Genomic DNA, 72,089 nt, shown 5'->3' on the forward strand with positions numbered 1-72,089 from the left:
GACTCATAGTCCTTGGGGTGGGAGTTCTCTCGGTCTGACGCAAAGACTTGCGGGTTTGGACCGTCCGTAGTCAGCTACCAGCTCAAAAGATGAAAGAAGTACGACCACACGCGAGTCACCACAACAAGAAATCAAATGCAGTTTGAGCCGGACGAAACTTACCGATGACACGTGGTTGCTGCGACATAACGGTCCATGCCAGACCACCATCCCTCCACATCCAATCTGAATCGGGTGATGGTATTCACCCTAGCGGAAATCTTGCCCGGTGCCAGCTCGAGGGCCGACAACCGACATGGGTCCTTCCGGAGACCCATATCGCAGATCTGGTGCGGCCACTCCTGCAGTGATAGCACCCGAAAAGATATGAAGGCGGCCACCAGGTCTACACGCATCAACCCAGGCTGGACTTGAGCTGCTTCCCGGGGCCCACAACCACAGTAACCTCGTCATTACAAACCTCAGGTCACAGTTTGCTCTAGTCGGTGTCTCCTCGATGAACGACACATTCTCGCCCTTCCTTGATGTTGTGGGCATAGTAGAAGGACTGCTGCCATTTCTTCAAGGATTCGATCAACCTCATCTTCGGGAAGAGTGTGTTCCTCCCGGCGTACACCACCGCTCCGCTGCAGGAGTATGGCACCTCCTCGTTCTTCTGCGTGCGGAAGTTGAAGAATAGGAGGAAGAGGGAAGAGAAGGGCCAGATGCCCAATTATCCCTCGCACAGCATGGTGAAGCACGCGAGGTAGAACACCGAGTTGGGCCCGAAATGATGCATTTGTAGCACGTCGAATTCTAGAAATTGCCGCATGAAGCGCCTCACCGGCAGCCTAAAGCCGATAGTGAAGCGCATCCCAAAGACCACGCGCTCGCCAACGCGTGGTTCCGACACGCGCTCATCCCCCGGCAAGCACACCTCCACCCGCTCCGCCGACGGGATCCTGCGCGTCCGCTGGAGGTACTTGATGTGGGATTCCATGATCACGGAGCCCTCCCACAAGAGGGCGGGCAGCACAGTCATCTTGACATTCATCGACGATGGGGCGAAGAAGAAGTTGGAGATTAGCCCCTAACGGATTGATATGTCTCCATCGTATCTACTTTTCCTAGCGCTTTTGCTCTTGTTTTGGACTCTAACCTAGGCTGACACTGTTTTTACCACAAGTACCATGGTGTTGTTTTTGTGCAGAAATAAAAGTTCTCACAATGGAACAAAATAATTTGGAGATTTTTTCTGGAATATATAAAAAATATTGGAACCAAGATCCACCAAAGGGGATGCCACAACAATCCACTAGACATCAGGGAGCACTAGGCCCCCCTCGTGCGGTCTGGTGTCTAGTGGGGCCCACGTGGTTCCGCTGACCCTAATTCCAGCGCTATAAATTCCTATTTTTGGAAAAAATCAGAGAGGAAGTTTCCTCGCGTTTCACGATACGGAGCCGCCGCTACCTCCTGTTCTTCATCGGGAGGCCTAATCTCGAGTCTGTTTGGGTCTCCAGAGAGGGGAATCTTCGGTCACTACTGGAATTTATAATTTTGCCGTCTGCCATGGCTGAGGGCAAATGGGGGAACCACGGACGGCAAAGGCTTTGCCATCGGTCAGTAGACGGAAAAAAAATCCGGTGAAGAGGTTCTTTGCCGTCTGCTTTTGTAAAGCGGACGACAAAGAATCTTTGCCATGAGGGAGTAGACGGCAAATTAAATGGGACGGGAGATCCACCAACGGTCCCGTTAAGTGTTAACGGCAGGCCTCCTCTCTTTGCCGTCTGCCCTCCCCCTCTTTGCCGTCTGCCCTCCCCCCTTTGCCATGAGGGGGCTGACGGCAAAGGCGGGAACCAAGCCCCTCTCTCTCCCCTCTTTGTCGTATGCCCTGCCCCCTTTGCCATGTGGGGGTAGACGACAAAGGGGGGAACCAATCCCCTCTCTCTCCCCTCATTGCCGTCTGCCCTGCCCCCTTTGCCATGTGGGGGCAGATGGCAATGGGGGGAACCAGCCCCTCTCTCCCCTCTTTGCCGTCTGCCCTCCCCCTTTGCCATGTGGGGGCAGACGACAAAGGGGGGAACCAGCCCCTTTTTATTTTATTTCTTATTATATCTAGCAATTTTCACAATAATCAGGATATATATATATATATATATATATTTATATTTGACAAAAATAAATCTTTTTCCATACTCATAAGCATATTAAATAACTTTCATCCATAGTACATACATATTATGCAAGTTACATCCGTACCAAACCATATATTACACCAGTTTCATCCACAGGCATACAAAGTTTCATATATATCCATATACTACAATAGTTTCAATACAAGCTTCCGTGAAGCGATGGTACAATAAATCATCTTCAAGCATTCCATCAATATAATCCAAGCTTCCCGTGAAGTGAATGTAATATGCAAAATGACAAATAAGAAAGTTAGAAGAATAATACTAGATGAAGAAGTATATATATAGGTTATTTCGGAGAGAACTTGGCTAAGTATAGGCCATTTAATAGCAAAGTTAGGTGGAATAGGTCATCTTGGAGCTACATAGCCTTATTATGTCATTTAGGAGAGAACTTAGCTAAGTATAGGTCATTCTAGAGCTAACTTGGATAAAATATGTCATTTTGTAGCCAACTATGATTATTAATCCATTTTGACCTTATCATGTCATTTTGGAGCTAAATTAGTCATTTTAATGAGCTAACCAAGGTTCTTATGATGTTTTTACCTAACTATGCTAATTATGTCATTTGGGAGGATAATTAGCTAAGTATGTCTTTGTTGGGGAAAATAACCTACGTAGAAGAAGAAAGAGAAGAAGCAAGAAGAGAAGAAGAAGGAGAAGAAAAAGAAGAAGAAGAAGGAGGAGGAGAAGGAGAAGGAAGAGGAGGAGAAGAAGAAAAGACGAAGGACAACAAGAAGGAGAAGAAGGAGAAGGAGCTTCTCTCCTCCTTCTCCTTCTTCTTCCTCCTTCTCCTTCTTCCTCTCTTCTTCTTCTCTTATTCTTCATCTTCCTTCGTTTCATTTTTCCTCTTTCTTCTCCTCTTGTCCCCTTCTTCAGGCTAAATTAGCTAATTATGCCTTTTTAGAGCTAATTATGTCATTTTGAGGATAATTAGGTAAGTATAGCTCATCTTTTATTAAATAGACCATTTTGGAGCTAAGTAAGCTAATTATGTCATTTAGGTGGAAGCCTAGCTAACTATAGGTCATTTCGGAGCTACTTGGGTAAAATATGTCATTCCTGAGCAAACTATGCTTATTAAGCCATTTTGGATCTAGCTAAGCTAATTACAGGCCATTTAATACCTAAGTTAGGGGGACTAGGTCATCTTGGAGCTACATAAGCCTTATTATGTCATTTAGGAGAGAACTTAGCTAACTATAGGTCATTTTTTATTAAATAGGTCATTTTGGAGCTAACTAAGCTAATTATGTCATTTAGGTGGAAGCCTAGCTAATATAGGCCGTTTCGGAGCTCACTTGTGTTAAATATGTCATTTTGGAGCTAACTATGCTTATTAAGCCATATTGTAGCTAAATTGGCTAATTATATCATTTAGGTGGAAGCCAAGCTAAGTATATAATATTCATGAGCTAACCAAGGTTCTTATGCCATTTTGAGCTTATTATTTCATTTTTTAGCTAAATTGGTCATTTTAATGAGCTAACCAAGGTTCTTATGATGTTTTCACCTAACTAAGCTAATTATGTCATTTTGTAGGATAATTATCCAATTTAGTCTTTGTTGGATGAGTCTAAGCTACGTAGAAGAAGAGAAAGAGAAGAAGCAAGAAGATAAGAATAAGTAAAAGAAGAAGGAGGAGGAGGAGGATGAGGAGGAGAAGGAGAAGGAAGAGGAGAAGAAGAAGAAAAGAATAAGGAGAAGGAGGAGGAAAAAGAAGGAGAAGAAGGAGAAGGAGCAGCTCCTTCTCCTTCTTCTCCTCCTTCTTCTCCTTCTTATTGACCTTCTTCTTCTCTTCTTCTTCTTCTCTTCTTCTTCTTCTTCTTCTTCTTCTTCTTCTTCTTCCTTCGTTTCATTTTCTCTCTTTCTTCTCCTCTTGTCCCCTTCTTCGGGGCAAATTAGCTAAGAATGCCTTTTTGGAGCTAATTATGTCATTTCGAGGATAATTAGCTAAGTATAGGTCATGTTTTATTAAATAGACCATTTTGGAGCTAAATAAGTTAATTATGTCGTTTAGGTGGAAGCCTAGCCAACTATAGGTCATTTCGGAGCTAACTTGGGTAAAATAGGTCATTCCGGAGCAAACTATACTTATTAAGCCATTTTGGATCTAGCTAAGCTAATTATAGGCCATTATTACCTAAGTTAGGGGGAATAGGTCATCTTGGAGGTACGTAAGCCTTATTATGTCATTTAGGAGAGAACTTAGCTAACTATAGGTCATTTTTTATTAAATAGGTCATTTTGGAGCTAAGTAAGCTAATTATGTCATTTAGGTGGAAGCCTAGATAACTCTAGGTCGTTTCGAAGCTCACTTAGGTTAAATATGTCATTTTGGAGCATACTATGCTTATTAAGCCATATTGGAGCTAAATCAGCTAATTATATCATTTAGGTGGAAGCCAAGCTAAGTATATAATATTCATGAGCTAACCAAGGTTCTTATGCCATTTTGAGCTTATTATTTCATTTTTAGCTAAATTGGTCATTTTAATGAGCTAACCAAGGTTCTTATGATGTTTTCACCTAACTAAGCTAATTATGTCATTTTGTAGGATAATTAGCCAATTTAGTCTTTGTTGGATGAGTCTAAGCTACGTTGAAGAAGAGAAAGAGAAGAAGCAAGAAGAGAAGAAGAAGTAAAAGAAGAAGCAGGAGGGGGAGGAGGAGGAGGAGGAGAAGGAGAAGGAAGAGGAGAAGAAGAAGAAAATAAGAAGGAGAAGGAGAAGGAGGAAGAAGAAGGAGAAGGAGGAGCTCCTTCTCCTTCTCCTCGTTCTTCTCCTTCTTGTCCTTCTTCTTCTCTTCTTCTTCTTCTTCCTTCTTTTCATTTTTCCTCTTTCTTCACCTCTTGTCCCCTTGTTCGGGCTAAATTAGCTAAGAATGCCTTTTTGGAGCTAATTATGTCATTTCGAGGATAATTAGCTAAGTATAGGTCATGTTTTATAAAATAGACCATTTTGGAGCTAACTAAGCTAATTATGTCATTTAGGTGGAAGCCTAGCTAACTATAGGCCATTTCGGAGCTAACTTGGGTAAAATGTGTCATTCCGGAGCAAACTATGATTATTAAGCCATTTTGGATCTAGCTAAGCTAATTATAGGCCATTTAATACCTACGTTAAGGGGAATAGGTCATCTTGGAGCTAAGTTAGCCTTATTATGTCATTTAGGAGACAACATAGCTAACTATAGGTCATTTTTTATTAAATAGGTCATTTTGGAGCTAACTAAGGTAATTATGTCATTTAGGTGGAAGTCTAGCTAACTATATGTCGTTTCGGAGCTAACTTGGGTTAAATATGTCATTTTGGAGGATAATTAGCTAAGAATGCCTTTTTGGAGCTAATTATGTCATTTCGAGGATAATTAGCTAAGTATAGGTCATGTTTTATGAAATAGACCATTTTGGAGCTAACTAAGCTAATTATGTCATTTAGGTGGAAGCCTAGCTAACTATCGGTCATTTCGGAGCAAACTTAGGTAAAATAGGTCATTCCGGAGCAAACTATTTTTATTAAGCCATTTTGGATCTAGCTAAGCTAATTATAGGCCATTTAATACCTAAGTTAGGGGGAACAGGTCATCTCGGAGCTAAGTTAGCCTTATTATGTCATTTAGGAGAGAACTTAGCTAACTATATGTCATTTTTTATTAAATAGGGCATTTTGGAGCTAACTAACCTAATTATGTCATTTAGGTGGAAGCCTAGCTAACTATATATCGTTTCGGAGCTAACTTGGGTTAAATATGTCATTTTGGAGGATAATTTGCTAAGAATGCCTTTTCGGAGCTAATTATGTCATTTCAAGGATAATTAGCTAAGTCTAGGTCATGGTTTATTAAATAGACCATTTTGGAGCTGACTAAGCTAATTATGTCATTTAGGTGGAAGCCTAGCTAACTATAGGTCATTTCGGAGCTAACTTGGGTAAAATGTGTCATTCCGGAGTAAACTATGCTTATTAAACCATTTTTGGATCTAGCTAAGCTAATTATAGGCCATTTAATACCTACGTTAGGGGGAATAGGTCATCTTGGAGCTAAGTTAGCCTTATTATGTCATTTAGGAGAGAACTTAGCTAACTATAGGTCATTTTTTATTAAATAGGTCATTTTGGAGCTAACTAAGCTAATTATGTCATTTAGGTGGAAGCCTAGCTAACTATATATCGTTTCAGAGCTAACTTGGGTTAAATATGTCATTTTGGAGGATAATTAGCTAAGTATATGTCATTTTGGAGCTAATTATGTCATTTCGAGGATAATTAGCTAAGTATATGTCATTTTTATTAAATAGAGCATTTTGGAGCTAACTAAGCTAATTATGTCATTTAGGTGGAAGCCTAGCTAACTATAGGTCATTTCGGAGCTAACTTGGGTAAAATAGGTCATTCCGGAGCAAACTATGCTTATTAAGCCATTTTGGATCTAGCTAAGCTAATTATAGGCCATTTAATACCTAAGTTAGGGGGAATCGGAAATTTGGAGCTACCTAAGCCTTATTATGTCACTTAGGAGAGTACTTAGCTAAGTATATGTAATTTTTATTAAAACACTAGAAATAACATACCATTATCGTCATCACGGCGGTGAAGCACGGTGGCTTTGGCTTGTTTCACCCTTAGAAGGCTGCCCTGGAGAAGGCTCCACTGCAGAAGGGTCGTGCGATGCGTTTCGGGAGACATTCTGCACCAGACATCGTTTGCAATGTGTCGTTAGCATGAGGACACTCTTAATATCAATGCACTGAAATGAAACTCACCGTCCCCGCCATGTTAATGACTGGCATCGCTGGAGGGACTTGGCCGGTCTTCTCGCACATAGACTGTACATTTGGTTTCGACAAGTCAAACTTTTTAGTTATTAATGAATCAGACATTAAAATGCAAGATTTGAAATAATATTAAGAAGAAACTTACCACGAAGAGCTCGTATATGGCCCTGTTAGACGCATCATTCCGTGCCCTCTCCGCCTCCACCAATGCAGTCGTTCTCTCCTCCAGCTCCCTCATCTCCTTATCCTTCTCCGCCATAACCACCTGCATTGCCTCTCTCTCTTTCAGAATAGCAGCCTGCAACACAACTCATTGTTAGCATTGTAATCATACTGGTTCCAACGCACAACATAATGCGGAAAGATAGTTGAGTCCATTAAACTAACCTCGATGGCGAGCTCGACTGGCCGTGGACGAGGTGTTATCTCCGGACAGGAGCTCGTTTGGCGTGCCTTTATGTGCCGGAGAGTGCTAGGACAACTTATAAGGCCATCTCCAATGGCGACCGAGCCATGGGGCCTCCCGTTGCCAGCTATCATCACCAGCTCTGGATCAATAGGCCCCTCGCTCGGGTTAAAGTCCTCCCCTTTCCTTGCCTTCCTGTGATCTCTGTACTTCACGAGCTTGTGGTCGGAGGAGATGTTGGTGAAGTTTTCTGGATGCTCGAGGTCAGACTCAGAGAATGCCTTGACCTTCTTGTACGAGGCAGTACGGGCCATCGCATACAGGTCGTACATCTGTGGCACCTCTGTCTTATTGTGACGCGCCTAAAAGAGAGAGAGAGGAAAATTGTATTAGTAAAGGGCTCAAGATAGCATTAAGAATGAATTGCATGAGGCATGAAGCAAACCACATACCCAATTCTCGCCAAATTGGATTAAGTACACGCTCCCTTGATGGTGTGGCACACCAACCATTTTGCCACGCCTCTGCTTGGCGTTGTTGTGGCTGGCCTCCCACGTTTCGGAGCACCACTAATCCACCAAGGCCTCCCAACAATCCATCTTATCCACACACCATCTCGGGGGCATCTAAGTTAATAAAGTGAAATTTGAGCGCGTAAGAACCATATCAAGGAAACTAACTACAAAGCCTTAATAATGTGTAATTACCTTTATGTAATGCTCCTTCTCCATCTTAGAATCACGACACTTCGCCTTGTCCTTCCTAATACGCCGCGTGGCATAGTAGTCTCGAACAGCCAGCACCCGAGCCTCATGCCGATAGTTTTGAAGTAGGCGGCGACATTCGGTTTCGATAACCTTTGACGCGTCCTCCTCGTATCCCTCCTCACATCTGTAGTAGGTCTGCAAACGAGACAACACCGATTAGTACAATAACTAGCTATGGTTGATTTATAATTGTGTGAAGGAGAAATTACCCAGAACTGTCGGATCACCATGTCGGCCCTCGTGTGGCACAAAACACCGTCGATCACACCAAGGACGCTGTTGGGCTTGTGGACACCCTTGGCAACAATCCAACCCCTACGGTATGACAAATTACGGCCAAAACATTAGATATTTGAGAAAACGTGAAGGCAAAAGGTTAAATAAGAGTAAATTAACTTACTTGTCCCCATTTGGCCTAATCGACCACCTCTGCTTGGGGGTCGCCGGCACGAGCGGGAGCCTCGAACTACCACGCTGGTAGATGGTAGCCCCCTCACCCAGCTCCTCGTCGCTACCAGCATGGCCACTTGGCTCAGCCCAGGTATCCCACTGGGTCTCTGGGGACGTACCCTCATCCCTGCTTTGCTCCGGAGTCGCCTGGAACGAAGCCTCTGGGACACGAGTCTCGTGCGTCGAAGGCTCGTCGACGTGAGGCTCTTCGACCCGAGGCTCGTGAACTGGAGACCGTGTAGCCTCCACCTCAGACGAATCCACCCTAGAAGTCCTGTGCTCAGGTGAATCAGCTTGGGGTGGTGGCGGAGACCGTGTAGCCTCCACCACAGAAGGCGTGGCAGCCACCGCCCTACCTCTCCCGCGGCCACGTGTAGCTTTAGTACAACATAAATACCAACATGAGTAATAAAATGTATATAAATACCAATATGCATACAACATGAGTACAACATAAATACCAAAATGAATACAACGTGTACCTTTAGTACCTCTCGGCTTCACGGGGGGTCGACCTCCTCTCATGGGGGGCGCTCCTTGCAGAGTAGAGAGCAACGGTCTCCGAAGAGGCGAGGCAGGAATGGAAGTACCCATCCCACCACCCGTCGACGAAGGAGCCGCGGAGTGCTTTCGACCCTTCCCCACCATCTTTCAACACCTGTCATGACAAAGAGTAAATGAAATTAGTACAACATAAATACCAACATGAGTAATAAAATGTATATAATTTAAGTGTATCATCATCATAAATACCAACATGACTAATAAAAATTGAATACCTAACATGAACTCAAAATTTATATATAGTAATAGTTGAATGCCTGACATGAACTAATAACAATCGTGTTCATCTATATATGCTTCGGGGTCAATAAATGCATCATGATCATCACTATCATCAATAAATGCATCATCATCATCACTATCAGGAAGAACATGTGGAAGGCCACCATTATGTAATTGTTCAAGAAGTGACAGGTCATCCGCAGCAGTAACCTCTTCTTCTTCCAGCTCTTCCTGTTCCGGCTCAGGGGTTAAGACGGATTCACTGTCGCTGTCTACTTCAATGTTCTGGGGTGAAGTAGAGTGGTTCTTGAAACGTTTCTTGGACATACGTGTTTCTTGGAAGAATTCTCCTTCATATGTGTCTGGGTTAATGTGAGGTTCGTAATCCTCTTCATTGAGGGTAGGTGGACTAAAATGTGGTGGCACTTCATAAGCGACATCCCAACCTTTGTGATTTGGATCAGTTTGGTAGGCCCAGGTAGATAGAAAACTTGTGTCACCTGTTGAGCCGTAATATAGACATCGGGAACATCTAAGTGGGTGTTTTGGTTGATTTCGACTAGTCCTATATGTTCATGAGTCCTTCTAGTCTCCCTCGGCTCAAACCAATAACATTTGAATACTACGACGGTCGGTGGGTTTTCACCATAGAATAGAAGTTCATAAATTGCTTCAACTCTTCCATGATACTCGGTGCCTCCTTCGCCTATAGCAGAGACAGAACAATTTGTAGTCTTTAGGTCGGGCATAGATAGCTCTTTGCCAAAGGTACGAAAGTGATACCCGTTGATGTTGTATTTGTCAAATGAGCGGACCTTATAGTCAAAACCATTAGCGACTTGTCTCAACTCGGCGTCCATAGACTCTGCATCAGCCTACAAGTTTAATACGAAAGAATGGATGCATTAGCCGCAAATTAGACCAAGAAATCAAATGGGCCCTTAATGGTAATTAATTACCCTTTGTTTGAACTAAGAGATGGAACCGGGATAGTCGCCTCCATGCTTTGAGAGAAGCTCATACTCTTCGACGGAATCCTTTTCGATGACCGCTCCATCCGAGAGTTCGGCGACGTATCGACTATATCAAATATCCGGGAATAAGAGTAGTTCAAAGCAATTACAAGTTGCGGAACAATAATTTACCGAGAACTTACTCGATGTACGGCCGCACTTCTGTTAGGTTGGTGAAGATATACAATGAAATGGTCTTCCATTCTTCGACATCCAACGATTTCCCTTTCGAAGCACTGGATGGTGCGTGCTTACCTTTGAATAGGCTGAGGTTGGATCGAACTTTTTTTGGATCGCCATCATTGTACCGAGGCTTCGGGTTATGCAAATGATGATTTTCGGCTTCGTAGTGTGCTGCCACAAAGTTTGCCGCCTCCTCAGTAATGAATGCCTCGGCCATCGATGCTTCAATTCTACGTTTATTTTTACACTTAGCTCGAAGCGTCTTCTGCATCCTCTGAGTTGAGTAGCACCATCGATTTTGAATGGCCCCCCATTCTTGCCTCGGTCGGGAGATGCAAAATCCAATGTTGCATTGGATTAAAGAAGCCCGGTGGAAAGATCTTTTCTAATTTGCAGATCAACTCCGCCGCCAACTCTTCCATTTCATCTAGCACGACAGGCGATAGTTCTTTCGCACAAAGAGAACGGAATAAATAGCTCAGCTCTGCCAGTATTAGCCATTCATCCCCAGGGATAAAGCCACGCAACATCACCGGCATTACCCGCTCAATCATGACTCTTGAGACCAAATATTTTCAATTTCTCAAGACTCGCTCCCCTCTTTAGATTCGCACCATACCCATCGGGGAACATCAACCGCATTTTCACCCACAATAGCATTTCCCTCATAGCTGGCCTTTCAAGATTGAACAATGCCTTTGGCTTCGCTATGCTTTGCTTTCCTTTCTGTTGTCGCAAGTTTTGCAACGGTCTATCACATAGAGCCTCCAGGTCGATTCTAGCCTTAGGATTATTTTTTGACTTCCCCTCTATGCCGAACAATGTACCAAAAATGGCCTCCGCAATATTCTTTTCAGTATGCATCACGTCGATGTTGTGTGGGCAAAGGAGGTCTTTGAAGTAAGGCAGATCCCATAAGCATGACTTGTGAGTCTAGGCATGTTCCGTATTATACCCTTTGAAGTATCCTGGATGCAAAGGATCAGGCTCGAGAGCGTTTAACTGATCAAGGGTTTGTTGGCTTGTCAACACAGCGGGTGCAGTGTTTTTGACAACTCTACCTTTGATGAAATTCTTCTTGTCTTTTCTGAACTTATGGTCAGGATCAAGGAATTGTCTATGCATGTCGAAGCAAGAATACTTGCGACCAGCCTACAGCCAACGAAACTGAAGAGCTGCCTTGCATGTGGTGCACGGGAACCTTCCATGCACACACCAGCCAGCGAATAGCGCAAACGCCGGATAATCATGCGTCGAGTACATGTACCACACATGCATTTTGAAATTTGTTTTGGTAGCCGCGTCGTAGGTCTTGATCCCATTATCCCAGGCTTCTTGCAACTCATCCTTAAGCGTCTGCATATACACATTCATATTCTTCCCCGGATAGTTGGGCCCTGGAATTATCAACGTTAGGAAAATGTTCTTTCTTTTCATAATCTCTCCGGGTGGCAAATTTAGTGGAATAACAAATACAGGCCAACAACTGTATTGTGCTGCCGTCATACCATACACATTGAACCCATCCATGCCGATGGCAACTCTAGGTTGCCTTGGATCTTCCGATTTATCCTTATGTAATGCATCGAAGTGCCTCCACGCAAAACCATCCAAAGTGTATACCAGCATCTTGTTCTCATCCGCATCTAGTTCGGTTCTTTTGCCCAATTTGTGCCATGTCATCTGTCTGGCCGTCTCTTCAACCATGAAAAGACGCTGAAGTCTTGGTACGATTGGCAGATACCGAAGAACACTAATGGGAATTTTGGTCTCATTATTCTCACCCATACCGTTGTCTACCACAATATACTTGGAAGAATTGCAAATGGGGCAATAGTTCAAGGCCGCATACTCAAGCCTAAATAAGGCACATCCATTCTCACAGGCATGTATCTTCTCATAGGACATCTTAAGTACACGGAGGATTTTCTCTGACTGGTACAGGTTTGCAGGCAGTACATGGCCTTTGGGTAGAAAGCGTCCAAATATCGTCATCATCACCTCGTAGCATTCTCTGCCAAGGTTGAATTGAGCCTTCAGAGCCATTACTTGTGCAATGGCATCCAGCTGACAAAGCTCAGTCTGCTCGTGGAGAGGACGTTTTGAAGACTCCAACATTTCATAGAAGGCCTTTGCAGATTCCTCCATCTCATCATCCAAATCCTGAGCATCAGCAAAGTCTTGCACCATGTCTTCAATCCCGGTACCATGCTCGTCGGTGCAACGACGAATCACCTCAGCTCTGGCACGTTAGTGAGACTCACCATGAAAAGTCCACACCGTATAATTAGGTGTAAAACCCCACTTCTACAGGTGTTTACCCATTTCAGACTCTTTCTGCTTTTTCCAGTTGTCGCAGTTGGGACAGGGGCACCATGTTTTTGCTGGCCATTTGAAAATGCGGCTCTCACAAACCCCCTGGTTTTTGTTAACCATTCATGGGTTATGTCTTTCTGACTAGGGTGACCAGTGTACATCCAAGCACGATAACTCATGTTGCCTAGCTACCTATGGGAGCACAAGAAATAAATATATAATTCATCATCTATATTCATACGCTAATCAAGTTTGTCAGTTTTATTACGTCCATGCAACCTACACGCTAATAGGTAAAGATAGGTCCTAATCCCAGCCGAGTATGTGTAGATTGGGTTCGTTTTTCCATGCTCTGCCCCAGATGTGATGCAGAATTTCGGCAGCACCTTGATGTTTGTTGTGTATCCCTTGCAACAGCGCCAGAAATAGTTCTGTCGACGGCACCAGGAATCCTTCAGCTGCGGCTACGCCTTAAGGAACTTCCTAGGCAAGTATGCAAAGGATTTCCCCCGTGGCCTTGGAGCCTTGCGTTGGTATTCCCTCGAAGCGGAAAGGGTGATGTAGCACAGCGACAGTAAGTATTTCCCTCAGTTTGAGAACCAAGGTATCAATTCGGCGGAGGAGTATCTCAAGATCCTGCACAAACACAAAAGATTGGACCCAACGCTATGAAGGGGTTGTCAATCCCTTATAGATTGTTTGCCAAGGTAGAACTGAAAGCAACAAAGTAACAAAGCAAAGTAAAAGCGGAGGTGTAAACGATGGATGTGAATAGACCCGGGGGCCGTAGTGTTTACTAGTGGCTTCTCTCATGAAAGCAAGTAGACGGTGGGTGAACAAATTACTGTCGAGAAATTGATAGAACCGCCCAAAGTCGTGACGATATCTATGCAATGATTATATCTATAGGCATCACGTTCGAAACAAGTAGACCGATACTTTCTGCATCTACTACTATTACTCCACACATCGACCGCTATCCAGCATGCATCTAGTGTATTAAGTCCAGAAGAACAAAGTAACGCCTTAAGCAAGATGACATGATGTAGAGGGATAATCTCAAACCAATGATAAAAACCCCATCTTTTTACCCTTGATGGCAACTACTTGATGTGTGCCTTGCTGCCCCTACTGTCACTGGGAAAGGTCACCACATGGTAGAACCCAAAACCAAGCACTTCTCCCATTGCAAGAATCATAGATCTAGTTGGCCAAACAAAACTCAAGACTCGGAGAGACTTACAAGGATATCAAATCATGCATATAAGCAATCAGCAAAGACTCAAATATATATCATACATAATCTGATCACAAATCCACAATTCATCGGATGTCGATAAACACATCGCCAAAGAAGATTACATCGGACAGATCTCCATGAAGATCATGGAGAACTTTGTATTGAAGATCCAAGAGAGAGAAGAAGCCATCTAGCTACTAACAACGGACCCATAGGTCTGAAGTGAACTACTCACGAGTCATTAGAGGGGCGATGATGATGATGAAGAAGCCCTCCAACTCCAAAGTCCCCTCCGGCAGGGCGTCGGGAAGGGTCTCCAGATGTGATCTCACGGAAACGGAAGCTTGCGGCGGCGGAAAAGTATTATCGAAGCTCCCCGGATTTTTTGCGGAATATTTGGGAATTTATAGGCCAAATACCTAGGTCAGGGGGCGGCCAGGGAGGCCACAAGCCTGCCCACCGCCGCCTCCCCCTGGTGGCGGATTGGGGGCTTGTGGGCTCCCTGGAGCCCACCTCGATTGGCCCAAAAGCCCCCTGGTCTTCTTCAGTTCGGGAAAAATTATTTCGGGTTTTTTCTTCCGTTTGGACTTCGTTCCAAAATCAGATCTGAAAAGAGTCAAAAACATGGAAAAAACAGGAACTGGCACTTGGCACTGAATTAATAAGTTAGTCCCAAAAAAATATAAAAGGTAGATAAAACAACCTAAGAAGACAAGATAACAACGTGAAACCATCAAAAATTATAGATACGTTTGAGACGTATCAAGCATCCCCAAGCTTAACTCCTGCTCGTCCTCCAGTAGGGAAGTGATAAGAATGAATTTTTGATGCTTTCATGCTACCTAGCATAGGTGTCCTTTGTAATTCCTCTTATGTGACGTGACTGTTCAGATCCATTAGATTCAAAACAATAGTTTTCTATTGATGTGGAAACAATAATAATTCAAGCAAACTAGCAAAGTAATCATGAACTTTCAAAATAACAAGGCCAAAAGAAAGTTATCCCTACAAAAGCATATAGTGTGGCTATGCTCTATCATCATTGCACAACGAATTTAAATCATGCACAACCCTGGTATTGGCCAAGTAATTGTTTCACACCTTTACTTTCTCAAACCTTTTCAACTCTCACGCAATACATGAGTGTGAGCCATGGTTATAGCACTATAGATGGTGTGGAATGTAGTGGAGGTTGCAACACAAAAAAGGACAAGATAGTCACATTAACTAGGCATACAAATGATTGGAATATACAAACAACTTGCTTGCTCACGAAGACCTAAGGCAATTTTGAGGAAGCCTATCATTGGAATATACAAGGCAAGTTATATAATGAAAATTTCCCACTAGCTATATGCTGGTGACAAAACGAGAGACTTTCATCATGAAGATCATGGTGCTTAATATGCACAAGTGTGGAAAAAGTGGTAGCATTGTCCCTTCTCTCTTTTTCTCTCATTTTTTTGTGGGCTCTTTGGCCTCTCTTTTTTTGGTGGGCTTCTTTGGCCTCTTTTTATTTCCTCACATGGGTCAATGCTCCATTAATGATGATCATCACACTTTCAACTCAAAACTTAGAGTAACGATGACTCTATATGGAATGCCTTCGGTAGTGTACCGTGGCAATGATCTAGCATGTCATAGACATCAATGGAAACATCATGCTAGCTATCTTACGATCGTGCAAAGGAAAAGTAGACATGGTGGCACATGTCATGGTGGTAGTTGCATGGCAATATATCTCGGAATGACTTTGAAAAAGCCATAGTAGGTAGGTATGGTGGCTGTTTTGAGGGAGGCTAATGGTGGGTTTTGTGCACCGGCGAAAGTTGCACGGCACTAAGAAGATAGTGATGGTGGAAGGTGAAAGTGCATCTAAACTATGGACTCAACATTAGTCATGAAGAACTCCTATACTTGTTGCAAAAGTTTTATTAGTAATCGAAACAAAGCATTCAACCCATACTCCTAGGGGAAGGGTTGGTAGGTATAAACCATCGCACGATCCCGACCGCCACGCAAAGGATGACAATCAATATACTAATCATGCTCAGATTTCATCACATAGCGGTTCACCATACGTGCATGCTACGGGAATCACTAACTTCAACACAAGTATTTCTAGATCCACAACACCTTACTAGCATGACTTCAATATTACCATAACCACAACTCAAAACTAATTGAGATGAATCAAACTTCTCTAACTATTCAATGCACATGAAGGTGGAAGTTTTCGTATCCCTATGGATAACTACCCCTTTTGAGACTACTTTCAAAGCATACATCAACTACCAAGCATCGCACCGCTGTGCTCTAAAAGATAAAGTGAAGCACATAGAGCAAAAGTATCTAGCTCAAAAGATATAAGAGAAGCACATGTGAGCTGAATTGTCTACCAAAGGATATAAGTGAAGCTCGACAAAATCACGGTGTGTGCATGTCTCTCTCTAGGAGTGAAGCAAGGATGATTGTGACACAACAAAATAAAAGAGTCCTACGATACAAGGAACTTCCTAGGAAAGTATGCAAAGGATTTCCCCCGTGGCCTTGGAGCCTTGTGTTGGTGTTCCCTCGAAGCAGAAATGGTGATGTAGCACAACGACGGTAAGTATTTCCCTCAGTTTGAGAACCAAGGTATCAATCCGACGGAGGAGTATCTCAAGATCTTGCACAAACACAAAAGCTTGCACCCAACGCTATGAAGGGCTTGTCAATCCCTTATAGATTGTTTGCCAGGTGAGAACTGAAAGCAACAAAGTAACAAAGCAAAGTAAAAGTGGAGGTGTAAACGATGGATGTGAATAGACCCGAGGGCCGTAGTGTTTACTAGTGGCTTCTCTCATGAAAGCAAGTAGACGGTGGGTGAAAAAATTACTATCGAGCAATTGATAGAACCGCCCAAAGTTGTGACGATATCTATGCAATGATTATATCTATAGGCATCACGTTCGAAACAAGTAGACCGATACTTTCTGCATCTACTACTATTACTCCACACATCGACCGCTATCCAGCATGCATCTAGTGTATTAAGTCCAGAAGAACAAAGTAACGCCTTAAGCAAGATGACATGATGTAGAGGGATAATCTCAAACCAATGATAAAAACCCCATCTTTTTACCCTTGATGGCAACTACTTGATGTGTGCCTTGCTGCCCCTACTGTCACTGGGAAAGGTCACCACATGGTAGAACCCAAAACCAAGCACTTCTCCCATTGCAAGAATCATAGATCTAGTTGGCCAAACAAAACCCAAGACTCAGAGAGACTTACAAGGATATCAAATCGTGCATATAAGAAATCAGCAAAGACTCAAATATATATCATAGATAATCTGATCACAAATCCACAATTCATCGGATCTCGACAAACACACCGCCAAAGAAGATTACATCGGATAGATCTCCATGAAGATCATGGAGAACTTTGTATTGAAGATCCAAGAGAGAGAATAAGCCATCTAGCTACTAACTACGGACCCGTAGGTCTGAAGTGAACTACTCACGAGTCATTGGAGGGGCGATGATGATGATGAAGAAGCCCTCCAACTACAAAGTCCCCTCCGGCAGGGCACCGAGAAGGGTCTCTAGATGAGATCTCGCGTAAACGGAAGCTTGCGGCGGCGGAAAAGTATTTTCGAGGCTCCCCTGATTTTTTGCGGAATATTTGGGAATTTATAGGCCAAAGACCTAGGTCAGGGGGTGACCAGGGAGGCCACAAGCCTGCCCGCCGCCGCCTCCCCCTAGTGGCGGAGTGGGGGCTTGTGGGCTCCCTGGAGCCCACCTGGCTTTGCCAAAAAGCCCCCTGGTCTTCTTCCGTTTGGGAAAAAATCATTTCGGGGTTTTTCTTCCGTTTGGACTCTGTTCCAAAATTAGATCTAAAAAGAGTCAAAAACACTGAAAAAACAGGAACTGTCACTTGGCACTGAATTAATAAGTTACTCTCAAAAAAAGATATAAAAGGTACATAAAACAACCAAAGAAGACAAGATAACAGCGTGAAGCAATCAAAAATTATAGATACGTTTGAGACGTATCACACCTCCCCGCTGTTCTCCTGATACACGTCTCGGCAATAAGCAGAGAGGATGTGTACCTGGAGAACAACAGGGAGGCACTGACAAAATTGTGCATCGGATCCAGAGCACAGCATACGGGAAAGCGAACCCAATCTACACATACTCGGGCTGTCCATGGATAATGTTGGACAATTCGAAAGGATGGCGGTTATAAATATGCAAAGAAATGCATATTTATAGATGTCGCCCTTTCGATCGGGAGACGCATACTGGTCACACATACTCATGATTGAAGAAACCTATAGCTAGCATGTTTCATTGGCACGAAGAGTGGGACAGAGCAAATTAAGGGGGTAGGAGGAGAAGTCATTTGTGCTCACCAACAAACGCAGGGGCGGAGCTCGTCCAACGCACGTGGAGGTCGTCGAACAACTGCACATTGAAATTCACACGATCAACACAAATATGATGTTTTTATAGTTAATATAATCGGAAAATATGTGACCTAACTCATAATTTACAAAACTATGACCCAGTGGGCCTCTAGAAGGCCGAAAAGCACCTTCTCATTCAACAGTAAGTAGAAGATGTGTCGAGGGTCTAGGCTTAGTGGCGTCGAGGGTTGGTGGTGTCTGGTGTCGGTGGTCGGGAGTCGGGTTAAATGCGTTGATGGTCGGGGGTCAGTGTCGTTGGGGGTCGAGGGTCACTAGCGTCGGGGGTTGGGGTCTTTTCGATCAACAAGAGGCCAAAGAGGTCTCGAGGGCCTAGGTTGGGGGTTTGTGGCGTCGGGGGTCGGGGGTAGGGGGTAGGGGGTCGGGGGTCGAGGGTCAGTGGCGTTGGGGGTCGGGGGTCAGTGGTGTCGGGCGTCAGGGGCCGGAAGTCGGGGGTCGGGGTTCGGGGGTCAGTGGTGTGGGGCATCGGGAGTCGAGGGTCGGGGGTCAGTGGTGTCGGGCGTCATGGGTCGGGTGTCGAGTGTCAGTGGCGTCGGGGGTCGGGGGTCGAGGGTCGGGGGTTGGTGGCGTCGGGCGTCGTGGGTTGGTGGCAACGGGCGTCGGGGGTCGGGAGTCGGGTGTCGGGGGTCGGGGGTCAGTGGTGTCGTGCGTCGGGGGTCGGGAGTCGGGTGTCAGTGGCATCGGGGGTCGGGGGTCGAGGGTCGGGGGTTGGTAGCGTCGGTCGTCGGGGGTTGGTGGCGTCGGGCGCCGGGGGTCGTGGGCGGGGGGTCGGGGTCCTCTTCTTTCTTCTTCTCCTCTCTCCTCTTTTTCTACTTCTTCTTCTTCCTCTTCTTCTTCTTTATCATCTTATTAGTATTGTTATTATTCTTTTTTCTCCTCCTCCTCCTCCTCCTCTTCTAACAGTAACCTAATTAACACTAAACTAATAGTAACCTAATTAACCTAAACCAACAATAACCTAAGTAACACTAAACTAATAGTAACCTAATTAACCTAAACTAACATTAATCTAATTAACACTGACAGTAACCTAAACTAACAGATGCAATGAAATGAAAAAATGAAAGAAAATGAACTCAACAAAAGAATGAACTCACCAATGACAGAGGGAGGAGGTGTGGTGGGGGGAGGAAGGCCGCGGGGAGGGGGTGGCCGCGAGGAGGGGGTGGCCGCGGGAAGGGGCCAGGGTGGCCGCGGGGAGGGGGTGGCCGCGGGGCGGGGTTCGCCGGTGGGAGCGAGGCGGGGCAGCGGCGGGGGCGAGTGAGGTGAGGGGGAGAGAGAGACAGTGTGGGGGGAGAGAGAGATAGTGAGCGCGGGGGAGGAGACGGCCATTACAGGGTCGGCCCCTTTGCCGTCCGCCCCCCGACGGCAAAGGGCCCCATGGCGGACGGCAAAGGCCCCCTGATGGCAAAGTTAGCCTTCCGTCGGACACAGCAAGCATGGGACCCACCCATCCTCTTTGCCGTCAGCCCTTGGTCTCTTTGCCGTCCGCAGGTAGACGGCAAAGGGCCGACACATGGCAAATAGTATGTTTTCCATAAGTCACCCCTTTGTCGTCTGCCTTGTGTCAACTGACGGCAAAGAGGTTCTTAGCCATCAGCCAGCATACGACAAAGACCTGGCTGACGGCAAAGAACTGGATTCTAGTAGTGGGTCTTCGTCATCACGAACCCCCCTCCATCGCCAATTCCATGATGCTCTCCACCGGGAGTGAGTAATTCCTTCATAGGCTTGCTGGTCGGTGAAGAGGTGGATGGGATTCATCATGTAATCGAGTTAGTTTTGTTAGGCTTGATCCCTAGTATCCACCATGTTCGGAGATAGATGTTGCTATAACTTTGCTATGCTTAATGCTTGTCACTAGGGACCGAGTGCCATGCTTTCAGATCTGAACCATTTATGTTTTCTCCATTATATATATGTTCACGATCTGATATTGCAAGTTATAGGCACCTACTTCGTGTTAGGATCCGTATACCCCAAAGTGACAATAATTGGGATACTTTCCGGTGATTACTGTAGTTTGAGGAGTTCATGTATTCACTATGTATTAATGCTTTGTTCTGTTTCTCTATTAAAAGGAGGCCTTAATATCCCTTAGTTTCCTTATGGACCCGCTTCCAAGGGAGGGTAGGAAAAAAGATGTCATGCAAGTTCTTTTCCATAAGCACGTATGACTATTTACGGAATACATCCCTACATTATATCGATGAACGACAGCTAGTTCTGTGTCGCCCTATGTTGTGACTCTTATATGATGAATACTACCCAGCAATACCACCAATCCAGTGCCTACGAGTTTTCCACATATTGTGCTTGCTAAGTTACTACCGCCGCTACTGCTGTTACAACTGCTACAAAACTACTATCACTCTTACCGTTATTTCTGTTACTGTTACTGTTACAGCTACTACTGTTACCACTGCTATCAAAACTATCATATTATTGTGCTACTGATGAGTGTGCTGCAGATAGTAAATCTCCAAGTGTGGCTGAATTGACAACTCAACTGCTAATGCCTGCAAATATTCTTTGGCTCCCCTAGTGTCGAATCTATAAATTTGGGTTGAATACTCTACCCTCGAAAACTATCGCGACCCCATATACTTGTGGGTTAGAAAGAACGTTTTCTGGCTCCGTTGCCATGGAGCATAGCTATATTTGCTAAGTCCCTTGGGATATTTATTTATTGATCAGTATGAAGAATCTGAAAGATACACGAACCAATATTGTTCCCTCTAAGACGAGGGGAGGTAAGGAACTGCCATCGAGCTCTGCACTTGATTCACCCTCTATTCTGAATAAACTTGCAACACCACCACCACATGCTATTAATCCTGATATGTCGCAAGTAATGGATGATGCTACCTCTGTTATAAATTATGCTTATGATGATGCTAGTACCTTGCTTGATGATACTTTTCCACTAGGTGAATTTCAGTATGAACAACTTGCTAGAGCTAAAGAAATTGAGCATGGTGAAATTGATGACACTATTGAAACTGATGAATTCCTTGCTACAGAAAATATTGAAACACCTTCCAGCCACGACTATCCTAGAACTGAATGCATGAAATACCTGAAGGTTATGTTATGGATGAAGAAATTGATGCAGACTTTCTTTCTTGTAAGGATAGAGAAGACCTTAAGAAACTACTATGGAAGTTGAAAGAAGAATCCCTGAAGGTAGAATGAAATATGATCATAAGTTTGGTACTTCACGTATCTTTGTTAGCGATAAGGATTATGAATTCTCTGTCGACTCAGAGATAATCACTCTGGTTAAATATGTTCCTTTTCATGGCTATGAAAATGAAACTATTGTGGCACATCTCATTAAGCTAAATGATATAGCCACCCAATATACTAATGATGAGATAATCCGCTACTACTATATCCTCAAATTATTTCCGTTCTCATTAAAGGGTGATGCTAAGATTTGGTATAATACTCTTTCTCCTGGTTGTGTGCGTAGTCCCCATGTTATGGTCTACTACTTCTTTGAAAAATATTTTCCTGCTCATAAGAAACAAGCTGCCTTACAAAAAATATTTAACTTTGTGCAAATTGAAGAAGAGAGTCTCCCACAAGCTTGGGGGAGGCTTCTCCAATTACTTAATGCTTTGTCTGATCATCCTCTAAAGAAATATGAAATACTTTATATATTTTTATAGTGGATTGACCGATGCTTCTAGGCACCACCTTGATAGTTGTGCTAGTTATGTTTTCAAGGAACAAACTGTCGAACAAGATGACAAATTATTGACTAATATATTGAAGAATTATGATGAATGGACACTTCCTGAACCACCACCTAAGCCTACTCCAAAGAAGAGAGGTATCTTATTTCTTGGTCCTAAAACTATGCAAGAGGCAAAAAAAACGTATGAAGGAAAAGGGCATTAAAGCTAAAGATGTCAATAGTTTATCCTAGTCAATGCTTATATGAGTTTGATAATTATATTATGAAGCAAGATCATTTCAATTCATATGTGATGAAACAATTGAAACAAAACTCTGATATGATTGCTCGCTTAAGTTACTTGTTATTTAGAATCACCAATGATGTAAGAGGTGTAGGTAAACATGATTCTATGGTTCAAACTGTCACATCCCTGACACCTTAAGCAAGTTATCTTTGTGCTCATGTTTTCTTTGCATTGCATCTAGGAAATTTTCAACAAGAATAAAGTAAGTGGTGAAGGAAAACTCAAAACCCTAGCCACTTCTTAAAATAAAGGAAATTTCAAACTAGTCAAAATCAATGAACCCAAAATGGCCTCAAGAAAAGTTCAACTTTTCTGATAATTCTTGGAAACAAATAAGAAATAAAGGAAACCATTTATTTTATACCCTTGGCATTTTAAATAAATGCAAAAGCTACTGGTTTCAAGTTTTAAATTTGAAATCAGAAACTTTAAGCTTTCAAAAATGTTGAGAACTTTAGGAATGGTTGGAAATATTCCAACCAATATTCTCGGGTGTTCAACATAGTTTTTACAAACTATTTGGGAGCTGAAATAAATAGTAAATCAATGAAATAGCAAAACAGAAAAAAAAATAGAAAAAAAGAGAAAAGAACAACCTGTCGCTCACCTCAGCCCGGCCTAGTAGCACTGTCGTCTTCCTCCTCGCCAGTAGGAGCAGGAGGTGGCCGCCGCGCGCCTCCACGCAGCTCCCTGCCTGCCTGGCCGCTGCTTCGCGCTAGCAAGCACGGGGATAACCTCCCCGAGCTCGTAGCTATCCATTCCCGTGCTCGTTCTTCCCCCTCTCCTCTTGGTTCTCCCGATCCCCTCTGCCGCCATTGACAGGAGCTCGAGCTCGAGCTGCCCGTGCCCCTAGCCATAGGATCTTCCTTTTGAGTGTGCCGTTAGCTCCGCCTCGACGAACTGGTCCTCCCTGCAGAAGCCGAAGCCTCCCCGAGCCCTGCAACGCCCATGGCACCGTCGTCTTCAACCTTCGGCCGCCGGCGAGCTCTCTTCGATTCATCGCCCTTAGTGCTTCCCCGAGCCGTCTAAGCCCTCCTCTGCACTCCTCGTGAGCTTGCACAACTTTCCCCTAAGATCTCCCCCAAGATCCCCTCCTCTAGGCCTAGTTCCACCGGAGCCCGACAAGGACCGCCGCTGCAGCTCCTCGCCGGTAGCCCTCCGGTGAAGGGTTGGTCCGTCTGAGGCCACCAGCAGCCTCAGGACATCACGTAGATGCTTTAGGAGCCCAGCCCCGCGCGATTTGACCCTGTGATCGATGGCTTCGACGATGGCCGAACTTGGCCGCCGCCAAGCTCGTCGCCGGGGTCGATTCCGGCCACCCCAGCCTCTAGGGTTTGCCCCATCGTGTGCGCCGTCGAGTGGCCGTTCTCCCCGTGGTCTCTGCCGTGAGTTTGGTCGACGGAGGCGAGTTTCCGATGCCCTCCACCGTACTTGTGGTCGCCGGAGGCTCCCCGCCGGCGAGGACGACCTCGCCGCCGGTGGATCTCAGCTGGCCTGAGCCACTGACGTGTGGGGCCAGCCTCTGGATAATCTGGAATAGTACAAATAAAACCAAAGAAGTTAATAAGTCACTGACATGTGGGTCCAGTGAGATTAATTAGCTAGTTAAGATTAATTCTAATCTAAACTGACCAAAGTCACTGACCAGTGGGTCCCACTGGTCAGGTTTGACTTTCAACGGCCAATTGGACCTGCTGATGTCATGCTGATGCAATAAAGAGTTTTGTGATTTAAAAGAATTCCAGAAAAAAGTTAAAACTTCTAAAAATCATAGAAATTAATCTGTAACTCCAATGAAAATAATTTATATATGAAAAAGTATCAGAAAAATCCAAGGAATCTGAATATGTCATTTTCAAACATGTTTGAAAATGTTACAGAACCCAAACATGTAGATTAATGAATAAGTTAATTCTTATAAATACTTTGTAGATGGAATTTGGAAAATATTTTAAATTTCACTATAAATGACATGATCAAACACTATCCTAATTACAAACCAGCAACCTAACATGTCATCTCATGCATGTTAAAAGCAAGTTGATCTGAGCATCAGGTCGAATCAATTAAAATGGTATCCAAGAATACCTCGTTTGAAGTGATATTTGAATTTGATTCAAATCAACTTCAAACCTAATACATGTTAGCTATAATAGTATATCACCTTGCAACCTCATGCCATGCTCATGCATCATCTTGATTGCATATGTTTGATATTGATTGTTGTCATTCCTTTCGGTAGGCTCCGCTCCCCCGGATTCCACCGAATATCCGTCTGACGGATATTGTCACTCCTCTGAGCAATAAGGCAAGCAAACATTTTGATCATCCCGATAAATCCCATGCTCTTGCTCCTGCACTTACTTATTGCATTAGGATCAAATGCTTCAAATGCTTTTCCCACGTTAGTTGAACCCACTTCCTTTGCATGACCTATCCTTGTCACAGTAAATAGCTGAACCTTGCAACCTAGCATACCTGGTAGTTGCTTGAGCCATGATGTGCCTTATCCTGCTACGCATGCTATGCTTAGAGTTGTGCATGGTCTGTCATCTGGGAGATGAACAGATTTGTGAGAATGTGTTCGGTAAGCAAAGGTTGTGTGTTGAACCTGATTTGGTAAAGGTACCGGTGAAAGGCTATGTAGGAGTACATGGCGGGTTGTTTCATTGGAATCGTCCTTAGGAACTGAGTTCCGTGTATGTAATCCAAGACTAGATACTACCACACGTTGGGATACTTAATTGACCCTCTCGACTTATTAATAGCTTAGTACTCGGTCCAGGAGTTGCAAGTATTTTCTGGTGTTTATAGTCATGCTGGAGGCCGTGCATAGCGCTGACCTGAGAGGTGGGCCGTGATGCGGTAGGCAGTGGCACGGTGTACCAAGTGGCACCCGGATGGTGGGCTTGGGAACCCTAGCACATCGTTTGGGGCCGTGGCGGAAACCTCGGCCGGACTTCCGTGCGGGTTACCCTCAGATAGGCGATAGACCTGGACTAGGTACTAATGTGGTTAACGGTCGTGGCCCAATCCCTCGCCGGGCTTCCGCTTGAAGGTTGCCGAGGTGCATGACGTGCACATGGCGATAAGTGGCGAGAGCGTGTGTGACGAAGTACACCCCTGCAGGGTTATGATCTATTCGAATAGCCGCGTCCGCGGATATGGACTACTTGGAGACATATGTTGTTCATAGATAACTTAAATGGCTACTCATAAAATTGTCAAGATAAGCGTGAGTGTCGTGGATGGCATTTCCGTATGGAGACGGAATGATTCCACGATGGTGTATTGTTGTGGTGTTAGTGGACTCGTGTGCGAGAAATCAAGTTGTGTAGCCACGAGTCAAATGCTGGCTTTCCGCATGAAACCCCACCATACCTTCTTGATACATTGCATGAGTAGTTAGTTATCCTAAAGTCTTGCTGAGTACCTCCGTACTCATGTTTGCTTAATAAATGTTGCAGAGGTTGCTAATGACCCTAATGGTGGGTTCTTCATAGACATCGACGACGACGAGTAGCTGGTGTCCCAGCTACAATCTGGCCCTAGGTTGGGTCTGTAGTATAGTCAGGCTATGTGCCTTCTAGTTTCACCTGTCTATACTCAGACAGTTTTAAACACTTATGCTGGCTTGTAACTGAATGACTGCTATTATGGGTCGTGAGACCCTTACTGTGTAATATTATGTGTGTGTGGCTCTTCCGAGCCACTTAAATAAAGCTTGTATGTTTATGGTTATGTTGTGATGCCATCGATGTATCTATACATATCGGTATGCCATGCGTACGTGTGTCGTACTTGATATGTATGGGGTTCGATTACCTAGCCGTAAACTTTAGTAGCACTCCTTACAGGGAAATGCCCCTTTGTGATCCAACGAGCCATGGTAGCTCGCTATTGCTCCGGACACATTGGTTGACCTGCATGTGTCCTTCATAGCTGCTGTGTCTGTCCCCTTTGGGGAAATGTCACGCGATGTAATGGAGTCCTTGTAGCTGGCTACGAGTCGTCTACATTCGCCGGTGACCGGCACCTGGCTTGCTGGGTCATGTATGCCTGTCCCTGTGCGGAATTGCCACTTTGGTTTATGACTAGACATGTCGATCCGGGTTCTTTGTCATTGGACTGCTAGCGACACAATTGCATACGTGAGTCAAAAGGCGCAAACGGTCCCGGCTAAGGTAAGGCTACAGCCGTGGGGTTAACCGTGCGTGAGACCGCAAAGGGATGCGATGTGTTACAGGATGGATTCCTATGGCTTAGGATCGGGGTCCCGACACAAACCTAGCTAGAACAAGTTACTTCATGGAATGACTAATAATATCAATGATCATGGTGTTAGATCATGGAATTGCTCAAGATCCACTATCTAGAAGGTCACCCTAAGAGAATTAAACAAGATTCACAAAGAATTAATGTTGATGCACCTAGTCCTTATAGGAAGAAATATAAAAAGAAAAATGATACGACCTTGCATACTTCTAGTGAACCTGAAGTAGAAAAACCTTCTGCTAATGCTAATGATATTTCTATCTTTGAAGCTAAAACTCAGTCTGATAGTGAGCATTCACCTAGTGATACTGAAAATGATAATGATGATGCTCATGTAGATACTCAACCTGACAATGATAAAGAACCAAATAATGATGTTGAGTTAGAAACTCCTATTGATCATGATAACACACAACCAAAGAATAATACTTATGATAAAAGAGTTTTTTTGCTAGAAAACATGGTAAAGAAAGATATCCATGGGTTCAAAAACCCATGCCTTATCCACCTAAACCAACTAACAAAAAAGATGATGAAGAATTTGAACACTTTGATGAAATGCTTAGGCTAGTCTTTTTTGCTTACTCGTTTAACCGATTTTTTTAATATGGCCCCTTATGCTAAGTACATGAAAGACATCATCACTAACAGAATAAAAAATACCTGAAGCTAAAATATCTACCATGCTTGCTAATTATACGTTTAAGGATGTAGTGATGGTATAATATCTACCATGCTAAAATATCTACCATGCTTGCTAAAAAATACCTGAAGCTAAAATTTCATGTACTTTGCATGGTATAATTATATCTACCATGGAATAAAAAATAGTTACTATCTTGACAGCCTTTGTTATACTTGATATGCCCGAGGATGACAACATGTCAATTATCCTGGGTAGCCCTTTCTTCAATACTGCATGAGCTATTATTGATTGCAAAAAAAGCAAGGTAACTTTTCATGTCAATGGTAAAGAACATATTGTGCATTTTTTGACGAAACAATTTCAAGTGAATGGTGTTACTGTTACCGGAAATTCTCCGACTACCGTCAATGAAAGTTTTCAACTACCTCTACCTACAGCCAAAAATAAATATGAGATACTTATTGTTGGGGATATGCACATCCCCATGGAGGTAACTTAGTGTTTCACGAAAATTCTTCGAGGTCATGCTAATTGTAAGTGGTTGTTAATAAGACTTGATCAACCTTATTAATGAATCATTTTCAAGAAGCATGATGTCGATGAATTTAGTAGGCACAACAGTTTGTACCCATTTTATTTTCCCTGTTATTTTTAGTTAGTTATAATAAAGTCATGATTATCCTATTTCATGATTTTTTGCGATAAAAGAGTGCCCAAAAATAAAAGTTCTCCAAATGATCTGAAATTTTTACACAATTTGTTTTGAATATTTGTGAATTTCTGGCACTAAAATCACTGCAAGAGGGTGTCCCAGTTGTTCACTACACACAAGGCACACCACCCCCCTAGCGCGGCGAGGTGTCTAGTGGGCCCCTTGGGGGTCCCATCACTTATTTCTTCTTCCCACTTCATCACTCACGTCCAGAAAAAATCCCTGCATCTCTCTTTCTCGTGTTCTTGCTATCAAACCCGTGTATTTTGATCTCTTTAATAAAAACTCCATTTTCGAAACCGTTTTGGGGGATTGCTCCTTGGTAAGTAACTCCCCCACTCCTCTAATTAATTTTTTCTCTAGTGGTTTATCTTAGGAGTAACTAGATACTGTAGGTGCTGCTGCAGATGAGCTTGCATGTTGAATTCTTGAATTTCCAAGTAGTTTGAATGCTTGTTTTATGCTCTAGGCATCCCTATGAGTAGTTGCTATCATTCTTGTGGAGTTTCGTCAACTTTAGTTTGTGACCCAAAAATATTCAGAAATTATATGTTGGAATAATGAGTTGGTTCAAAAGTAGTTCTTCAAGGAGGAAGTCGTCGGAGGCATCATCTAGTATGACTCTAATACAACAGTCTTATGCTGAGCCAAGTGAAAGTTCGATGCAAGATGCCCATGCCAAATCATGCCTTTGGCCAAATGATGAGTTCATGTTGGGTGCATGCATTAAGGAAGAATTTGAGAGATACATTCATAATACTGAGCTCATACCCTTCATTGCAGATAAGTGCATGCAAAATTATCATCTTACTGAAACTTTCACTAAAGGAATTAAATTTTATCCTCGAGAATTTAGAGTCTCTTTTAATCTCTATGAAAATGCCTTCACTATGTCTCTAGGTGATTTCTCTGATGCTTGTAAAATTCCACGTGGGGGTTCGCTAGATGAACCACAAAAATGTGAATATGAGTGATTTTAACTAGTCTTTGCTTTGGTGAAGATAGAGGAGTAACTCAAGGAAGAATAAATAGTATACATTTTCCTTCCATTCGTTACCTAGAACCCTTTAATGGAAAATGCATAGTGGGCAAGCAAGATTGGTATACTTTATGTGCCCTAGACTTGAGTCTCGTGCATAGTGCATTAACTGGAATTAAATGCTATAATCTGGGAGCAATCATAGCACACAGATTGCAACGTAGCTCTAATAGTGGTTATTTTTATTATGTGGTTTATGCCTCTCGTTTAGCTAAGAAGTTTGGCGTGCCACCGCGGTCTAGTGACCCTATTCTTCATACTCAGTATTTAGACTTTGAGGCCATGAAGCGCCATAAGTTCATAAATGCCACCACTACTGATTATAACTACAACCTATTGTTTAATAAGAAATCCATTGTGCCTGTTATTTTTCTTGCACCTTCCCTCTTTGATTATCACTAAAAAGGAAGATATCATGTCTATGAGAGGGAGGCACACGAGTACAACACGGTAGTGCAGGCTGTCCGTCAGGCTGCACAGGCTGCACCAAGGTCTTCCATGAGTTACCACACTGAATATTACCCAGGCTAGTACGGGTGGTAATTACCAAGCTAGGCCAAAAGTCTAAGCATGGGGGAGTACGTGTTTCCACGGACTTTACATTCATGCTTACACATTCTAGTTGTCGATGTTCACACTCTTGCATGGTTCTATCCTTGTTAGATTTTTTTTTCTTCTTGTGTGTTCGAAAAACTTGCAGAAAATCTAAAAATATTTATCACTTCTTTTCGGTTTTTCTTTCTAGCATAATTTAGTTTTAGTATTAAAAGAAAACCCAAAAAAAATTCTCTTTTCTTCTCCTTTACTTGTTTGGAGCTTTCCCGTGTAAATAGTTTTTCTCGTTTTAGTTTTTCCATCTTTAATTTGCTTTCTTCTTCAAAACCTAAAAGCTCCAAAAATATCTTGGTGTGTTCCTCTGAATGCCTTTTCCCTTCTTTGATTCATACCCAAGGGGAGGACCACGACGAAAATATTTAGTGGCTCTCATGTGCATTGTTATTGATCTAATGAAGAGCCCATTTTACTTTGTTTTCTCCTCTTGAATAAAACATTGAAGATTCCAGCTTAGTCCATGGCACTCTTGCACTATTATTATTTTCATATCGTTTGGTCATGCAAGTGAAAGGCAATAATGACGATATTTGATGAAGTGACCGTGGCAGAGAAAAGCGGGTATGAACTCAACTTTTTTTTTGTTTTTGTAAATATGTTTAGACTAATATCTATGATTTAGCATATTATGATCAAACATGTTTGCAATGACAACTAGAGATTATAGTTGTTCATGCCATGCTTAAGTATCTAGGAGTGGATAATGATTTATCTTGGACGTCAACATGCATTATAATGGTTGTGATGTAGTAAGATGATATAGTATCCTCCTTTGAATGTTCGAGTGGCTTGACTTGGCACATGTTCATGCATGTAGTTGAAACAAAACCAACATAGCCTCCATGATATTTATGTTCATGGTGTTTATATCCTACTCATGCTAGTATGCAACGATAATTATTCTTAAAGCTTGTCCATGACCATTTTCGCTCTCTAGATGGTCGCTTCCCAACCTATTTGCTAGCCTCTGTCTATACTAAGAGGGAATAATGCTTGTGCATCAAAATCCTTGAAATAAAGTTATTCCAGATGAGTCCACCATACCTACCTATATGCGGTATTACCTTGTCGTTCCAAGTAAATTTGCACGTGCCACCTCTAATATTTCAAATGAACTTCCATTTTGTGTGCCTGGACCGCTCATGGAGCGAAGAGGGCATTCAGTATCTTCCATGCTAAGCGGGTTATTATCATGATGAGTGTTTATTTACTTGTCCTTGAACGAGAGGGGCTGGTAATAGGGACTCCCAATCCTGAATCATAAATTGCAAATAGTTAAACAAAACTCCCCCTGGATTGTTGTCGGTATGGACGGCACCCGTCGATTCAACTAGCCGTGGAGCGTGTTTGATTGGTGGAGGGGGAGTAAACCTTTACTTTTACCACTTGGGAACCACCACTAATTTGTCTAGCATGGAATATATCGATAACTCTTGGTCGTAACGTTGACAGGAAGGGTGCACCTCCTAAAAATATTTCATCTCTTATTTTCACTATGAGCTCTGGCACCTCTACAAATCCCTGATTCCCTCTATGAAGGGACTTTCTATTTACTTTCATGTTATTTTAGTTTTACTTTGAGTCATCACCTTCTCAAATAAGCACGAGACCTGAGAGAACTGATGCCATCGTCATGCTTTTTTCCTAGTAATCCTTGTTTCCAGCATGACTGGATCTCTTTTAACATGAATTATAACGTCTAGTCGCTGCTTGAACTTTTGAGGTGCTCTGCATTTATGTTTTCAGTATCAGAAAGGGCTAGCAAAATACCATTGTTGATGTTTGAGCTATCTTATTATCGCTCGCTAGTTGATTATGACATTGATATGAGCTAATATAGTTTCTGAGGGTTATTGTCGATATGATTAGTTATGATTTATGCTGAAAACATGAGTGCTCTCTAATCATGTATATGTAAGCAAGAACGAAAGAGTTCGTAAAAGTTTTTCTATATCACTTTCAGTTTTTCAACTGAATTGCTTGAGGACAAGCAATGGGTTAAGCAAGAGAGGCTGCCACAACAGCCCACTAGACATCAGGGCGCGCTAGGCCCCCTAGCGTGGCGTGGTGTCTAATGGGGCCCACGTGGATCCACTGACCCTCATTCCAGCAAAATAAATTCCTATTTTGGAGAAAAACAAGAGAGGAAGTTTCATTGTGTTTCACGATACGGAGTCACCGCCACCTCCTGTTCTTCATTGTTAGGCCTAATCTGGAGTCCGTTTGGGGCTCCGGGGAGGGGAATCTTCGGTCTTCGTCATCACCAACCTTCCTCCATCGCCAATGCCATGATGATCTCCACCGGGAGTGAGTAATCCCTTCGTAGGCTTGCTGGTCGCTGAAGAGTTGGATGAGATTACTCATGTAATCGAGTTAGTTTTGTTAGGGCTTGATCCCTACTATACAAAATGTTCGGAGATAGATGTTGCTATGACTTTGCTATACTTAATGCTTGTCACTAGGGCCCGAGTGGCATGATTTCAGATCTGAACCGTTTATGTTTTCACCAATATATCTATGTTCCTGATCCTATCTTACAAGATATATGCACCTACTACGTGTTAGGATCAGCATACCCCAAATAGATAACAATTAAGATTCTTTTCGGTGATTATCGTAGTTTGATGTGACATCCCCGGATTATGCTACAGTAATCCATATAGACATGTTACAGTAATCACACACTAATTGTGCCATGTTATCAAGTTTAACTAAACCAAATTGCTACCTGTCATAAATCAAAGCCATTTTTTTATTTTAAATTAAGGGCAAATAATTATTTGTTCAAATATGAAAAACTAAAATGTTCACAGTGTTGCAAATATTTCTTGGATAATTTCCATGATGAAACCAACATTTTGTGAAATGATTATATTACCTAAAACATTTAAGATACATGCCAAAGCGATGATTTAATGGCTTTTTAGATTATAAAATTTGCAAACTACTTTAAATAAATTCTAAAGTTTTTGTTGCAGTGCCTAATATAGCATTAGTAATAATAGGCAAGGTTCCATATTTTTACACACCCCTTTTTTCTATTTAAATAAATGCAAAAGAAAGTAAATAAAAGGAAAACTCGGAGAAATAAAAACGAAAAGAAAAATAAAGACCCTCACTATGCACTTGGGCCTCAAGTACACAGGAAAGGCCCAACCCACCATAAGGTCTTCTCCTTCCTGTGTTCACCAAAGCTTGGGTGGACGATGCACCCCCGTCCATGGCCACGGATGGCCACGTGCCGAGCATCCAGGCCCTCCCTGACGCCTATAAGACCCGTGTCGCGCCCCTGCAACCCTAGACGCCTCTCCTCCCTCTGCCCCACTCACGCCCGTCGTCGTCCATGACACCATGGCCGCCTCGCAGTGAAGCTCGCGCCCTCCGTCGACCCCGTGCCCGAAGTTCATGTCCTGCAGCTCCGTCGGCCTCCTCTACGTCGTCTACGACCACCACCTCGAGCTCTATGCCTCTACATTGTCGTCTTCCTCCGATCTACCTCACCGGAGCTCCTCTGCCCCATCCGACGCGTCCTCCGCCTTCCCCTGTGAGCGGCACCTCCATTCCCCTTGTCTCCCCCATGATCCGTCGCCGTAGCTGTCGTCCCCTAGCTCGTCCGTGCGTATGTGTGTGTGCACGTACATGCGTGTGTGCTGCCTGCTACTGCTTGTTGCTGCTTCTCATCTTGATGCCGCTGCGCTACTGCAGCACCATGCCGTGCTTCCCCTTGCTGCTTGTCGTCCGCACCCGCCCACGCTCGGCCTTGACCCGGCTCGCCTGGTCGCGCCACTATGCGCGCCCACTGACCCACACTGAGCTGCTGCTCATGACGCCCGCGCCACTGCTATGCACGGCTGTTGCTACTGCGTGTTGCTGCCTTGCTGTTGCTGCTCTACTTACTTCTGCCGCCGCCGCATGCTGCTCCTATTCTGCTGCTAGCGCCGCTGCTATGGATGCTGCTTGCTAGGTGTTGTTGCTTAGTCGCCACTGTTGCTTACTAGCTGCTGCCGCCGTTGGTGCTTACAACTGTTGCTCCTAGCTAGCTGTTGTGTTGTTGTGTGCGTGAGTGTGTGCAATGAGTGTGTGTGTTGTGCGTGTGGCCGGTTGGGCTCTGTCCACTAATGGTCGGCCCGTGTTTAAATTAGCATTAGGTTTAGCTAGTACAGTATAAATTAGTGTTAAATCAGTTTAGTAACCTATGACATGTGGACCCAATTTAATTAGGTTAGTTTTTATTTATTTGTTTAGTTATAGTCTATGCCATGTGGGATTCTCTCCCACTATTTCGCTTTTGACTTGTCAATCTTTGACTGGGTCAACCCAAGCACATGGCCCACAGTCATACACACTAGCTAGTACAGCCCCATGTGAGAAAGATATTTCTGCATTTATTTTCGAATTAGAATAATTCCAAGATAATGATAAAAACTTTAAAATTTAATATAAAATAATCTGTAACTCGGATGAAAATATTTTGTACCTGAAAATTAATCACAAAACGAGACGAACCCGGATACGCTATCCGTTCATCCGTCACGCGTCCCTAGTATAGCAAACATGAAACTTTTCCATTGTTTTTAGTCTGATCGGTAGTAGCCAGAGACCCGGGAAATATCATCTGATATTCTCCTGACCCGTCTATGACGGATGTTTCCGCGTTAGCTCATGCCTAGCACTGCCTTTAGTCATGTCTTACTTTGTGATGCATTTGATTGCTCTGTTATTTATTATGTTTTCCCTACGTTACTTCCTTTCCCGTAGACCCCGAGACCGGTGATGATCCCGTGATCAACTACTTCCCGGTCGAGGATCCGTTTTGTGTCCGTACTCAGATATTTGTTGCTTCCGCTGACTCGTGTGTTTATCGAGCTTCCGTATTCTATCCCTCGAGGCCCCTGGCTTGTAATATGAAGCTGATGTTATTTTATTTGTGTCTAGGGTTGTGTTGTGATATCTTCACGTGAGTCCTTGGGTTTGATCGTACGCATTTGCGTGTATGATTAGCGTACGATTAAACCGAGGGCGTCACATTTGAGGAGTTCATGTTTCCACTATGTGTTAATGCTTTGTTCTGGTACTCTATTAAACCGATGACTTAATATCCCTTAGTTTTCTTATGGACCCCGCTGCAATGGGAGGGTAGGACAAAAGATGTCATGCAAGTTCTTTTTCGTAAGCATGTATGTCTATTTACGGAATCCATGCCTACGTTATATCGATGAAAGGGAGCTAGTTCTGTATCGCCCTATGTTGTGAGTATTATATGATGAATATTATCCAACAGTATCACTGATCTAGTGTCTATGAGTTTTCCACATATCGTGCTTGCTAAGTTACTACTGTTTCTACTGCTGTTACAACTGCTATCACTGTTACCATTACTGCTGCTACTGTTACCGTTACTGCTGCTACTATTACCACTGCTATGAAAACTATCATATTACTATGATAGTAATCACTATGTTGCAGATACTAAATTTCCAAGTGTGGTTTAATTGACAACTCAGCTACTAATACCTGCAAATATTCTTTGGATCCCCTTGTATTGAATCTATAAATTTGGCTTGAATACTCTACGCTCGAAAACTATCGCGATCCCATATACTTGTGTCAGGAGAGCGCTACGGGCGCGAGGAGGGATTAACGGTGGCAACGATGTTTGCGGGCGCCCATAGGGGGGTGAGGTGGCGAAGGTTGCCGAAGGCGCGAGGACGAGGGATGAACGGTGGCGAGTTCTAGATCGACACTCGAGTGAGGTGGGAGACGAGTGGGAAGGCAATGGTGGCGTCAACCTCTCCTCCTCCCCTTTTAAAGCCTCAGGAAGACGTGGGGCGTGAGATCAGTTAGGCCCACACCCCCACTAACCTACAATGCCCACACACAATAAACGCACAAGTTATCTCAACCAGTGGCCCGCGGCCATAGAAGAACCTACTTGCATGCCAAGGCTTGGGCCTAGGCCTGCAGTGGCGTCCCGTTGCGCGTGTAGTGGCAGCCCCCCACCCACGATCGGGTTACACGTGGCCTGCGCCAGCCCGTGTCGTACACCAAGCGACGTCACGACACCCCATACACAGCGGTCTCTGGCTGGCCCTCAACCGGGCTCGTCAACTTCAACGATGATTGATCTCTGGGGGGAGGGGGTTCCGCTGCCCCCCTTGTTCGAAGGCATCTGGACCCCCAATGACTTGTGAGAGGTGGGCTACTTACCGGGTAATACCCCCTGTGTCGGGAAAACGACACCTATGGGAAACTCCAAGGATCCCTTGATCGTTCAACGGAGGGTGAGAGGTGGCGCCAAGAGCGGAACTAGCGATCAGCACCTGCAAGGTCTTTTACCTAGGTCCAAGCCGCTTGGCGCGTAAAACCGTACTCCTGCTTTATTTGTTGTATTGGGTGCTTACTGTAGGGTTAGTTGCTATAGTAATTGCCTCTCGGCTGGTGATCAAAGAGTCTAAACCCCAAAAGGTCCAACCCCTAGAACTGACCTTTGGGCCTTCTTTTATAGGAAAAGGGGTCACCAATAGTGCTCTGAAGTGGGTTCTCGATTTGCATAGTGAACAAGGTTCACCGCTATCTATCTACCGCAGTGTCAGGGCCAGTAAATGGCTTGTCAGGCCACCTAACCTGCATCAAGGTGGCATCAACACGTACCCACATGTATTGACACCTGGGCTTTGTGATGGCGCATGAGGGATGCGCTGGAGCGGTGGCGGTCGGTGGCACTGTGACAGGAGGGACACCTGGCGGGCGAAGGGAGCCTACCGGCCTGGCGCCCTTGCCCGCGGCCTAACCCGTCTTCCCGGCAAGGACGACTTGCTGGGGCCTTGGACGTCTTCCCTGCAAGGAGGGCTTACCTGGGCCTTGCAAGTCTTCCTGACAAGGAGGGCTTGCCGGGGCCTTGTGGGTCTTCTCGACAAGGAGGGCTTGTCGGGGCCTTGTAGCCTGGGTTGGTTCTTCAAACTCTTGGAGGGGTGTGATCTTGCGCAACCTGGGTTATCTTCCCATCGGTCCTTCTTTGTATATTGCCGCCAAGGGTGTTGCCGGCAACCGTGCACAAGTCTAGGGCACAGGAGACCCCAGTCTCTAGTGCAGCGACACCCTGGGTATACCAAAGTGGGGGAAACCCCACTCCAAGATATTTGGGGGCCGACTGCCCCCCTGGGCTGGCTGGCGATAGGCGGCCCATCTGGCCGTCGCGTTGCTGGCCGGCTGACGACTGTCGTCCCGTCCGGTTGGCCCCCAATAGTGAGCGCTGCTCCCATTCACCTGTACCAGTGTATGATGACAAGACTAGACTCACGAGCTGGACCACACGTGGCTACTGTGCACATTGACAGGTCCGGCGAGGCTAGATAGCATCATGATGCGAGCAGGGCAAGGCTACAGGGCTACCAATCACTCCCGAGGCTGACCGGGCAAGGCGTCCCTATAGAAAATCCTGCGGCTATCCACTCCATGACGCCCGACGTGCTCACCACTTCGGCACTCGGCCGGCGGGCCCCACATCAAACAAGACTCGACATCCGACGGGCCCCATGGCCAGCGAGAGAGGCTAGCAGTCGGGTCCCACCCCTTCCTTTTCCCCACTAGTGTACACCTCCGTCTAGCCTATAAATCTGAACCCCAGCCCCCAGAGATTGGGTCTGGCCAGCACCTGAATACTCAAACAACCCACATAACACACCCCATAGAGGCAAAGAGACCTACATCAAGAGCACCATCTCCTTCCTCGCGAACAATTTGAGGAGCACCCTTATAATGTGACCACCTATAGTTACACCGGCAGGACTAGGGGTTTTACCTCACCAGAGAGACCTGAACGTGGATAGATCAGCGTCATGTGTCTTGCGCCTTCACCAGTTCGCAGATATCGTCAGCGCCCGTCGGGCCTGAACAACGATCTAATCACCCCATGGCATCACAAAATTAGGAGGTGAGTACCAGCCACTAATGAAACCAGATTGCTTGAAAGCAAAAAGATATGCAAGAATTCTTACGCGAAGAGGATATATACAGAACTTGGATCATGATAAACATCATCGTAGAAACAATCCTTAGGAAATTATTTAGGCCGTTCTAATCCAAGATAGCTCCAAGGAAGACAAATGATGGGTTTAATTATGTCATTCTTGAAACAATTCTCTTCGAGACTCCCCATGAGTCAAGAATTCTATAACACCACCTCAAAGGAAAATGGAAAAATAATTTCCCTTAGAATGCAAGCCAATTAAGATTTGAGGGTCTCCAGTAGAATCTTGAAGAACACTTCGAGAATAAACAAAATCCTTGATGGACTACCATGAAGAACCTCCTTATACAAAAGAATGATGAAAAGAAATGAAGGTTGAAAGAATAAGATTATGAACTTGCAAATATTTAGATGAAGCTTCCTGAAGAGATACTTGAGGAAACTTGGAACTCCGGAAAATAAAAGATAACCAACTTAGAATCGAGAATTGGATATCTTGCCCACTTCGGAAGAAGGATAGAAATCACTTGACGAACAAGAATAAGTAATATGTTATGCTTATCCTTCATCAAGTTAAATTCATGACGAGCAACGAATTTAGTATACCAGTTATTCCTCTTGAAAAAGATTGAAGAGAGAGAGACATAGCACAAACTTGAAGAAGTCTCCATGAAACATCGTTAAGAATTTGGAATGAATGAGGATACTTTGAATAAATGGAGATACACGAGACAAAGAGATCATGAGTCGCCTTGGAGAAACTTGAACGAGATACCGGAATAATTAAGATAAAATGAGGAACCACAACCGACAATAATTTTAGAATGAGCAACCAAGAAGAATTAGAAATTGAGAAGAATTTGAAGCATTTGAGAACAACAATTTGAGAAAATATAGTGGAAGCATAAGTGAAAAGAAAGGCACTTGGACGAGAATTAAATCATTGAATAAAAAGGGTGGGAGGGTAGGGAAAAACAAAGACAACTTGGGACAGATGGGACAAACCCTGGAAATAAATATGAGGACGAATCTTAAAAATATTGAAAAGGATTGAATTAACTTGAAGAGAAGCACAGCGGATGAAAAACAATTGACATGATAACTTCATTGAGAAAATTGATTAGCACTCTCATAGAAATATGAGAACACCACTTAGAAAAGATATTGAATCATCACTTGACATCAAAGAAACTCGAGTTACCATAGTCCAACAAAACAAAGGATGAGGTTTGTGAATTAATTCAGAAACAAATTCATGACAGAGATTCCGTCAGATATTTTCATGGTAAGGCTCGCACGGGCTCCATTGTACATTGGATTGTCATATTGAAATGACGCTCAAATATGCTCCCTAGGCATAGTGAACTACAGGGCTTGGCGAAGCAAATTTGATGACACAAATCGAGACTCTCATGTGTAAGAAAGACCATGAAAAAACGAATCCACTAGGTGTCGAACCCAACCTCACATCATGCATGTGTTGGAAGATAATCCTAGGTAACTACTTGAATTCCCACCTGAGAACTTCCGAAATCTTTCTTTGTTTTGCTGTCAGGTTGCGGGTCCGAGAAACTACTTAATATAATAAACTGCATGACCTTCCCTGCAACTGTCAACACAAATCCGAGAAGTTCCGCAAACTCATCTACCTGAGACCTCCGAAAGACAATGATACTAGAACTGGTACATCATCTGAGCTATCTCCACCAGTACTAGGGAATATTCACGACACTATTTGCCACCAAGCAAAGTATGGAAGTATTTCAATGTCCGCGTCCTAAGTTATTAAGGAAGCTGAAACATAACGATGTGTCAAAAAGCCCTTGAGCTCTACTCCTCGAAAACAAGAGGCACCAAGTCAGAACTCCGTCACATCGACATCATATAGATTCAAAAATACCCGCGTGATCCTAATTTTTTTGAGCGAGAAGAGAGCGTCATATAGGCAGCAAGCCAGAACTCCATCACATCGGCATCATATAATCTCAGATTAGTTTATCACTAGACTCGACTCAGCCAAATTCGATAAATCAAGGGGGCTCCTAGGTCGGTACTGCTCTGATACGAACTTGTAACACCCAAGATGCGATCCTATACTTATTTTTGGCACGAGGGCCTCAACAGGGATAGAAGCGCATCTCCTCGTGTCGCAAGAATGGATATTTTTGCAAGTACATGTAAAGAAGAGATGAGTATATGGAATTGGCTTACACTCACTACAAGCTAAACATGAACATCTCAATACAATAGTACATTCAATCACCATGTAGAAGAGCAGGGTCCGACTACAGACGAAATCAAACGATAAAAAAAGTCCATCCTTGCTATCCCAGGCTACGGCTTGGAACCCATCCTATGATAGATCATGATGATGAAGAAGAAACTTCAAATACAAGAATCATCGCAGTCACGCCAAGTATCACTTTACCTGTACCTCCAACAATTTTTTAGCAATCTGTTAGCCACAGGGACTCAACAATCTTATTTCCAAAGGTATCAAGACTAGCAAAGCTTAATGGGTGAGGTATGGTTAAGTGGTGAGGCTGTACAAAGCGTCTAAGCATTTATTTGAGTGGCTAACTTAAAAGTACAATAAATAGAGTGGATGATCTACGCATAAATGAACGTGAACTAATAATGATCATGAAGTTATCCTTAACACCTACTTACATCAAACATAACCCCATCGTGTCCTCTTCCAGATGTAGAACTCATGAGAAGAGACAGTCACGGTTACACACAAAGTTGGCAAGTTTTGATTAAGTTTACATCAAGTTATCTAGAACCGGATGTTAAACAAAGTTTCCAAGTTTGCCACATGATCGCGATCACGGCTTTCCGAAAGATTTAAGCCTGTAGGAGTGCTCCAACTATTCCATCACAAACTACCACACGCTGCGTCGGAAACTTCGACCGCGAAAAACCCATGATCTCCTCCGATTCCTGGTGGAAAACCTCAACCCCGAGAAAATGCAAAGTATCCTCGAAATCCATCTCACAAGATGTTCGAGAAAGATAAAACAAATCTAGCAAGGCCACCCACGTGCCGACAATCCCAATAGGAGCCGTGTATCTCTGTCTCAGGGCACACCAGATGACTCACACTACGAGTAAAACTAAACATCGAGTTTCCCCGTGGTGGCCCCGCAGTCTGCCTGTTTGGGACTAACACCATCAACACTTGCCCCTCCTGTATTATGTTAAATTAATCCATAGGTAGCGCTAACTCCCTATGCATTACTAACGGTGTTCAATATTATCATGTTGAGAAAATATAGTACCAATGTTGGACCTTGCCGGAAGAGTTTTATCCCAATACGAAAATCAAGGGGGTCTGCATCACAACCCCAAGCATGTTAGAAAAGCGTAAGAAAACACCCAGCCAAAACTACGGCGACAAAAGCGGTAGAAAACAGCCAGCCAAAAGGCCAAGCCTTCCGCCTTTTACTAGGTATATTGGTGCATTAAATTAAATAGCAATAATACGGTGATATAGCAAGGAACCCATGTTTTCACATGGAAGCAACTACATCTACATCTAGCAATGCTATAAGAAGGCTGAGCTAGTGGCAACATAGCCAAATAGTGGTTTGTTGGGAAGTGGAGGGGTTAGAGGCTTTTCATCGCAATGATGGGAGGCTTCCATTTAAAAGGTAAGCCGCGAGACATAGCGAAAGAAACGAGATAACTAGCATGACATTGATAGTAATGGTATCTAGAGAAATGGTCATTGCGCCTCTCATACCGTTGGAAGGAGAACGAATCCATGATGCAGACGAACCAATGTAGTCGAAAGAATCCTCACACTCCAACATGCTTGCGTAACTCTATCGAGAAGAGACAATCCGGAATAACAATCAACAACCGGTAACACTACACATATTTATGACAAGATGTGCAACAATATGATGCATGCCATTTAATTATGCATGACACGACAAGGCACAACAATTTATTGCAAAACATCTGCCTAAAACACAATTTTACAGTTGCTAAAAAGCCAAATAAGTGCTACCATGTTACTCCACACATTTTTTTAGCCAAGTTACATATATGAAACATTTTAATTAGGGCTACGGTTATTTAATTATGATGAAAACTGTTTTAGCATGACATAATGCAAATTAAATGAAACATCAAGTTGAACATTTTAAACACATGGGAGAGCTGGATATTGTGAAACTACACAAAATCCTAAGCATTTAATTTGTATGAAATTTTTAAATCCGATGCATGGTTAATTGACTATGAATTAAAATATTTTAAAATGGCATCATGCAAATCTATGCAAACAACAAGTTAAACAACTTTAAACATGCATGAAAGTTGTAAAATATAAATCTCCGCAAAATTCTAATCATTTTATATCTGTAATTTATTTCCATCCGATGCATGGTTGTGGAGTTATTACCATTTTAAACAATAGCATTTTTTCTATAATATTTAAAGCCCTCGAAATTGGATAAATTCGCATGAGGAGAAAAATATATTTGCGGGCCGAATCTGACTACGGGCCGAAACAAGGAATGGGCGCAATATAGTTAAAGAATGCACGGGGCGACACATAGCACTGGGGGGGGGCACTAGGCTGCGCTCACCTTAGTGGGCTTCGGCCGAGGTGAGGAGGAGACCGGCTAGGCCGCGGGTGATGGCCAAAGGGGCGAAGCAAGGTCGTGTCTGCTGCTCGGCTATTGTCAACGCATGTTGCTGGGCTAGCGCACAACGGTTGAGGTGAGTGCAACTTCCTCCTACCGATCTTGATCGGGATCGAGGACGACATGGAGGTGATGGCGGGCGGCTGGGTTCCTCCGATGGTGCTTTCGGGGTGCGGGAGCCTCGACCTCCTCAGCGGGCACGGCAGAGCGACAGCTCCGGCAAGCGGGGGACGCGAAGGCGGGGCCGGCGAGCTCGAGGCATCCATGGCGGATCTGCATGAGAGGGAGAGATGAGAGATAAGATAGAGAGAAGGAGGAGGCGGCATGGGACGATAGCGGCTTACCTGCTCCGGCGCGGGGTTGCTAGCAAGCGGTAGTGCAGCTCCTACATGCGCCGCTGCGGGAGGAGGAGGATCTCGGGGGCGTGGGAGAGCAGCGGAAGCTTGGCTGCACGTAGGTTGAGGGAGCGGAAGACACGACATACGGGCGGCGGCGTCTGGATCCGGGCCCGGGCGAGCCAGATCTGGGCTTGCACGGTCGTGGGGGTCACTGGTGGTCGGCTGGCGTCGCAGGAAGTTGGAGGGCATGACAATCAAGGGGAATATCTAGGGTTAGCCAATTAGCTAGTGGAGGACGGCTTAAATAGGCAGGGATTAGGTTAGGGGAGGGGGGGGGGTTGGAACCATTTTTCAGCCCTCTGATCGTGATCGGATGGCTCTGGTTGTGAGGAATGTTTAATTGGGCTACAATGGGTTATCTAGAGTTGGTTGGTGTGAGATGAGGGGGAAGTGGCAGCCCGTAACAGAGTTTAGAAAATTGACAAATGTTTGATGAATAAACCGATGACGGCGCCACTACGGTCGATCGTTCGGGTATCGGACGAACTCCGATTGCGATAAAATTTGGGAGGAGGCCTACCTAAACTAAAACAAGACCGCACGACAAGTTTCAACCATATCCGATAAAGGTTTATACTCACCTTTAAAAACAAAATTTTAACGATGTCGCGGGAGCGTGTGTGTGTGGTTGGTCTCGAAACGTTCAACAACAAAAACAGAAAGAATCGATAACTAAAAACGGATGCAAGTTTTGAAAAATGACCGCAACGGAGTGCCGATGCAATGCACATGATGCGATGATGAATGCGACAACCAAAAGAATCACACGTTGACAATGGAATAAAAGGGAAATCTTCGGGAGCATTGGTTCTAGGCTGTTACCACTCTCCTACCTAACAATATATCTCGCCCCGAGATCTAAGAATGAAAAGGGGAAGAGGAAGAGGAAAAGAACAGGTAAAACTTGTTACTTCTTGACAAATGAGTGAATCCAATGACTCTTAGAGGTTGCAACGAGATGAATAATCATATGATGAACAAGCAAGATTTCAAAAGAAATTTTGACAACACTTCGGTAGGACAGAGCGGCAAAACTGATAAGATTGAAAGAACTTGAAAATATTTCATAACACTCCGCTTGAATGAACAAACAAGGAAAGAACATGATCTTGATGAAAGAGATGAAGGGTTGAGGAGAGCAACATCACAAAGTGTCTGTAACCAAGGAATAGAAACTAGATCATTGAGAAGAAGAAAACGGAGAAAAAAAGACAATTTCTACCACAATTGAAATTGAAAATAATCCTTACAGAGGAGGATTCAACAGAGTTGTTGGAAAATCAAAAACGAAAAGAAGAAGCTTGTAGTGGACGCGTGAAATCCATCCAAAAATTATGAGGTGATAACCAGCCACTAACGGAAAAAATGATTGCTTGGGAGCAACAAGATATGCAATTTTTTTACACCAATAGGATGTATTGAGAACTTGGATCAACAATAATCACCATAATAGGAACAATCCTTATGAAATGATTCAAGTGAAATGTAAACCAAGATAGCCCAATGGAAGAAAATATGGGTTTAATTATTTTATTCTTAAAGCAATTCTCTTCGAGACTCCTCATGAGTCAAGAATGCTATAAGACCACCTCAAAAGATAAAGGAGGAGGAATTGCACTTGGAAATGCAAGATAAATAATACTTCAGATCATCCAACAAGTAACTTGAAGAACACTTTGAGAAAGAATTACATCCTTCATGAACCACCATGAAGAACCTCCGTATACAAAAGAGTGATGAAAACATGAAGGTTGAAAAGAATAAGATTATGGTCTTGCAAAGATATAGATGGAATTTTGCGAAGAGGTACTTGAGAAAACTTGAAACTCCAGAATAGAAAAGATGAGCAACTTAGATCCAAGAATTTGATATCGTGAACAATTCCAGACAAGAATTGAAATAACCTCAAAGAAACAAGAATAATACTTATGTTATGCTTATCCTTCACCAAGTTAAATTGATAACAAGCAATGGATTTTTATATACAACTTATTCCTCTTGAAGAAGATTGAAGAGAGATATGAGCAAACACTTGAAAAAGTCTTGGAAGAAACACCAGCAAGAATTTCGACTCAAAGAGGATAATACAAATGAACTTGGCTACGTGAGGACAAAGAACACATTATTCGACTAAAGAATGCTTGAACAAGCCACCGTTAAGAGTTGCAAAGGAATGGGAACATCATGAATGAACGAAGATACATGAGAATGAAGAGGGCATGATCTACCTGAAGAATTTAGAATAGGTGGGGACTTTAGAAACGAATGGAATACATGAGAACGAATATATTACAATCCGACCAGCATCAAACTTGATTGAATCACCGGAATAATCAAGATATGAATGAAGAGACAACAATTGTGAAGAATTTGAGAACGAAAGCTGAAAGCTAAGAATGAAGAAATCTTCTGAAATGATGGCCTTCGGAGGATTGAGAAATGAAAACAACACTGAAATGCACCGTATAGATATGGAAGAGATTACTCATGATTTAAAACAATTGAGAAGGTAGTACGAAACTGATATGAAAATTCTTCAAAAGAATGGACAAAGATTTAAGACAAACACTTCTTCGATTTGCCAAGCTGAGAATGATGATGAGAACACCATCAATAATTTCCGAGACACTCCAGTATAATGAATGGGGAAAAGGAATATGACTGATGGAATCCATACTTACATCACACTTGAAAAGAATCAGAGATCCCAAAAAAATATTAGAATAGCCCGATAAGATCCTCGGAAAAACTCGTGGGTTATGGTCCCACTCAAAAGAAAACACCATTGAAAAGATTGCTAAGAAAAATAAAGTGCACCAGTACAAATGAAAAACTTGATGAGGTTGAGCACCTCGAAATAATTGAAGGATTTGAATGAAAAACAAATCTTCAATGATATCTTCAACACTCCAGATAGAATAGAGAGGGATGAATAAACAAGAGAGGCTTGTATAAGACTTTCCAACATAGGAAATCATTTAACAAATGAAAAGGACATGATGAACAACAAAGCTTGAATTGAATCCACTTGGAAAGAAAACAAGAATGAATAATGATGAACTCAAAATCCTGTGAATATTTACAATGAATCACCAGATACAAAATTGAAGAAAGGATAGCAGAAGCAATACTGGAAGAAAGGAACTTGGATGATAACTAAATCATGGAAGAAAAGGGTGGGAGGGTGGGAAAAACAAATACAACTTGGGAAAGATAAGACAAACTCCGGAATGAAATGAGAGATTGATCTTACAAAATATTGGAGAAGATTGATTAACTTGATGAGAAACACTCCATTGGACAACAATTAATATGACAACTCCGGTTGAAAAGAATTGATAAGACAACTTGATTGATTAGAAGAATTAATTAGCACTCCCATACAAATATGAGAACACCATTTATAAAAGATTTGAAATCACCACTTGATATCGAGGCAACTCGAATTACCAAATCCAATAAAACAAAGGAAGATGCTTACAAAACAAGCCAGAAAAAAATTCAAGATAGAGCTTTCGCTCGATATTTTCTTGGTAAGGTTCACACGAGCTCGATCGTACATTGGATTGTCATATTGAAATAACACTCGAATATGCTCCCTAGGCGTAGCACACAACAGGCTAGACGGATCATATGTGATGACATATATCGAGACTATCCTGTGTAAGAAAAACCGTGAACAAACAAATGAACTAGATGTCGAACCCAAACCTCACATCATGCATCTGTTAGAAGATAATCCTAGGTAACTACTTTAATTCCCACCTAAGAACTCCCGAAATTTTCTGCTTATGCAATTGGGTCCATGGATACAAGGAGTAAAATCCATCACTCAACTCCTAGTAATAACACTACCCGTACAGTGTATCACATCCGTGAACACATAACTAGAGATCTCGGAAAGTCATCTACCTCAGAACCTCGCAATCACAACGTTGCAGGGGTGCTCCTACTAGTCCATCAGAAACTACCAAACACGTTGCGTTATAAATATAAGGTAGATTGGGCACTACTTTCCGAAAGATTTAACCCTACAGGGGTGCTCCTAGTAGTCCATCACAAACTACCACACGCCGCGTCAGAAACCTCGACCATGGAAAACTGGTGATCTCCTCGGATTACTGGTGGAAAACCTCAACCTTGAGAAAACCCAAAGTATCCTCGGAATCCCTTGCACAAGACGTTTGAGAAAGGTAAAACAAGTCCAACAAGGCCGCCCGACGTGCCAACAATCCATACTGGAGCCATGTGTCTCTTCCTCAGGGCACACCGAATGAGTCACACTACGAGTAAAACCAAACCTTGAGTTTCCCCATGGTGAACCCGCAGTCTACCTGTTTGGGACCAACACCATCAGCACTTCCCCCGTGTATTTGTATTATGTTAAGTTAATCCACGGGTAGTGCTAACTCCCTATGCGTTACTAACGGTGTTCATTATTATTATGTTGAGCAAATATAGTACCAATGCTGGGCCTTGCCGGAATAGTTTTATCCCAAATTGAAAATCAAGGGGGCCCTCAATCTACCTCAGACCCTCGCAATCAAAATGATACCAAGTATGACGGTATGTACGGACGCTCTCCACGAGTACTCAGGATGCCAGACTCCTCTCGCCACTACTAGTATTGTAGCAATTTTGAACATCCTCCATCCTAAGATACTAGGGAAACTAAACGATAGCGATGTGGTAAGAATCCCCTCGAGCTCAACTCCTCGATAATAGGAGGCACGAACGAAAAAGTCCCAGTCACAACGACATCGCAGAGGTTCCAAAATACTCGCGTGATCCTAATTTTGTTTTGAGTGAGAAGAGGAGTATAATTAAAATTCCTATGTCGGGATTCCTCGCCAGAGCATAGAAGAGGAGTAAAAAGAATCCTACTCTCCGATATATAACTAGACTCAAAGAAGTTTTTCACTAGACTCGACACAACCAAGTTCGATCGACCAAGGGGGCTCCTATGTCTGTACTGCTCTTATACCAACTTGTAACGCCCGAGATGCAATCCTGTCCTTATTTTGGCATGATGGCCTCGACAGGGATAGACGCACATCGCATTATTCTACAAGAATGAATATCATTACAAGTACATGTATATAATAGACGAGTATATGGAATTGGCTTACACGCGCCACAAGCTACAACATGAACAACACAATACAACAATATAATCAATCACCATGTAGAAGAGCAGGGTCCGACTACGGACGAAACCAAACGATAAAAGAACAATGTCAATCCTTGCTATCCTAGGCTACTGGCCTGGAACCCATCCTAGATCGATGATGAAGAAGAAGAAACTCCAAATAGAACAATCATCGCGCTCACATCAAAGTATCGCTTTACCTGTACCCGCAACTGTTGTTGTTGTAATCTATGAGCCAAAGGGACCCAACAATCTCATTTCCAAGGGTATAAAGACTAGCAAAGCTTAATGGGTGAGCTATGGTTAAATGGTGAGGGTGCAACAAGTGTCTAAGCATTTATTTGAGTGGCTAACTTACGAGTACAAGAAATAGAGGGGTCATCTATGCGTAAGCGGAGATGAACTAATAATGATCATAAATTGATCCTCAACACCTACTTACGTCAAACATAACCCCATCGTGTCCTCTTGCGGATGGATAACTATGGAGAAGAGACAGTCATGGTTACACCCAGAGTTGGCAAGTTTTAATTAAGTTTACTTCAAGTTATCTAGAAATGGATGTTAAACAAAGTTTCCAAGTTTGCCACATGACCGTGGGCATGGCTCTCCAAAATATTTAACTCTGAAGGGGTGCTCGTACTAGTCCATCACAAACTACAACACGCTGCGTCAGAAACGTCGATCGCGGAAAACCCGTGCTCTCCTCGGATTACTGGTGGAAAACCTCAACCTCGAGAAAACCCAAAGTATCCTTGGAATCCCCCGCACAAGATGTTCGATAAAGGTAAACTAAGTCCAGCAAGGACTATCCAGATTGGAGCCATGTATCTCTTTCTCAGGGCACACCGGATGAGTCACACTACGAGTAAAACCAAACCTTGAGTTTCCCCATGGTGGCCCTATAGTCTACCGTTTGGGACCAACACCATCAGTACTGCCCCCTGTATTATGTTAAGTTAATCCATGGGTAGCGCTAACTCCCTATGCGTTACTAACGTTGTTGAGTATTATTACGTTGATCAAATATAGTATCAATGATGGGCCTTGTCGGAAGAGTTTTATCCCAAATTGAAAATCAAGGGGGTCCCCATAACAACCCCAAGCATTTTAGGAGCTCTCATTTATGGAATATAACCTCGGTACCATAAACTAAGGCGGCAAAAGCGGAACAAAAAACCCACCCAAAAGGCCAAGACTTCCACATTTTACCAGGTATATAGGTGCATTAAATTAAATAGCAATAATATGGTGATATAACAAGGAACCCATGTTTTCACATGGAAGCAACTGCACCTGCATCTAGCAACACTATAAGAAGGTTGAGCAAGCGATAACATAACAAAACAGTGGTTTGCTGGGAAATGGTGGGATTAGAGGCTCTGCATGGCAATGTTGGGAGGTTGACATTTAAGTGGTATGAAGCGAGAGATAGCGAAAGAGACGAGACAACTAGCATGGCATAGATTGTAATGGTATCTAGGGAAATGGTCATCTTACCTGTGATCTCTCTTGGAGGAAGAACGAATCCATGATGCAGACGAACCAATGTAGTCGAATGAATCCTCACACTCCGACACGGTTGCGGAATTCTATCGCGAAGAAACAATCAGGAACAACAATCAACACACGACAACACCAAAAATATTCATGACAAGATGTGCAACAATATGATGCATGTCATTTAATTATGCACGACACGACAAAGCACAACAATTTATTACTAGACACTAAATGAAGCTCAATTTGCAATGAGTTGCATATTGACAAAACTCCATATTTGGATTACTTAGTCCACCCCCGTTAGGTACATGACAATATTAAATGTTGTTAAACATGTAAAGAGGAGAATCATAAATAAACTACACTATCTAGGCATTTTAAATGAGGTCGGAAACAACATATAGCATCTCCAAAATGACCCCATGTGTTAATTTGGAAATTGGTCCATATCTGAACTAAACATGTTTTATATTTATTAAGCAGAAAAACAAAGTGTATCATGTGATTCTACACGTCATTCTAGTCGATTCACATGTATAAATCACCTAAAATGGAGCTACGGTCTAAAAGATATGAGCATTACAAGATGATATGGCATGAATGCAAAATGCATGCAAATGACAGCCATAACATATTAATGATGGATGCACAAGATATTATGAGGCTACATGATATTCTACACAAGTTTAAATGAGGCCGGAAGAACAAATAACAATTCCGGAATGTCCACATATGTAATTTTTGAATTTGCTACAAATCTGCCTAAAACACAATTTTAGAGTTGCTAAACAACCAAATAAGTACTACCTTGTTATTTTACACATTTTTCTAGCCAAGTTACATATATGAAACATTTTAGTCGTAGCTACGGTTATTTACTTATGATGAAAACCGTTTTAGCATCGCACAATGCAGATTAAATGAAAGAGCAAGTTAAACATTTTAAACACATTGGATAGTTGCATATTGTGAAACTACACAAAATTCTAAGCATTTAACATGTATGAATTTTTTTAAATTCAATGCATGGTTAATAGGCTATGAATTAAATCATTTTCAAATTACATCATGCAAATCTTTGCAAACAAGAGGTTAAACAACTTTAAACATGCATTAAAGTTGGAAAATATTAATATATGCAAAATTCTAATCATTTTACATATCTAATTTATTTCCATGAGATGCACGGTTACGGAGTTATTAGCATTTTAAACAATAGTATTTTTTCTTTCATATTTAAAGCCCTCGAAATTAGACAAATTCACAACAGGAGAAAAAATAAATTGCGGTCCGAATTTGACTACGGGATGAAACAAGGCATGAGCGCAACATAGTTAAAGAACGTACGGGGCGACGCATAGCACTGGGGGGGCACTGGGCTGTGCTCACCTTAGTGGGCTTCGGCCCACGTGAGGAGGAGACCGGTTGGGCCGTGGGTGATGTCCGACAGGGTGAAGCGGGGTCGCGGCTACTGTTGGGCCGTGGTCAACGCGTGTTGCTTCGCCGGCCCATGATCATTGAGGCGGCTGCACCTTCCTCCTCCCGATCCCGATCGGGATCGAGGATGGCAGGGCGGCGACGATGACCGACGGGGTTACTCCGGTAGGCTTTCGGGCGGCGGGATCTTCGACCTTGTCGGTCAAAACAACGACGTGATGGCTTCGACAAGAGGGCGATGCGAAGGCGGGTCCGGCGAGCTTGGGGCATCCATGGCGGATTTGCATGACAGGGAGAGATGAGAGGTAAGAGAGAGAGAGGGAAGAGGCGGCATGGGACGATGGGGACAGACTTGCTCCAACGCGGGTCACTGGTGGGCAGTGGCTCAGCTCCTCCATGCGCTGCTGCGGAAGGAGGAGGACCTTGGGGACGCGGGAGAGTAGCAGCGGCTTGGGTGCGGATAGGCTAAGGGAGTGGGAGGCGCGGCGTACGGGCGGCGACGGCTGAATCCGGGCCAAGTTGGGCTGGATATGGGCTTGCGGGCCCGCAGGGGTGGCTGGTGGCTGGTTGGCGGCGCATGAGGTTGGATGGCATGGGGATCGAGGGGAATGTCTAGGTCTAGCCAATTAGGCACTAGAGGATGGCTTAAATAGGCAAGGATTAGGTTGGGGGGAGGTTGGCACCGTTTTTTGAGCCTCCCGATCGTGATCGGACGACTCCAGTCATGTGGAATGTTTAATTGGGCTGCACTGGGCTGTATAGAGTTGGTTGGTGTGAGATGAAAGGGAAATTGCAGACCGTGATAGAGTTTAGAAAACCGACAAACATCCAACGAATCAACCGATGATGGTGCCTCTATGGTCGATCGTTCGGGTATTAAACGGACTCCAATTGCGATGAAATTTGTCAGGCGGCGAACCTACACTAAAGCAAGACCTCACGCCAAGATTCAACCTAACCCAAGAAAGTTTTATACACACTTTAAAAAAATTAATGATGCCGCAGGCACGTGCGTGTGTGGTTGGTCTTGAAACGGTCAATGACAAAAATAGAAAGAACCAGCAACAGACAACAGATGCATGTTTTGAAAAATGGCAGCAACGGAGTGCCGATGCAACGCGGTGATGCGCATGATGCAATGAAGAATGTGACAACCAAAAGAATCACACGATGACAATGGAATAAAAGGGGAATCTTCCGGAGCGTCGGTTCCGGGCTGTTACAACTAATAATGATCAAGAAATGACCGTGAACATCTACTTACGAGTCAAACATAACCCTATCGTGTCCTCTCCCGAATAAGGACTCATGAGAAGAGTCAGTCATAGTTACGCACGTAGTTGGCATATTTTAAATAAGTTCATTTCAAGTTTGCTATGACCGGGTGTTAAATGAAGTTTCCAAGTTGCCACATAACCGCGGGCACGACTCTTAGAAAGATTAAACCCTGGACAGGTGCTCCAACTAGTCCATCACAAACTAACACAAGCTGCGTGGAATGACCTCAACCACGGAAGACCCGTAGTTTTCTCGGAATCTCCAATGGAAAACCTCAACCTCGAGATAACCCGAAGTATCCTCAGAATTCCGCGCACAAGACGTTCGAGAAAGGTAAAACAAATCCAGCAAGGCCGCCCGGCGTGCCGGCAGACCCGATAGTAGCCACGTATCTCGTTCTCACGACACGACCAGGGGGCGCTGGACATCGCTCGGTTTGGATCAACATCATGAGGAGCACTGGCCTGGGGGTTGATTAATTATCCACAGGGGTGAATTGGTCCCTATACAATTTTATTAGTTATTAGGCAAATATAGTACCAAAGTTGGGCCTTGCAAGAAGAGTTTTATCCCGAAACAAAAATCAGGGGTTCCCCATAACAACCCCAAGCATGTTAGGAGCGCTCAGTTATGGAACATAACACCGGTACACAAGTAACTAGGGCGGAAAAGGTGCAACACAACACCAAGCTAGAAGGCCAAGCCTTCCACCTCTTACCAAGTATATAGGTGCATTAAATTAAATAGCAATAATATGGTGATATGTCAAGGAACCTTGTTTTCACATGGAAGCAACTTACACGTGGAACTAGCAACACTATAAGAAGGGCAAAGAAAGCGGTAACAGAGCCAAACAAAGGTTTGCTAGGATGTGGAGGGGGTTAGAGGCTTTTCATGGCAATGTTGGGAGCCTTCACATAACAGGTGGTAGGCAGCAAGGCATGTTGATCGAAATGAGACAACTAGCATAGCAATGATAGTAGTGCTATCTAGGGAAATGATCATCTTACGTGTGACCCCACTTGGAAGAAGAACGAATCCATGAAGTAGACAAACTGATGACCCACAAGTATAGGGGATCAATCTAGTCCTTTCGATAAGTAAGAGTGTCGAACCCAACGAGGAGAAAAAGGCTCTGATAAACGGATTTCAGCAAGGTAATAACTGCAAGCACTGAAAATAGCGGTAACAAGTGATTGTGTAGCAAGGTGAAACGTAGCGAGCAAAAAGTAACAAGTAACAAGTAGTAGCAACGGTGCAGCAAGTGGTTTTCTCCTCAACTAGATTGGTTTTGGCTATGTTGCTTTCTATAGGAGGATGATATTTAAACCACTTCTCTTTGGGAAGTTCAACATGAGCAGCAAAAGATTCACATAGAGAAGCTACTATCTCAGAGTCAAGTCCATACTTAGCGCTAAAATCTCTGTAAGTGTTTGTCTCAACAAAAGATTTAACGCAATCAAACTGGAAATTCATACCTGAGTCCTTACCTTCCTCCATCTCCCAATCTTCAGAGTTGCGTTTGGTTCTCTCCAATAAATTCCACTTGTGATCAATATCCTTATTCATAAAAGAACCGACACAAGAAGTGTCCAGCATGGTACGATCTTCATGAGAAAGCCGAGCATAAAAGTTTTGAGTGATGATTTCTCTCGAGAGCTCATGATTGGGGCATGAATATAGCATTCTTTTAAGCCTCCCCCAAGCTTGAGCTATGCTTTCCCTGTCACGAGGCCAAAAGTTATAAATAAAGTTCCGATCACGATGTACTAAATGCATGGGATAGAACTTTTGATGAAATTCCAATTTCAACCGATTGTAGCCCCATGATCCAGTATCATCACATAGCCTATACCATGTCAACGCCTTATCCTTCAAAGATAAAGGAAATACTTTCTTCTTTACCTCATCCTCGGGAAAACCTGCAAGCTTAAATAAACCACAAACTTCATCTACATAGATTAGATGAAAGTCTGGATCTGAAGATCCATCTCGTGTAAAAGGATTAGCCAGCAGTTTCTCAAGCATACCCAAAGGAATTTCATAAAAGATGTTTTCAGTAGGTACCTCAGGTTGAGGAGCAACTCCTCGTGCTTCCATTCGTGGTGAAGATACTCCGAACAAACTCCTCAAAGAAAGAGTTTCCATAGTGTCAAGTGACAATAAATTTCAGCACAGTACAAAAGTGTTTCCTTACCAATTTCCACTTACCAAAGGCGATGCACTCCCCGGCAACAGCACTAGAAAAGAGTCTTGATGACCCACAAGTATAGGGGATCAATCATAGTCCTTTCGATAAGTAAGAGTGTAGAACCCAACGAGGAGCCGAAGGCTCTGATAAACGGATTTCAGCAAGGTAATAACTGCAAGCACTGAAAGTAGCGGTAACAAGTGATTGTGTACCGAGGTGAAACGTAGCGAGCAAAAAGTAACAAGTAACAAGTAGTAGAAATGGTGCAGCAAGTGGCCCAATCCCTTTTGTAGCAAGGGGCAAGCCTGAACAAAGTCTTATAGGAGGAAAAAAGCTCCCGAGGACACACGGGAATTTCTATCATGCTAGTTTCATTATGTTCATATGATTCGCGGTCGTTACTTTGATAGTTTGATATGAGGGTGGACCGGCGCTTGGGTACTACCCTTACTTGGACAAGCATCCCACTTATGATTAACCTATCTCGTAAGCATCCGCAACTACAAAATAAGAATTAAGACAAAGTCTAACCATAGCATTAAACTAGTGGATCCAAATGAGCCCCTCACGAAGCAACGCATAGACTGTGGTTTAAGCTTCTGTCACTCCAGCAACCCATCATCTACTTACTACTCCCCAATGCCTTCCTCTAGGCCCAAATATGGTGAAGTGTTATGTAGTCGACGTTCACATAACACCACTAGAGGAAAAACAACATACATCATATCAAAATACTGAATGAATATCAAATTCACATGACTATTATCAGCATGACTTATCCGATGTCCTCAGGAACAAAAGTAACTAATCACAAGACATAATCATAATCATGACCATAGGTGTAATGAATAGCATAAAGGATCTGAACATAAACTAAGCATCAACTACAAAGAGTAATCAACACTACTAGCAACCTTACAAGTACCAATCTGAGTTGCGAGACGAAGATTGGTTGTAAGAGATGAACTAGGTATTGGAGAGGAGATGGTGCTAATGAAGATGTTGATGAAGATGCCTCCCCTCCGACGAGAGGAGTGTTGGTGATGACGATGGCGACGATCTCCCCCTCCGGGAGGGAAATTTCCCCGGCAGGATCGTCCTGCCGGAGCTCTAGATTGGATCTCCTCAAGTTCTGCCCCGTGGCGGCGGCGAAACCACGAAAAAGCTCTCGTATGATTTTTCCACGTCAAGACACATCATATAGCAAAATAGGGGGGCTAGTGGGCCAGTGGGCAGCCCACAAGCCTGCCCTGCATCAGCAGGGTGGTGGTGGCGGTGGGAAAGCTTGTGGGGCCCTGGTGGACCCCTCCGGTAGTTCTTTCGCCCAGTATTTTTAATATATTCCAGAAAAAATCCACGTAAATTTTCAGGGCATTTGGAGATGTGCAGAATAGTGGACTAGGATTTGGTCCTTTTCTAGTCCAGAATTCCAGCTGCCTGAATTCTCCCTCTTCAAATAATCCTTGCAAAATAATAGAGAAAAGGCATAAATATGGTACCACAAGTAATATAACAACCCAAGAAGCAATAAATATCAACATGAAAAATGATGCAAAATGGATGTATCAACTTCCCCAACCTTAGACCTCGCTTGTCCTCAAGCGAAAACCAAGTTCCATAAACATGTCCACATGTTTGGGGACGAAGGTGTCGATAAAACATAATATGGACATGAGGGCATCATGAGCACACATAGGACAGCAATATATCATAAATATTGTTATGGGAAAGTAACAATTCCTTCACAAAGCAAAACATGAAGCAAAAACCTTACCGAGAAGTAACCAACAATAGTCCATAGTCATTGAAGCAATTGCAATTTATCACAACATCAGAAAGAGTCAAATAAGAGCTTGTAGGGCAAACCCACATAGTCAATCATCTCTGTTGTTTTCCACAACTGTTATAACTCACGTGGTACTCATGGTGTCAAAGTTTCAGCTGGACACAGAGAAAGATAGGGGCTTATAGTTTTGCCTCCCAACGGTTTACCTCAAGGGTAAAGTCAACAATAATAAAGCATGAGTACTCAACTCCAAGTTGATATATGAATATAGATCTTTCCCAAGCATGTGACGGTAGCCAAGACAAAGGCAAAAAGGGAATTGGTGATGATCACTATGACTCTTACAAGGGTAAAAAGTAAAGGTACAAAATAGGCCCTTCGCAGAGCGGAGCAGAGGTTGTCATGCGCTTTTGAGGTTTGGATGTGTGTCCTCTTAGTGCGGAGGAACGTCACTTTATATTTCCTCCTGTGATAAAGAACTTTATTATGCAGTCTGTCGCCTTTATGTCTTCCTCATCACAAGTTTGTACAAAGCTTATTTTCCACACACTAATAGATCATACATATTAGAGAGCAATTTTTATTGCTTGCATCAATGACAACTTACTTGAAGGATCTTATTCAATCCATAGGTAGGTATGGTGGACTCTCATGGCAAAACTGGGTTGAAGGTTTACGAATGCACAAGTAGTATCTCTACTTGGTGCGGGAGTTTTGGCTAATATGAGGTGGAAGCAATCGTCACATGCTAAGGGATCTCTAATCATATAACATTGTTTGGAACCAAGCAAACACAATTCATTATGTTGTCTTCCTTGTCCAACATCTACTCCTAGTCATGTAATAGTTTGGTGAGTGCTCACAATTGTAAAAAGTGTCTAAGATGATATATCTATATGTGAACCTCTCTTTCCTTATTACTTCTTATTAATTGCAACAATGAATGAAGTCTATGTTAATTTATTCTCAACAAGTTTCAATCATCATATTTGTCATATGTGAAGTTATCACTTTCCATAAGATCGTCTCATGATCTTTCATGCTATCGTTCTTTTCATACTTTTTATCATGGCACAAAGCAGAGCCCTTGACTAAGACACTCTTTATTATGTAGCTCGTAAGCTCGAATACATCGGGGGAGAGACAAAAGCAAAAGACTCAAACTAAAAACTAAAGACTTATTCCTCTAGAAGAAGAAATAAAAACTGAAAAGGAAAGAACTAAAACAAAGGTAAAAGCAAAAGATATAAAGGTGATACGATACCAGGGCAACTCCCCCAAGCTTGGCAGAAGCCAAGGGGATTTCCCATACCAATGCTTAGTTGTCTTCCTTTGGTGGTGATGGTGGTGTTGTTGGGGCAGTCTTGAGCTTGTCTAATTTCCACTTGAGCAAAAAGTTTTGCTCCCTTAGATCGTCATTTTTCTCCTCAAGTTTCAACACTCTAAGGCAAAGTTCCTGCTTACTCTCCTGCAAGAAACGAGAAGGGATAAACAAGTTCTTAGGCTTCTTCCTAAGGTCAGGGAGGCTTGACTTCTTGAACTCCACATGGGTGTTTGCAGGTTGAGGTAGAGGAGCCTCCTCTTCATCGGAACTCGTTTGCTCCTTCCCCTTGGGCTCATAGTCCTCTTCCTCATCAGTGGTCCAGCCATATGGTTCCAAGTCCCCATTAATCCTAGAGTTAGAACGATCATCGGCCACATAGATCTCTTCTTCTGAATCTTGAGAAAACATCTTGACCTAAATCTGCAGCACACAACAAGATCGAAACGAAAACAGAGGAAAACTACGCGATACGGAGATCAAAACCTTCGGGCGACTATATATTGATTTTTTCTGGGCCAGAAGGAGTCCTCCGCAAGAAAACAGAGTCCGGGAGGCACACGAGGTGCCCACAAGCTTGCCCACCGCCACCAGGGGGGTGGTGGCGGTGTGGGCCCTTGTGGCTTCCTCGTTTGCTCTCCGGACTGCTTTTTATTTTTCTAATTTTCCAAAACTTCCAAAACTAAGGAAATTTCCTATTGGAAAAATATCGGAGTCCAATTTCTTGCCGAAACAAATACATCTTTGTTTTAAGGGTCTGAAACAGGCTGATAAACATCCCTTATGTACTCCTCTGGAGTTATGACATTGATGATATTGGTCTCAACATTTATGGGAGTACCAGAGATGTAATGCTTGATTCTTTGCCCATTTACCACTCTCGGAATATTTCCTTCCGTATTATTGATTTTGATGGCACCGGAACGATATACTTCCTCGACAACATAGGGACCTTCCCATTTAGAGAGAAGCTTACCTGCAAAGAATCTCAAACGAGAATTGTATAGCAAGACATAATCACCTACATTGAACTCTCGTTTCTGTATTCGTTTGTCGTGCCATCTCTTAACCTTTTCCTTGAACAACCTGGCATTCTCATATGCCTGGGCTCTCCATTCCTCCAACGAGCTGATATCAAACAACCGCTTCTCACCGGCAAGTTTGAAATCAAAGTTGAGCTCTTTGATTGCCCAATAAGCTTTGTGTTCCAGCTCAAGAGGTAAATGACAGGCCTTACCGTAAACCATTTTAAACGGTGACATGCCCATGGGATTCTTATAAGCAGTCCTATAAGCCCATAGTGCATCGTCAAGTTTGCTAGACCAGTTCTTTCGAGACCTATTGACGGTCTTTTGTAGGATCAACTTGATCTCCCTATTACTCAACTCAACTTGACCAGTGGACTGAGGATGATAAGGAGATGCAACTCTATGGTTAACATCATACTTAGCTAGCATCTTGCGGAAAACAGCATGAATTAAGTGTGAATCGCCATCAGTCATCAAGTATCTAGGGACTCCAAATCTTGGGAATATGACTTCTTTAAGCATCTTAATAGAGGTGTGGTGATCAGCATTTTTAGTGGGGATAGCTTCTACCCACTTAGTAACGTAATCCACAACAACTAATATGTGAGTGTACCCATTGGAACTCAGGAAGGGTCCCATATAATCAAAGCCCCAGACATCAAATGGTTCAATGACAAGTGAATAGTTCATAGGAATCTCTTGACGCTTACTGATGTTCCCTATCCTTTGGCACTCGTCACAAGACAAGACAAACTTGCGAGCATCCTTGAAGAGAGTGGGCTAATAGAAACCTGATTGCAATACCTTATGGGCAGTTCTATCTCCAGCATGGTGTCCTTCGTAGGCTTCGGAATGACACTTCTGCAGGATCTATCCCTGTTCATGTTCAGGCACACAACGTCTAATAACACCATCTACTCCTTCCTTATAAAGGTGAGGATCATCCCAAAAGTAGTGTCTCAAATCAAAGAAGAATTTCTTCTTTTGTTGATAGGTGAAACTGGGTGGTATGTATTTGGCTACGACATAGTTTGCATAATCGGCATACCACGGTGCACTAAGTGAAGTGCGGATGAGAATTAATTGCTCATCAGGAAAGATGTCATCAATTGGTAGTGGGTCATCAAGGACATTCTCTAGCCTAGACAAGTTATCTGCTACAGGGTTATCAGCACCCTTTCGGTCAATGATGTGCAAATCAAATTCCTGTAGCAGGAGAACCCATCTGATCAGCCTAGGCTTAGCGTCCTTCTTCTCCATGAGGTACTTAATAGCAGCATGATCAGAGTGAATAGTGACTTTGGAGTCAACTATGTAAGATCTGAACTTTTCACATGCAAACACGACTGCTAAAAATTCCTTCTCCGTAGTGGTATAGTTTCTTTGGGCACTGTCTAGAGTTTTACTAGCGTAGTGAATGACATTCAACTTCTTGTCAACTCTTTGTCCTAGAACAGCACCAACAGCATAATCACTAGCGTCACACATGATTCAAAAGGGCAAGTTCCAGTGAGGTGGTTGAACAATAGGTGCGGTTATCAAAGCCATCTTAAGTATTTCAAAGGCTTCCTCACAATCCTCATCAAAAACAAAAGGAACATCCTTCTGCAAGAGGTTGGTAAGAGGCCTAGAAATCTTAGAGAAGTCTTTAATGAACCTTCTGTAGAAACCAACATGACCTAGGAAACTTCGTATACCTCTGATATATGTGGGGCAAGGCATTTTCTCAATTGCATCAACCTTAGCCTTATCAACTTCAATGCCTCTCTCAGAGATTTTGTGTCCTAAGACGATACCTTCATTAACCATAAAGTGGCACTTCTCCCAATTCAAGACGAGGTTGGTTTCTTCGCATCTCTATAAGACTCGATCAAGGTTGATGAGGCAATCATCAAAGGAAGACCCGTAAACGGAGAAGTCATCCGTGAAAACCTCGACAATCTTTTCACAAAAGTTAGAGAATATAGCCATCATACATCTTTGGAAGGTGGCACGTGCATTACATAAGCCAAAAGGCATACGTCTATAGGCAAAGGTACCGAAAGGGCAGGTGAAGGTGGTTTTCTCTTGATCAGATTGTGCAACAGGTATTTGCGAGAAACCTGAATAACCGTCTAGAAAGCAAAAGTGTGTGTGATTTGATAGCCTTTCTAGCATTTGGTGGATGAACGTCAAAGGATAATGATCTTTCCTGGTTGCCTTGTTCAGTTTCCAGAAGTCTATCACCATTCTATAGCCGGTAATAATCCTTTGTGGGATTAGTTCATCCTTATCATTAGGAACGACGGTGATACCTCCCTTCTTAGGTATGCAATGTACTGGACTTACCCAATCACTATGAGCAACAGGATAAATGATTCCTGCTTCCAGAAGCTTTAATATTTCTTTTCTAACGACCTCTTTCATCTTAGGATTTAATCTCCTTTGATGATCAACAACTGGTTTGAAGTCAGGATCGGTTTTAATCTTGTGCTGACATAGAGTAGGACTAATACCCTTAAGACCATCAAGAGTATATCCAATAGCAGCGCGGTGCTTCCTCAGAGTTTTTAGTAACTTCTTCACTTCACGCTCTGAGAGGAGAGCACTAATAATGACATGATATATCTCCTTCTCATCAAGATAGGCATACTTAAGAGTATCAGGCAACTGTTTAAGCTCGAACACAGGATCACCCTTTGGTGTGGGAGGATCCCCAAGCAGTTCAACAGGCAGATTATTCTGGAGAATAGGACATTGTTCTAAGACAATTCTATCTATCTCATCTCTCTCCTCCATATGCATATCATTTTCATGCTCAAGCAGATATTGCTCTAAAGGATGCGTAGGAGGTACGGCAATAGAGGCAAGAGCAATGATTTCATCCCTACCAGACGACTCTCTTTCATGGGGTTGTCTTCCAAACTTGGAGAAGTTAAATTCATGAGACACACCCTCGAAACTTACTGTGATAGTCTGTTTAATGCAATCAATGTGAGCATTGACAGTGTTGAGAAAGGGTCTACCGAATATGATGGGACAAAACCTATCTTGTGGAGTACCAAGGACGAGGAAATCAGTAGGATACTTCGTCTTACCACATAGGACTTCTACGTCTCTCACAATTCCCAGGGGGCAGATAGTGTCTCTATTAGCTAGCGTGATAGTGACATCAATGGGTTCTATCTCAACAGGTGCAATCTCATCTTTGATTTTATCATAGAGAGAACGGGGTATTGCACTAACACTCGCTCCCATATTGCATAAACCATGGTAACAGTGATCTCCTATCTTAACAGAAACAACGGGCAGGACAACTACACGTACGTGCTTGTCTTTCGCGTGAGGGTTAGCAATTCTAGCGGAGTCCTCACAGAATATGATAACATGCTCGTCTATGTCTTCGGCTAAGAGATCTTTGATAGTAGCAACACTAGGTTCAACTCTAATCTCTTCAGGGGGTGCAAGTGGTCTAATGTAACACCTACGTATCACAGTTGGAGCTTTAGAATAATCCTTCATCCTAGCAGGGTATGGTGGTTTCTCAGTGTAAGCACAAGGAACAACAGGATCACTAAAAGCTATGATTTTCTCCTCAACTAGATTAGTTTTGGCTATGTTGCTTTCTATAGGAGGATGATATTTAAACCACTTCTCTTTGGGAAGTTCAACATGAGCAGCAAAAGATTCACATAGAGAAGCTACTATCTCAGAGTCAAGTCCATACTTAGCGCTAAGATCTCTAGAAGTGTTTGTCTCAACAAAAGATTTAAAACAATCAAACTGGAAATTCATACCTGAGTCCTTACCTTCCTCCATCTCCCAATCTTCAGAGTTGCATTTGATTCTCTCCAATAAATTCCACTTGTGATCAATATCCTTCTTCATAAAAGAACCGGCACATGAAGTGTCAAGCATGGTACGATCTTCATGAGAAACCCGAGCATAAAAGTTTTGAGTGATGATTTCTCTCGAGAGCTCATGATTGGGGCATCAATATAGCATTCATTTAAGTCTCCCCCAAGCTTGAGCTATGCTTTCCCTGTCATGAGGCCAAAAGTTATAAATAAAGTTCCGATCACGATGTACTAAATGCACGGGATAGAACTTTTGATGAAATTCCAATTTCAACCGATTGTAGCCCCATGATCCAGTATCATCACATAGCCTATACTATGTCAACGCCTTATCCTTCAAAGATAAAGGAAAGACTTTCTTATTTACCTCATCCTCGGGCAAACCTGCAAGCTTAAATAAACCACAAACTTCATCTACATAGATTAGATGAAAGTCTTGATGTGAAGATCCATCTCCTGTAAAACGATTAGCCGGCAGTTTCTCAAGCATACCCAAAGGAATTTCATAAAAGATATTTTCAGTAGGTACCTCAGGTTGCAGAGCAACTCCTCGTGCTTCTGTTCGTGGTGAAGATACCACGAACAAACTCCTCAAAGAAAGAGTTTCCATAGTGACAAGTGGCAATAAATTTCAGCACAGTACAAAAGTATTTCCTTACCAATTTCCACTTACCAAAGGCGCTTCACTCCCCGGCAACGGCGCCAGAAAAGAGTCTTGATGACCCACAAGTATAGGGGATCAATCGTAGTCTTTTCGATAAGTAAGAGTGTCGAACAAAATGAGGAGCAGAAGGCTCTGATAAACGGATTTCAGCAAGGTAATAACTGCAAGCACTGAAAGTAGCGGTAACAAGTGATTGTGTAGCGAGGTGAAATGTAGCGAGCAAAAAGTAACAAGTAACAAGTAGTAGAAATGGTGCAGCAAGTGGACCAATCCCTTTTGTAGCAAGGAACAAGCCTGAACAAAGACTTATAGGAGGAAAAACGCTCCCGAGGACACACGGGAATTGCTGTCATGCTAGTTTCATCATGTTCATATGATTCGCGTTCGTTACTTTGATAGTTTGATATGAGGGTGGTCCGGCGCTTGGGTACTGCCCTTACTTGGACAAGCATTCTACTTATGATTAACCTCTCTCGCAAGCATCCGCAACTACAAAAGAAGAATTAAGACAAAGTGTAACCATAGCATTAAACTAGTGGATCCAAATCAGCCCCTCACGAAGCAACGCATAGACTGGGGTTTAAGCTTCTGTCACTCCAGCAACCCATCATCTACTTACTACTCCCCAATGCCTTCCTCTAGGCCCAAATATGGTGAAGTGTTATGTAGTCGACGTTCACATAACACCACTAGAGGAAAAACAACATACATCATATCAAAATAGCGAACGAATATCAAATTCACATGACTATTAGCAGCATGACATATCCCATGTCCTCAGGAACAAAAGTAACTACTCACAAGACATAATCATAATCATGACCAGAGGTGTAATGAATATCATCAAGGATCTGAACATAAACTCTTCCACCAAGTAATCCAACAAGCATCAACTACAAAGAGTAATCAACACTACTAGCAACCTTACAAGTACCAATCTGAGTTGCGACACGAAGATTGGTTGCAAGATATGAACTAGGGATTGGAGAGGAGATGGTGCTGATGAAGATGTTGATGAAGATGCCTCCCCTCCGACGAGAGGAGTGTTGGTGATGACGATGGCGACGATCTCCCCCTCCGGGAGGGAAATTTCCCCGGCAGGATCGTCCTGCCGAAGCTCTAGATTGGATATGCTCAAGTTCCGCCCCGTGGCGGCAGAGAAACCACGAAAAAGCTCCCGTATGATTTTTTCCAGGTCAGGACGCATCATATAGCAAAAGAGGGGGGCTAGTGGGCCAGTGGGCTGCCCACAAGCTTGCCCTGCGCCACCAGGGGGTGTGGTGGCGGTGGGCAAGCTTGTGGGGCCCTGGTGGGCCCCCTACGGTAGTTCTTTCGCCCAGTATTTTTAATATATTCCCGAAAAAATCCACGTAAATTTTCAGGGCATTTGGAGATGTGCAGCATAGTGGACTAGGATTTGCTCCTTTTCTAGTCCAGAATTCCAGCTGCCTGAATTCTCCCTCTTCAAATAATCCTTGCAAAATAAGAGAGAAAAGGCATAAATATGGTACCACAAGTAATATAACATCCCAAGAAGCAATAAATATCAATATGAAATCATGATGCAAAATGGACGTATGACAAACCAACGTAGTTGAATGAATCCTCACACATCTAAGCGGCTGCGAAACTCTATCGAGAAGAAACAATCCAGTAACAACAATCAACACACGATAACACCACAACATATTCATGAAAAGATGAAAAATCAAATATGATGCATGTCCATGTAATTATGCAAGAGACGACACAACACAACAATCAACTTCTACACATTAAGTGAAGCTCAATATGCAATGAGTTGCATATTGACGAATATCCACTTTTGAGTTACTTAGTTCATTCCCGTTTAGGTACACGAACATGTTAAATGTTGTTAAGCGTGGCAAGATGCTAGAAAGTAGTGCTGTTTTGAGATGCTGAAACATTTCTAAGTCTGAGATCTGTAATATTTTGTTGATGTCTTGCCATGAGTTTTCCTAGTGATCTACAACTCCTTTGGGGTTGGTGCAATGGAGTTATGTGTAGTCCTTAAGATTTTCTAGCATGCTGTAAATTTTCATGCCACTCGGTGCCCCGTAGCATATAGTTTTACTATTGTCAATTTGCCATCAAATCGAAACTGCACTATCAAAGTGTGATTTTCACTAAGTCTGAGACTGCTTGCTAGGTACCATTTTGTGAGTTATTTTCCAAGTGGTCCATGCATCCATGCTAGATATTTTTAGTAGGGGATTGTTGTGCATATTGACCACTTCTGTATCATGTCTTGTTTGAGCATTTTAGAATTATGTAGCTTGTTGTTGTAGGGTGTAGAAAATGCCATGTTGTGTTTTGGGCAGATTGTAGCTATTTCTTGTTTAGCTTGTTTTGTTGAACCGTAGCTCTGATCAAATGAGCTATATGTGTAAACCGATGAGAATGGCGTGTAGAATCACATGCTTCACCTCTTTCCATGTTTAACAACATTTAATATTGCCACGTAAATAAACAGGAGTGAACTAAATAATTAAATGTGAAGTTTTCTCAATATGCAACTCGTTGCATATTGAGCTTGACTTAAGGTGTATTCTTTGTGTGATGTGAATTGCCGTGACATGTCTTGCATATTTGAAACTGCTCATGCATCATATGTGAATTGCATCATGTCGTGCATGTGTCATGGTGTATATCGTGTGTTGACGTTTGTTTCCGGTTTGCTTCGTCCTGTTCACAACCTAGCAAACCACTAATTAGCTATGTTACTTCTTGCTTAACCTTTGGATAGTGTTGCTAGTTGCAGGTGCAGTTGCTTCCATGTGATAACATGGGTTGCTTGTTATATCACCGTATTAATGCTATTTAAATTAATGCACCTATATACTTGGTAAAAGGTGGAAGGCTCGGCCTTTCTATCCTGGTGTTTTGTTCCAGCTGTGCCACCTTAGTTTCGGCTACCGGTGTTATGTTCCATAAATGAGCGGTCCTAACATGCTTGGGGTTGTTATGGGGACCCCCTAGATTCTCGTTTTGGGATAAAGCTCGACTAGCAAGGCCCAACATTGGTACTATATTTTCCCAACATAATAATTTTGTTTATACCGAAAAACATAGGGCGTCATGAACCCGAGGTGTAATTCAACATAATAGAGGGAGGGCCAGTGCTGATGGTGCTGGTCCAAATAGAGCCGTTTGTAGGGCCAACCCGGGGCAACTCGGGTGATGTCTATCAGGTCACCGTACGCTGTGCTTATCCGTCGTGTCCTGAGAACGATATGCTCGGCTCCTATCGGGATCGTCGACACGCCGGGCGGCCTTGCTGGACTTGTTTTACCTTTCTCGAGCGTCTTGTGCGAGGGATTCCGAGGATGCTTTGGGTTATCTCGAGGTTGAGGTTTTCCAAGAGGAACCCAAGGAGATCATGGGTTTCCCTGATCGGGTCATTCCGTCGCAGCGTGTGGTAGTTTTGATGGACTAGTTGGAGCACCCCTGCAGGGTTAAATCTTTTGGAAAGCCGTGCCCGCGGTTATGTGGCAACGTGGAAACTTTGTTTAACATCCGGTTCTAGATAACTTGAAGTTAACTTAATTAAAACTTTCCAACTGAGTGCATAACCGTGACTGTCTCTTTCGTGAGCTCCTTCTCCGATCGAGGACACGGTGGGGTTATGTCTGCCGTAAGTAGGTGTTCAGGATCATTCATTTGTTCATCAGTAGTTCACGTCCTCTATGCGTAGATCACCCCCTCCTAATCTTGTACTCGTAAGTTAGCCACCTGAAATAAATGGTTAGTCGCTTGCTGCAGCCTCACCACTTAACCATACCTCACCCATTAAGCTTTGCTAGTCTTGATACCTTTGGAAATGAGATTGTTGAGTCCCCTGTGGCTCACATATTACTACAACACCAGTTGCAGGTACAAGTAAAGGGTTAGTTGACATGAGCGCGTTGATTTTTCATTTGGAGTTTCTTCTTCTTCATCATCGATCTAGGATGGGTTCCAGGCTGGCAGCCTCGGATAGCAAGGATGTACGTTGTTATTTTATCGTTTGTTTTCGTCCGTAGTCGGACCCTGCTCTTCTTCATGATGAATGTATGTATTGTACTGATGTGACTCTGATGTAGCTTGTGGCGAGTGTAAGCCAACTCTTTATACTCATATTTTCAGTACATGTACTTGTAACGTGTGGGGACCCCGACTTACGAGTCGAGATACCCGAATGAACGTGCTTAGTGATCCCAGAGATCAATGCTCACCGAACACACATATGCTAAATATTAAGAGTCTTACAACCAAGTACCGAAATATTACAACACATGACCGATAAGGTCAAGTTCACAAGGTAGGGCCTATAAGGCAAAATCACACTGATACAACTAGTAGTGGAAATCTTAGGGCTAAGCGGGTGCCCATGCCATCAGCCTACACCAACAGGCATTCTGACTGGGTAGCATCCTAGTTCGCAGGGCCATCTCCGATGACGTACTCTTCTCCAAACTCCGTTCTTCCAGGTCTTGTCAATAATATAACCAGTGGCAAGCCAATGAGTACTTTGAATGTACTCGCAAACAACCCATGATGTGAACAATGCAATTGGAATAACAAGTAATATGCAGTTTTGGTGGATAGCAGCTTAACTGTAAATAAACATGTTCATGGATGTGCAACATAATCTAGATGGTATTTAGAAGAACAGGTTACAAATATCAACATATCTGTTATGGGCTGAACACTCCGGGTTCACCCGATATGCCAAGTCACCAAACTTGGTCATATCCACTCTTTCTCGGATAACACCATTAAACACACACACACACACACACACACACACACACATACACACACACACACACACATACACACACATACACATGGTTTATGCGGAAATGACTGGACGTAGTTTAAGCAGCACCACCCAACTGTCCTTGACCATGGACATGGCTATTTGAATAGTTTTTCACTCTACAGATGTTGTATGTTGTACCCACGAGATCCGAGAAACTTTCGTGTCATCCATGACTCGCGGTATAAAACATACCAGAGGTAAGTACCCGATCAATGCCTTTCCGCTAACGATACTAGACAAAGAGGTCCACTCGATTGGTTCCCGGCCCACATGATGTACGTCTTACGAGCACCGACTTTGGACAGTGTCATCCATGCGGGGACCAACGGTGTGCCCGGAACACGTAAAAACAGCATAGTCGCCCTACTGGCACGACCCCGTCACGAGAGTGACCACACATCACTCCCGCCACTAGTAATGTAGCTCTTTGCTAGCACCGACCAACGTAACCAACAAGGCCCTGTCCTATAAAGGGGTAACGTGGTCGCACATGTAAGGTTGGGACGGTCGACACATCATAAATCTAATCCCATTTCCGAAACCACTCACACCAAAATACAGCCAGTGCACCACTTCCCCAAAAGTGGCCACCTAACTCATCATCACCCTCGGGCATTAGTGGCACCCGACGGGGTTTTCATAAACCATTGATATATACCATCATCATGCTCATGCTACTACTATGCTTAGCTCTACTTGTCAACATGATATTAGCGTGACCCGCATAGGTGGTAGGATCATGCTCAAAATGCAAGTGCTCCGAAGGAGCCATCGGTAACATCACATTGGTGATTTACCGAATATTCATGATCATATGCAACGAGAGTATATGCTTTACTAGCATGCAATATAACATATGCTCAGACATGGTCAAAGAGCTGCTTGCCTTGATCAGCTAAGTACCCGGGGTCTTCGGGGTCTTCAAGTCCAACTCCTTCGTCAAACATGGTTTCTATCGTCGTAATAAATAAAAAGCAATAAGTAGCTCACTCAAAAACAGATCACAATGTTATTTTAAAAATGTTGTTTAATTTCGATAAATCCATATTGTTATTTTAAAAATAATTGTTTGTGGTTTTAGTGAAAGCATTATTTTTAAAATCAATTTAACACAAACAAAACTATTCCAAATAGCCTTTTTAATTATTTTAAAACAGAAAGGTTGTCTCAAAAATTGTCCAAAAGGCTCTGTTAAATACTACTCATTTTTAGAAGAATTATGGTAGAAGAATAATGAAAATATACTGGATGGTTATTTTTATAAAAATCATTTAAAACCAGAATAAACAGAAAAAGAAAAAGGGCTGCGGCTCAGGCCTAGCTCGACCTATGGCTTGGCCCGGCCAAGCCAGCCAGCCAGCCAACCAGCCCAGGCGCGCACGCGACCTAGTTCAAATCTGACGCGCGGGCCCCTGCGGTCAGCGGCAGAGAGGAGAGAGAGGGGGAGACAAGAGCCACCGATAGGTGAGCCCCACCTGTCGGGGTCGTCTTCCACCTTGCGACATAGAGGAGGGGAGGCTCGCCGGCGATGCTACCCACGGCCTCGAGCCCATCCAAGGGTAGAAATGGAACCAACCTACCGTCGCCTACCTGCTGGTGGTTGAGAGCTCGATGGGGAGGCCCTACTTCACCGGCGACGAGGTGCCACGGTGGAGCAGTTTTGGGAGGTCCATGAACTGGGTGCTATGGGTGTGGATAAGCTCAGGGAGGTGATGAGGAAGCTCCCTAAGGTTGGTAGCAACCCGTAGGAGGTGAAAGGAGCACCGGAGTTGGCCCATAGCCCGAGATAGATGGTGCTCCGAAGCGGCGGGACCTCGGTCGATCTCGAGCACAGGAGCTTGCTATGCTCAAATGGAGAGGCTAGGTGTGGAATTCAGACACTGGAGAGGTTGGATGGGGGTGCTGGAGCGAGTGGGAGGCCCTATTTATAGGCTCCTGACGGTGTACCGAGCCGGTGGCGTCAGTGGTTTTACCGTAGCTCGCAGGAGGAGTGAGCCTTCGGGGTCAAAACCACGAGGTGCGGACGTGGTTTTGGGACCTGCGTGACCCACTGCGAGGGAGAGATAGCGAGGAGTGTGCACGTGTGGCCACAATGTTCTGGTGGATCTGGGGCGCGTGGGCACGCGTCGCTGTGGTCAACAGAGTGAGGGAGGAGGGGCCCTGGAGCTGCCCTGATGCAGAGAGGTGGTCGGGGACTCGAAATCGCAATAGGGGGAGTCTTGAACCCGCCGGACTAGCCACCTTGGCTTCAGGTGTGCCCAGCAGCGTGCCCAGAGCGTAGTTTTGGCATGCCACTGCATGATGGCGCGCTCTGGGGAGCTTTGGCCATGTCTGGGCTGTCCTGGGGCTTGTCTTGGAGACGCCTAGCCGTTTGGGAGCCGCGGGGCTCACTGTTGCCCATGGGAGGAGAGGACAGAAGAGATGCCAGTGCTAGACCAGAACTTAGAATGGGGATTTTGGGGCCTTCTTCTTGGATTCAAAGAGAGGCCACTCTGATGCATTTGGGGAGTGGTTCTGGCTACTTGGTCAAAAGGTTTGCAGGCAAGAGCTTAAGAGTGGAGTGGGGTAGGAGTTGTTTTGCCATAATGGCAGTAGGTGTACGATAGGTGTTTGGAGTAGCAACACCTCACCACTAGTGGTGAGAGTTAATAGGATTAGCTTGGTTGCAAAAATAAGATGCTCCACAAAATTTGAGCCTCATTGGATGAGTTTGGGAATGCAAACTAGAAATCACCCCCCAAATGGCAGATATGTCCCTTCAAAGGGAACGTGGGTAAATCACTTCCTGCAAATCCCATTTTTGGCGAAGGCTCCTCATTTGGGGTGTTGAACACCCCCCACAAAGTTTTGTCCCATTTGGATAAACTTTGCAATGTAGAGGTGTTTCAAGTTGGTTCTGGACAAAAAGGGTTTGGAAATATTTAGTGAACCAAACCACCTTGGAATGAGGTGAGACTTGGTGTGGCCACTAAATATAGCTTCGGAAGGTTGCTGGAATTTTCTGGGATTTATTGGGAATATTTCCTTTGAAAATATTGCAAAAGATCAAAACAGACATAATAGGTTTTCAAGGATTTACTGAAATATTTTGAATATAAATAGGGGTTGAAAATCTTATGTATGGAAAATATATGTCATCTGAGTATCTCCAAATTTTCTCAGATTTTTCTAAGGCAGAAAAGTATTTTTCCATATAGGAATATCATTTCCGGCCTTAGAAATGGACATGCAAATAAAATAGGAAAATAATTATTTTATGGTTTTGGTAAGCTGAAATAGTTTTAGAACCAGATCACCAACTTCGGGTAAGAGCACTTTCTTGCTATCAAGGACTTGTAGTGCAACCCAAAGCAGGGTTTTGAAATAATCAGAAATAAGAGAAAGGATTTTGAAAATATTTAGGTTATGAAAAATATGGTTTTAATAATACACAATCACGCATACAAGCATACAATGACAACTAGGGCACTCACATCATTGGTTTTTGAAAAGTTTTAATAAGCTCAGATTTTTGAACTACAACAAAAGTGAAGTGAAAACAGGGTGTGACAGACCTCTCCCCCTTACAAGAATCTCATTCCCGAGATTACTCAGCTAGGTGCTAGAAAGGTATGGAAATTCGGATCGGAGATAGTCTTCACATTCCCATGTTGCTTCTGCTTCAGTGTGGTTGCTCCACCGAACCTTGAAATACTTGATGGTGCGGCTTCTGGTGCAACACTCTGCTTCATCCAAAATGCGGACCGGCCTCTCACGATAAGTGAGATCTGGCTGGAGGTCGATGGCCTGATGGTCAATGTCCTTATAAAGATCTGGACAGTTTGGCGCTTGTAGACACTTCCGGAGTTGTGACACGTGGAAGACGTTGTGCACACTCGAAAGTTCCAGAGGTAGGTCCAACTGGTAAGCAACTTCTCCATGCCTTGCCGTGATTTTAAAATGTCCGATGAACCTTGGAGCAAGTTTCCCTTTGACGTGGAAACGCTTGGTTCCTTTGATAGGTGTGACGTAGAGGTACACCTGGTCTCCGAGAACGAACTCCACTTCTATGCGGTGAGAATCCGCATAGCTCTTTTGTTGCGACTTGTCTGCCTTCAAGTTTTCTCGGCCAAGTTGCGCCTTCTCTTCTGCCTCTTGCAGAACTTCCGGCCCAAAAATCAATCCTTCGCCGATTTCGGACCAGTT

This window comes from Hordeum vulgare, chromosome 4H (genome assembly GCF_904849725.1).
Source record: "Hordeum vulgare subsp. vulgare chromosome 4H, MorexV3_pseudomolecules_assembly, whole genome shotgun sequence".
NCBI lineage: Eukaryota > Viridiplantae > Streptophyta > Magnoliopsida > Poales > Poaceae > Hordeum > Hordeum vulgare.